General features: G+C 47.7%; 2 protein-coding genes across 2 annotated transcripts; both read right to left on the bottom strand.

Moving 5' to 3' along the window:
- Positions 1-11,808: 11,808 nt before the first annotated feature.
- Positions 11,809-15,154, bottom strand: LOC144162447 (protein Skeletor, isoforms B/C-like). The gene has a single exon (XM_077692973.1). The coding sequence runs from the start codon at positions 14,610-14,612 to the stop codon at positions 12,537-12,539; it is 2,076 nt and encodes a 691-aa protein (XP_077549099.1). The 5' UTR covers positions 14,613-15,154; the 3' UTR covers positions 11,809-12,536.
- Positions 15,155-18,345: 3,191 nt separating this feature from the next.
- Positions 18,346-57,107, bottom strand: LOC144162446 (F-box only protein 30-like). Its single transcript, XM_077692972.1, has 8 exons — positions 56,926-57,107; positions 56,401-56,590; positions 48,121-48,447; positions 44,574-44,882; positions 38,494-38,750; positions 35,702-35,810; positions 32,099-32,263; positions 18,346-26,046 (listed from the first exon to the last, which is right to left on the bottom strand). Exons 2-8 carry the CDS (start codon positions 56,584-56,586, stop codon positions 25,861-25,863), a joined length of 1,539 nt encoding a protein of 512 aa, XP_077549098.1. The 5' UTR covers positions 56,587-56,590; positions 56,926-57,107; the 3' UTR covers positions 18,346-25,860.
- Between the last annotated feature and the right edge of the window lie 14,684 nt (positions 57,108-71,791).

The raw sequence follows: 71,791 nt of genomic DNA, 5'->3' as shown, positions 1-71,791 counted from the left end.
CGTCCTGCCAAAATGATGGGCTTTTGCGCGAGGAAACTGGCGTAAGTGGCGCGAGTGGTGTAGAAAGCGCCGATGTCAGCACGTACGTTGGGAACTGCATGAGTTGTGGTTCGCAGTTATGCAGGAATTCAGCAAATGTCCGACATTTCAATCGTAGAATGTGAAGGCTTCGTCTAGCCTGGTTATCTTCTACAAGCTCGAACATTCTGGGTGCAATTGTGCTGATTGAGAAGGGTGCAGTAGTCGGGCAAAACTTGTCGGATGAAGTTAATTCAAGAGGTTTACTTGTACCGCCGTGTAGCTACAGCGATAAAAATGGGAATATTCACCCTCAGCTGTCAAGGCAGGAGAATGTAGCAACATTTATTCGCTACATTGTTGCCTTAAAGATCAGCCCTTGGAACAAATGTTACCTGTTTCCAGACGTTTCATCCGCAACAACTGCCGTGAAAGGGCATGCAGTGTGTGTGGCACAACATATTCACGGTGCTGTCAGATCAGATCCCTACCCGGCGCGGTGGCTAAGGCGCCGTGCTGCTGGGCGCAAGGACTCGGGTTCGATTCCCGGCCACGGCGGCCGCTATTCTGATAGAGGCGGAAAGCGAAAACACCCGTGCGTTCGAGATTTCAGCGCATGTTAAAGATCCCCTACGTGGTCAAAATTAATCCGGAGCCTTCCACTACGGCACGCCTCATCACCTGTGAAGCGTCGGCGCGTTAAACCTCTTATAAATAAACTAATCTGACTAGTCAAAACTGAGAAGTGTTGCCTATCTGTAGATTGCAAAAAGAAACGAGCAGGAAAAATCAGCGCAGAAGACAGCATAAGCGATGGCTCAGCGGAAAAACTACCAGGCTAAACGCTTTAAAAAATCGGCATAAGCAGGGCCACAAGAAGATAAGTGAAGGCTAACGCTTTAAAATATCGGCATATCAGGACTACAAGAAGATAAATGAAAGTGTCTGTGACCCTAACAGATAGTCCATCAGATTTACGAACCAACAAAAAAGAATAGCAGTACGACAAACATTCTCATCCGAGAAAAAACGTTTATTTCTTTTAAGAAACCACATTTATACCTGTCAGGGAAATAAAAAAAAACATTGGTTTAATAATTGGTTCAGTTTTCTTTGTTAACAGCGAAGCTGTTTAACAAATCATAATTTTTCGTGTCCGCAGTTAAAATACCAAGAATTTGCTGAGCGCGTGCACGTGAGCGCGCACGTCAGCACTTGGTTTCCAATCGGCTCACTTGATCAGTTTTGTTGGGGTTGTAAATATGTTCTTGTGAAAACGTACCTACTGCATTTGCTTCCACAGCGTAAATAAAAATGTCGAGGCGCCTTTTCTTGATTCCAAGTAGATGGCTGACTATTGTAGGCTTTCCCGCAGTTTCAGAAGTGTAAGACGTGTTCGGGTATGCTTTAAACATTATTGAGCTATAAGGGATCCCGTACTGGGGAAAAATAAATGAAAAAATAAATAAATGGAACGGGAAGCAGCCGAAGACAAGCGGACTGTGCAGTGTTTGCCTTGTCTTTTTTTTTTTTTTCTTAAGTACAGCTTGTTTCTCGTTATAATGTCGGTAAAATTGTAAACCCTCAGTCACTTAAGCGTTAGAGTAGAGCGAATTTTTATTTCGCATGTCAAAGAAGAACATTAACGGTGTGGGTGGTCGTTCACCGGCGCCTTTCCAAGCAAGGAGTAGCAGACGACGCGCCGAGACCGATCTCAACGCTACCGCAGCGCCACCGCCTGGTCGGCGACAGCACCGGCCCGCGCCGCGGTGCTTGGAAGGCCGCGCTCTTTGCCAACTGACCTAATCTAAAAACGTTGCCCGTGCGCGCGTAGAGCTTGCGCGCAGACATTCTCCCGAACTGGTGACCGTCCGGCCGCTCGCTGGACGGCTGCAACGTCACTGCAATGGCCGCGCTCTCCTCGGTTTCGGTTTCAAAATCGCCGATTTTTGCTGGCCGCTTGCGGCGTCCACGTGCGTATTTCAGCTGTTGTATTTTGCATGTTGCTTTCTTTTTAAGCAGACTATACGGAAATAGGGTTTTCAAGAAGTCGAAATTTTGAGTGCAGTTGGCCTTTAAGCATTCTGAACTTGCCATGGTGCAAATTGTTGCTAGCAGATGCCGCCGCGCGGACATGCCGCAGCAGGCTCACACATAAAACTCTATTGGCTCACATAATCACGCTCGGACGGTGTCTTTTCTTGCGTGGGACGTGGGTTGTTCGAACGGGGCCACTCGGCTGCCCGATGTCGTCTAACGCAGGTACCATCGGCATACAGCAGGCGGTCACAGGTCAGCATTACTTGAGAGCGGATGATTTCGCTACCGTGAGGAAAGGCTGGCTTGGTACCCGCATACGGCAACGTTCTCGCACATTCTGATAGTGCTTCTAACTCTGTCAACTCTGCTTTATCTGCGTTGTCGACCCAAGAAATTCAGGCATTCAGGGCTTTCGGATACGCCATACCGCCAGCAGCGGCAGCATCGGCGGCTTCCGCAAGAACGAACAAAAAAATTCTTTTATAAAACGTCTAGCAAATGAGTGGCTTTCTAATTTTTTATTAAAATGTAAAAACATGTGCTTTTTGTATTCTTCTACACAAAATAATAACAATTGCTGTTAATATGACGTCACTGTGACGTATTTATGACGTCATGCGGGGCAGGAGCCGTTGCGAGGGGCCTAAATCTCGTGCCCCGCGCGGGGTTCCAGACGCTGCCAAAAAAAATAGCAGCGCGACGCTGTCGCCACCTACATGTCGAGCTCGCGGCGAATAGGATCATTCGCCATAGGCCGGTTCTAAATAGGCCGTTTGGTCACATATGATCATTCGTCATAGGCCAGTTTGTCACTTAAGAAAGTTCGTCACAGGAACGCAAAAACAAAATTCGTGGCTTTTTTTAGACGTCGTGGTGATGAGGCATGACTATAAGTACTTTGCACACCTTTTCACAGTACCGGTCCTCTTAGCGGCCGCCACGGCGATCCTAAATTGGCAGTAAGGCACGCCACAAAAAATGTTTGGCTGTCGGGGAACCCGTGCCGGTCCTGCAGTCCGTATACCGCTTCCACCCGTCCCCCTTGCCTTTCCCATGAACGTCACGGTGGCAGGCGCACGCTCGCGTGACTAATTTGCAGTGGCCGTAGCACTCCTTTTTCTTCACTTTTTTTTATTTTCGTTGATCCCTCACTGGTAGACAAGTGCTCACAGCGTGGTCATTTTTGCCCCTTTCCTTGGAAAGCCTTCTTTTTGCGTGCACATATGAACTCACTCGAACTGTCCGAAAGGAGTATATAAAATCGTGCGGCCCTATTGGAGGCATATCCGCTTCCCAAGCAGCTAGCTGAGGGGGCGCCCTTTTGTTTATTTTGCCCGAGAGCTACTGCCAAGAATGGCGGACTGGCGCCCCGCGCATGCGCAGATGGCTACTGGAGAAAGGTCCATCAAATAATTAGTTGCACCACTTGTATTAAACCACTAATAAGTGACACAAAATTGCCCATGTGAAATTTCCAAGAACGAGAAGGTCGGTGCTACCACTTTCCCTGTTACTGGACCACTTAGAACCAGACGCCTGGCCCGTCTTCCAAGAACTTTGTTGGGCTAAGTCCCTGTCTCACTTTTCTGTCTGTGGTTGTTGAACTCGTATCTATAATCTTGTTCGAACACGTCACCCTATTGCCCACTCTGGCTTGCATTCATTGTTGAGCTTTGCTAGATGTACGGCCCAAAGTAAAAAAAAAGAACCAACTAACTAAACCTGTGGCTCGCTTCTCTCTTTCGAGTCGAAAAAAAAAAACACGTGGACATTCATTTTGTGCACCTGTGACGAACTTTCCTCAGTGACAAACTGGCCTATGACGGATGATCCTATGTGACCAAACGGCCTATTACGAACCGGCCTATGACGAATGATTCTATGTGACCGAACGGCCTGTTATGTACGAACCGGCCTATGACGAAACGCCATGTGACGAACGGGCCGTATCCCTTTTTCAAGTTATTGCGGATCTGAGCTGATAGTTATGTAGTCCGAAAAATGGTCCTGGAAAAATTGGTCCCGGAAAAAAAAAAATGGTGCCAACAGCAAAGCGGAACGAATGGTATCAGGCTTGGCACCGCCTATCGTTCAAGGGGATCAACTGTTTCTACCTCTGCGTTTAGGTGCTACCCGAAACAGTTCTTTAACCGAGCTCCGCGAGAGAATGCGGAAGCTACTTTCTTTTGAAGCCAAATAACGAATCAAAATGAATTAAAATTTGTGGCGCAGTCAGGTCTACCGAAGTTTTCGTGTCAGGAACTCCGCAGACGAGAAGGTGGGGAGTATTCGCCGCGAGCTCGACATGTAGGTGGCGACACCGTCGCGCTGCTAGTGTGGATGCTCCGCAGAGCGGCCCGTAGGAATGCACACTGTGGGCGCGCTTCGTGCTTTTTTCTCGCAGTATGAGCGCACGAAAGGTGCAAACAAGAGTGGTATGCTGTAGTTCGGTTCCTCAACGTTCAATGTATAGCATGGAAGCGGCAGTCAGTTTTTATTACTACGCCAAAAAAAGCGACGGCTCATCGGAAATCTCAGAATGGCCGTAATTGTGACAATGAACTTGTACGCTGTGGCTCGTAGCAAGCTCGATCTTTCCCGACTATGGCTTTGAGCCTTCAATAACAGCATAAATAGAAACAAATCAGGAAGCCTCGATCTTTGAAATTCAGTTTACAACGGCAATCTCAATCGCTTTCACTGGTAGCATGACGCATTCTTGCATTTGTGGGATGCCCTGAAAGGGTAACACTACTTAACTGCCCCGGAATTCTTTCTAAGAGCTTACGATATTTTTTGTGTGTTCAAAAGGCAACATAAAATTACTGAATTTTGATCAGCGCAGAGATATAAATGTAACCGCTCTAACCGGTCTTTTAAATGAAATTTTAGCGACTCTGAAGGAAGGTTTGATGAATAACAGTTTCGGATCACTTATTTACGGCTTTCGTCGCAAGTGAACTTGCGAATTGAATTGTCAGCGCACGCAGTACAATCAACATCTCATGTTTAGCTAGGTTTTAGCAAAGTGACAAGCAGGTTTACAGTGTGCAAACCAAGCTTCTGGGACCTCACAGTGAGCACAAATTTTCTGTTACGGCTGCTCTGTTGACCAATTGCGTTCCTTTTAAAATCTAACAGGTGCCTGCAACACTGAGATATGTTTGCATTCTTGCGTATAAGGTCGCTTACGAACCCTAAAGATGGCAATAAATGAAGTTGCGCTGTTGCAGATGTAGTAAAACATTTCCTTTTTATTTCTCGTTGCGAATCAGCGCAACGGGTTCCCGGTAACTACTTTGTTTTGTAAACTGAATATCGCCTTTGTCTTTTATTTCTTGAGGATTGGTTAAAAAATGAAATTCTGTGCATTTCCTTTTTTTTTTCTCGTGAAGATAGGGAAGGTCCTGCCAACGGTGCAAGAGCAGAGAGAACAGAACGCACGTAACGCGAAAAGCCAAACTATGGTTATCAGTATTACTTACAATCGAAACTACACTAGGCGTCGTGTTCTGTAGCGGTGAAAAAGCAGTACTTTAACACGTATTTTCAAAATTAATTAACCCCCCTTTGATCCGAGATTGTCCAGGAATTGTGGCTCGCCTTTTTCAAAAATGTATTGAAAGCAAGCATTGTGGGAAAAAATTAAAAAAAAATCAGCGAGTGAAGGCACACACGCCCCTCACACATGTGGGCAACAACGTGCATTATATTACGCGTTTTCTCCTCTTTCTTTAAACTTAGGTCCACCTTAAGAGGTTAAGACGTGACCATATTAGGAATTTGGTTATGCTGAGTGAGACACGTTTCTGGACAAGGTACGTGATTCATGTCGGATTTGAAATATATGAAAATGACACACGAAATGCCACATGACTGACGCACATTCACAACTGCTTAATTTTACCGAAACATTCCCCCTTAATACTCTTGCGCATCCATAGAAACGTATTTTAAATAATACGTAAAATTAGAAACTCAACACAGCTGAATAAATGTTTATTCCTCCCCCTGAGTATAAACAACGGCTGTCCAAAAATGGTATTTATTTTAGAAATATACGGGAAGGACACGATCACACAGGCGCTTGCTGGTGTAAAATACGTGTCCGGTAATGTATGGGCGATAGCTCAGGGGTCGTGTGCAGTGTAAATGTTTTTGTTTATTTCTTCTTTCTATAAGGACACAGCGCAGTTTTACAAGGGTGTGGAATTTGCACGCGTGTGCACAGGCCTTGTCGCTTCTTACCCGTTTCACGTACTAAACTTTTATCCTTTAAATAATCGCCACGCCACCTTCAAAAAGCACCCTTCGACGTTCCCGAAACGGCAGACGACTGCACTCAACAATAGGAAAAGTGCAATGTGTGGAAGCAATGTTCACACTCAAGCGGTGACCACGGCGAAGATGTTTCGTGGAATTAAACCAGCGCATTAGCCCACAACGGCCGCTGATTATTGCGTTTCTAGAGGAAATGCGCAAGCAGAGGTAACTATGTCATTGCTTACTGCCAAACGAGCACACATATTGGTTGTTTTGTCGTGTGCAGCACGCGTCTTGCGCCGCACGCAACGTGAAAAAGCAGACGACGCGAGAGCGCCATCCACACTAGGAGCGGTTCGTCCCGCCGCCGCCAGGGGCCGACTCTGTTCGCGCTCGGGGCGAATAAGCACTTGAGTGGCGGCCAAAGCCGACGAGCTTCAAGTGACTTTAGCTTCAAGTACTGGCCTTGGTTTGAAAGGAGAAAGGTCGAAGAACTCAAAAAGGGTTGGCTAAAGGGCTTCTTGCAGACGACGGGACAAAGCGAGGGAACCACACAATACAGGCGCTGTTGTGGGGTTCCCTTGCTTTGTGCCGTCGTCCGCGCCGCTTTTCACGGAAGCATTCTGAGCAAATAGCTCCGCTCGTCCGACGAGACGAGTGATAGTCGTCACATTGACATGTGCTTTGCTCACGACAGACAAGTTGGTCGTGGTTTTGCTTGTACCTTCTTTCGGGGTAAAGGCGACATCCGGCTGGGAAAAGAGGGGACGCGGCCAGGGCTTTTTGGGTTGGGGAGGGGGAGTCGATGAGGGGGGCAGACGCGCGTCGACCGGAGGGTCCGGCGGCGGTTTGGGGGCCGATAGCCGACAAGCTGCCGGAAAGTGGTTAGAGTCGAATGTGCACCTTTCGCCTTGCAGTGTACGGAAAAGCCCGTCGCACCAGCGGGCATTTTACAAAGAGCCAAAGCATTCAATCCCGTCTGTGCCATCGTTGAAGCCGCTTAAAGTCGTTGCCTCTCACAGGTTGTCACGGAACCCGCAACAAAAGCTGACTGGAGCTTTTTTTTTTTTTTATTAATTGGGAATGTCGAACTAAAATGCTATACGTAAGCTGATTCCTTTGTTTCCCGGTTCAAAATATTTAAATTAAGAATCCAGGGTGATAAATTGGGTGCTTTTTTTTGAAGTTGGAACAGGTGAACAATTGCGTTCTAAACAACGTCTTTCCTGAATTTTAGTTGGGGATTTTAAACAAGAAAATTTCCAGCGATCCTCATTCTTCAAAAGCCCCAAACTTTCGACGTAGGTAATGTAAGCTAAAATAAATGATTACAGCTGGATAGTGAGCATACCGGACGCACACAAGTTTTAGAAGACAATGACGATCGCCATTATTCTAGGCCCCAGCAGCTCCACTTTGTAGTTTAAGAATAACATAGATAGGATATTTGATCTAGGTCAGCGGTAGCCCATCTAGTGATTTCTTTTCGTAAGTCTAGTTATGGTTTGGTAGTTTTTTTTCAAGCCGGCACAGGTAAAACTAACTTGTAAGGTTTCTACGGCCTGTCACTCCTGTAATAAAGTGTTAAGGTCGAAATAATTTACTAATTCGATTTTTTTGCGGTTTTGCGTATGCGCTGTCATAGTGGAGGGTTCCAGATTGATTTAGACTAAAACCACTAAATAAGCCTTTATTTAGTGACAGTAATATAGACCCTTCAGGAACGGCAGTCTGCGTTTTTCTCCTCCACCTGAAAAGCTGCGACCGCGGCCGGGATCAGCTCGCGTCCTTGGGCTGAGCGGCCCAACGCCCCTGAGCCACCGCGGCGGGTCAACATCGCGGTTACGTTTCCTGTCTGGGTTGGAAGCTACTGCTACCTGTTATGTTTCAGCGAAATTTCATCGTAGTGTAGCGACTGCTTTTGGCCTACCGCTAGATAGCCTGTTCGCCACGACGACGAAGTACGCCGGCCTGGCTCGGGAGAACCTGAGGTTAACTGTTTTTAATTTGTAGTCGTCACATTCGGTTACAGTTCAGTACAGTACAATTAGCAAACATGTACAATTTACATGAAAACACAGAAATGCGGAGAAAACATATTTAACTCGAAGAGAGCCTCCTCGTTCGTTCAACCGACCCTCGTCTCTAGCTTCCCTATCGACTCCTAAAACACCAAACACTTGAGTGTTATTACACACAAAGCACGCCTCAAAGGGCGTGTCCCGACAGAGAGTGAGGAGGGCCTACTAACTAACACACTCTAGGTCTTTGATTGACCACATCAATAACACAAGATGCTTGATCACAAACAAGCACGTGATCCACACTCTCACTTGTCAACAATCATCGAAACACAAGCCCAACTCTAAGAATACCCACCTAGCTAAAAAGAGCGCTGGCCACTGACCCTCGGTTGACAGTTTTAAGCTGTTGCCCATACGACGCGCACCGCAATTAGGCTGTTATCCCTCTCCTTGTCAACCTAGCGCGCTTCTAACAAAAGGAGCTCTCAGTCCCTCGTCACCCGTCTCCGCCGTCGTGGCGACGCATTTAATCGGAACCTCGCGGCGTACCTTGGTCTCCACAACCTGTCTAGCTAGTCGCGGGGGCGAGCGACCCTCCGGATGATCTCAGAGCGAGCGCAGCTCCACTGACCAGAACATACCCGCGCTTCGCATGCTCTAACGCGGTAATCACCCCTGACAATTAGACCCTCGGCGCCGCTCGGATTCAAGCAACAGAAGCCCCGTGTACATGGACGCGACGGGGGCGGGGTGAGTTGAGTGGCGGGTTCAGCTTACCTCGACGCGTCCGAGTTTATATGAACCCCGTCCAAAGAATCGAGGTGAGGAGAGCGGCGGGGTTCACGGAAAAGGGGCTACCGTATTTTCACGATTCTAACGCGCACCCTCTTTTGCTGAAAGGTAGCTTAATATTTGTGTGCGCGTTCCAATCGGGCTCAAAACCGAAATAGGCTTTAAAGCGACCAGCAGCCTCGCCATGCGCAACGGACACGAAGTACCCGCAAAATCCAACTCAATCCAATAAAAACAATCCGTCAACAACACGTGAGTGAATTTCGGCGCACTGATTCCTCAATAGCATGCCGCATACCCTGGTCAGCTGTTGCACATTTTTTTGTGCTTCTGCTTAGCCCCTAACGCTTAGAATTATGAAGATCAAGGCACTTGAAGTCGCAAGCAACTTCAGTGTTCCCCGCTATAACTTTATTTCCAGCAGCAGCTGTATAAGCCACCTTGTGAAGCACAATTCATTTTTGGCTTCCAGAGCTGCATGCCAAATAAAATCTCCCTCTTCCAGGTACGTGGTGTCATGTCTTTTCAATCTGCGCAGTATCGTCAGTGTCACATTTTTGTTTTTTGTTTTCGAATTTTCCTGCGTTACGCTTGGGGGCGCGTTAGAACCGCGCAAATACGGTATTCTGCTCCCCGCGGCCCGCCGACTCAGCCCGACGAGCGAGCTAACCCACCCCCTGCCTCCGAGTTGACTGGACTCGCCGCGACGGCTCTCTGAGACTCTGACCCACCCCGTCCGCTTATACATGGGGTGTCGAGTCCAAAAAACCTGTTTATTTCGACTCAACGCGCCCTCGTCGTGTCAATGTAAACGGGGCTAGAGGTGCGGGTCTCCACCGCGTCGCGCACAAATACGCAACGTATCGGCCTTCCCAGAAAACCATGAGAAGATGCGTCTTCCCACGGCTGCTTCTAGCGCCCCTCGAACACGTCAGCCCCACGGTACGAAGAAGCCAAGCCGGCTCTACAACAATAATAATGCAGGTTCCCGTGGTCTTCATTGATTAGCCTACGTAGTTGAACTCAGCACCGCGTGTCCCCAACAAGATGTTTTCAACCGAACGCAGTGTGCCCTGCTCGAAAAGCGGGAAACAGGAAACTGGCCCAGGACTTCGCGACAGTAGCAAAAGAGAAAAAAATCTATTTTTACAAGCGCCAATTTTTCGTTGTTGTTGTTGTCGGAAACAATTGGTCAATGACTCAATGGCGCACAAGTGGAAGAAGAGAGGGGGGAGTGGTGGTATTTTAACGTGATTTTTACAAATACACTTTTGTCCGTTTCGTATAGCTTCATATTGCAGATCGATATCGGCACGCAAGAACAAATCAGATAAAAGCGTCGATCTTTCTTCTCAAAAAAAAAAAATCCACTAAAATGGACGGATTGCTTTGCGAACATTTTGACCCCCCTCACAGCAGACACAGAACCACAACAGTACACTTGATCTATGGTTTTACGGGAACGTTTTTTTCCATGTCAGACCCGGGACAGTTTATTCCGGACCATTTTTTTTTTTTTTCCCTAGAAAGAGACGAAGCCAGTTCGGAAAGTTGCCTAGAGGAATTTTGACTCGAAAAACAAAATGACGCATGAGGCCGTGTTCAGACTGCTGCCGCAACTGTCGTAATATCTTTAAAGAATGACGTCATTTCACGCCTCAGCCAACCGAACTGCGTGACACGCCGTTTTTTTACGTCCATAGCTCACGATATGGCTGTTACGTCGGTAGGCTGAACATAGCCTAATAGTTGTATTATGAAGCAGTCCGCGTACTTCTCCACGTTTGGGACGGGACTACCCTTGTATGAGTCATAAAGCAGTAGTTGAGCCAAATTATTAATCGAGTAATACGTTGATCGGCTGATTAGTATGGCCCCGTGGACCCTCACACGTGTGTCCGCCTGCACGTTTTAAAGGGGCCATGAAGACAAAAACACAATCTTCATTTGTCCCGATAACAATGATACTAACTTTACTCCAGGTTTCGAACAAATAATGGAGGCATTAATGAAAACAGATGAACCAGTGCGGTCAAGCCACTTTTCGGCGATTTCACTATGACGTCACAAAATCTTGTTCGTGTGATTGGCACCAAGAAGCACGAATGGGCGATTACAATGTGGCCTCTATAGTTCCGTTTGTTCGTATCGTCTAGATGCGAATGTGCAGTTATAACACTATTAAAAATGTCTTAGTGTTGGCCCATAATACGTCACGCCTGTCCCTATTACGGCACTGTGGCGCGAAATTTAAAAATTTGTTTTACGTTTTTAGGGGCGAAGCACCTTAGGACCTCGCTTTGTCCGTGGCTTGTCCCTTGGCGTCCGTGTATACAGTGTTGCGCATGCGCGAGGAGCATTTGATTGGATTGGATTAAATTGAATTGTACCGGATTGGATTGGAATTGCATATACTGTACACACGCGGTGTCACTCATTTACATGCGCGAGTGGGCAATGCCGCGGGTGATTTGCGGTAAGAATGATCCCCAGTGCTTCGCCCACTCGTCATGATTCACTTCGTGGAAATGCGGGAATATTTTTGTTGTTAAATCACCTTCAACGCCAGGAAGGGAGCCGTGTGAGTCACCAATGGCTAGTTAGTTCAAACTGAACAAAGCCGTATTTCGTCTTCATGACTCCTTTAAATTGAACACATTACACAGCTAAATAAAAAATGTAGACTCCGATTTTATTAGTGCCATAATCAATACAGGTAGATTTTCTTTCCATTAACAAAAAACAGGGTTAACAAAAACAACTACAGTATCACGAGAACAATTACGGCGCTCAGGGGGGAACAGCAAGAATTGGCTTACAAATAAGAATCGTCTAAACACAGCCACATATCAGCAACGCCGCGTTCTCCCCTCTGTTCTAGACCATAAATTCTACATCATTTCAAACCGAATTAGAAGCAAATTAAAATCACGCAGAATTAGAAAAAAAGAAAACCAGAACGAATCTCGGAGGCGCTACAACGACAGTACCTTCGGGCGACAAGCCTTGAAAAAACGAGTATGTGGTCCCAGTGAGAGAAACCTCGCTCCAACGCCATCACGTTTCGAGGTCATGCGTTCACCCCACGTTCCGCTTTCGGTGGCTGTCGAGAACGTTGAGTATTCGCTGCTCGCGACAACTGCCCGAGTGTCGGGAGCGGGCTAAGCCCTTCCTTGGAGGAAACGCTGTTGAACGGCCCACTCACGAACGACCGAAGAGGTCCCGTTAGGGCGAAACCACGCTTAAATAGACACCAAATCGTTCTTCGATGCACTACCGATCGCTAACGCACAAATCACCCTCGCACAAGTAGTCTCTGCGCCAACGCGATCAGCATGACGGCGAAGGCGGTCACGGTCGACGATTGTCCGAATGCACTGCGTATGGCTAACGGACTAATCACTCCCGCAGGACTAGTCTCTGCGCCAACGCGATCAGCAGGACGGCTAAGACGGTCACGGTCGACGATTGTTCGAAAGTAGCCGCCTTGCTACCGGTGACGATCTCATCCAGCACGACGATCCTCCAGCCCACGTTGGGCGTCGTGTAGCTCTGGTAGTAGACAACGTCCGGCGTGCTGTCGTTGGGCGTCCAGGACAGGGCGGCCGGTTGTCCCTCGTCGCACTGGAGCCGTAACGTGTTGCGGAACTTGGGGAAGCTGACGAACTCGTCGGCCTGCCGGGGCTCCGACGTGTTGTACATCCAGGCGCACAGCCGACCCGCCGCGCTGGGCTGGGGCCTACCCCGTCGGTCGAACTGGATGCCCGCGTACACCTTGACGCTCTGCCTCTCCGCCTCGGACAGCTTGGCGTACCCTCCGGAACGGCTGTCAGTTATGTATAACGGGTGGTAGTAGCGGGCGTTGTGCGGGTTGTTGCCGCCTTCAACTCTGAAGGTGTACGTGCGGCCCCGTTGCACGTGGATCTCGGGTACCAGGAGGCCGTTGACGTACCAGCTCTCTCCTGGAGTGGGCCGTCCAGTGATCCCGGTGTAGCCCTTCCAACCAGCCGCGGGACCGATCCTGGCGATGAACGCGTCTGCCGACTTGTCCCGTATCCGGAACGGACCCCAGGGCTGCGGACGCTTCCGCTGCCGACCGGTGGTGAACTCGAAGCAGTTGTCTTCGGCATCCTTGCGACCGAAGTTGAGCTTGAGAGTGCCTCTGGGGAAGGTGTGGTGGAAGGATGGCTCTTTGAACTCGTTGTACTTGCCGATGGCCCAGACGAGGTAGGTGTATCCGTCCGGGTTGAAGATCTGGTCGCCGTCGTCATCCGGGTTGAGCAGGGTCCTGCGGAAGATGAAGCTGGTGAGGCCGTCCTTGCGCGTGAACGTGAGAATCTGGTAGCTCTCCTTGCCGTCGACCTTGAGGTCGGGGCACACGCCCCGATAGCGGCCCAGCACGTTGGAGCACGGAAAGCGGTCCGAGATGTTGTAGTCCACGGCGTTCGCGTAGTGTCCGTCGATGTAGCAGACGGCCACGTCGGCGCCGACCATCGTGGACGCGTTCTGCGAGCCGCTGATGCCGAACGCGATGTACTCGTCTTCCTCGATCTGCCCGATGAGCTCGAGCGAGATGCTCCGTCCCTGGATCTCCCAGCGAAGCTGCAGCGTGGCGTGAAGCTGCTCGCAGTTGGGCAGCCGCGACTCGTGCTTTATCGAGCCCAGCTGCGACGGCGGGATGTCCTGTCCGTGCGGCACGATGACCGAGCCGTAGTTCTCGCCGCGCTCGACGTTCCACACGCTCAGCCAGTCGATGTCGAAGACGCTCATCTTGCCCGGCAGCGTCAGCTCGATCGTCTTCTCCTCGTAACGGCCAAGGGCTTCGAGGTATCCCTTCTCGTCGGGGATCTTCTGTCCGGCGCTGTTCGGTTGGGGTCCGAGGCCGACCCAGAAGTACGTGTCTGAGACGTTTCCGTTGAAGTAGAAGTCCGGAATCTGAATGGTCTTGGAGTCGACGATGACCACAGTGCCGGAGCGGACTCCCGCGCCGCGCCTCGAGAGCTCCGAGATGCGCCGCGGCGCGGGCGGTTCGAATCCCTCGGGGAAGAAGATGTCGCCGTAGTTGGCGTGCTCCCTCAGGTTCCAAATTGCCAGCCAGCGGATGCTGGTGATCTTACGTCTGCCGGGAAGGTGCAGGTAAATGTCTTTATCCGTGTACGGCTGCAGCTTGTTAGTTTTTCCTTCTTCGTCGGGCACGATGAAGCCAACGTTGCTAGGGCGGACGCTGGAGCCGGCCCAGAAAAAGGCGTCTTGTCCGAGGCCATCGTAGAAGAAGTTCTTGATGAGGATGGTGTACTCGTCGATGGCGTACACGTGACCCGATACCTGGTGCGCGTACGTGTTGATCTTGCCGATGTAGAGGCCCTCATGGTGTTCGGCAGAGGACGCCCGCTGTACCGCAAGCAGCAGGAGCAACAACACTGTCACCGAAGTCGCCGTGGCTGGCGCACATCCCCTCCGCAACTGTCCGGTCATCTTAGCCGAATCAAGACTCCGCGACGATGACGACGTCAAAACAATCTCATACCTGTCAGGGTGGGGTTTAGTAGATGACGCGGCGACTCGAGTGTCCGTCGCGAGATTAGATCGGTAATCACCGCACGATCACCGCCAGCACGAAAGTCGCCGTCGGCACCTGCTCGTAGTCGCCGGGGGTAGTCGCGGCATGGTCCTCGTCAGTTCGCGTCGACACATAGTGGCTTCGTCTGCCTCGTCAGGTTGGCGTGTAACGAGACGACAACGTTCAACAGTCGTCGGCCATTGAAGCCGTCGCAAGCGAGAAGCCCACACGAGTTGGGCACGTTGTCAGCGTGTATCGAGGTCAGCCTCCGCCGTGCGTCCACCACCGTCGCCGCCGCCGCTGCTAGCTGGCCCACATTCCTGCTTTCTCCTCCCTCTGCCGGGCCTACCCGCCAACACCACACCTGACCTCCTCTCCCACCCCGTCACTCTCGCGTGTAGGGAGCGATGAAAGAGGTAGACCGGTCTGAACTGCAAAGCGGAGGCGAAAGCGAACAAATAGACAAACAAACCAAAAACACTTTCAAGCGTTTAGAGCTGTGAGCGCCACAAGGCTGTATTATTCCGTGGCATTGCCTTTCGTTACACATCGTGACCGCGCTGAGGTGACGGCAAGGCGTGTGGCGGCCGAAGTAGGCTTATTACCTTCAAAGTGCTCGGGATATCTTGTTTGGAGAAGAGCTCTGGTTTGGAGCAGATCAAACTGTAACGGAATAAAAGCGAACGTTAAGAGGTAAGAAAGCGTTCAAAGCAGCAGGCACTATTTTTAATAGCGATGACGCGTTTTTGCTAATCGTCTTCGTCGATCAGACGATGACCGTCGTCTGCTCCGATGGCGGGCCGCGTCGTCTGCTACAGCTCATGCAGGCGCGCTGGGTTCATTTGAGCTAGTTTGCCTCGCGATAAAATGTAGCGGGAAGCGGTACGCATTGAACGAAATATCGTATACACTGCTCGGAATCATACAACACCTGCGGAGGAAAAATGCTTGTGCGAACGTTCTTTTTAATTTTTTCATTGATGTAATCGACCAACGCCAGAATGAATAAAGAAATGACCACATTTTTATTTGTACATTGTCGCTGATATTTATACACAGGGGGGCGCAATAAAATTTTGAATTATTTACACTTATTCGGCGGGGAAGCAACAAATACAGAACCAGGAAGAAATGCGCCGCATTCAAGTCTGGCGGTGGCTTTCCGTGTAAATACAAGGGAGACGGAGCGGTCGCTCATTTGTGCGTTAACTTTAGCGGTGGTTTATAGCGGTCTTGACTGGCCGGCAACCGCTCCGCCCGTTCTCGTTTAAATGCAACTCTACCGAACTTGATTGCCGTGAGCACGTACGATCAGGGCCGCTCGGTGAAAACGCCCTGCGCCTTCCAGCGCGGCAGTTCAAACGTTTGCGATGACGTGCGTCGGCATGACAGAATCTGCGAATGGCCCGACTTTGGATGAGTGTTGAATACATCACAAAATTTTCAGAAACTCCAATTACACTACCGCGGAGATTAAACTTGCACGTGTATCGTTAGGAAGTGGCCATCGAGATAAAATAAAAGTGAATTTCCGTTTCAACGTCACCTTTGCTGTGAAAATTTAATACACTTATGGAAGCATATTGTCTTAGCTACTCCACAGAAACGCCTTCGAAAAAAAAAAAACTGAACAGTGGGAAGGCCATTTTCTGTAAAGGCAAAGCCTTTTGGCAAACACACCTTTCAGTTCACTAGTCACTTTTTATCCCACTGCGATTTCATTTGAAACAGGTAACCATAGCCCCACTAACATTCTCAAACAGGCAGTCATAGTACAGGTGTATTTTTTCCTCATTTTTAAACAATAGCTTTTTGCCTGATAGCATCTAACTTGGTTTTAACAAGTTTGACGTTAATGCGCAAGAACTAGGAGTGTCAACCACAAAAATTCTGTGCACATACTGGAGAATAGTGCAGTGTTTGACACTTTATAGGCAAGTTGAGCTCGATGCGCACGTTAGTGAGAGCAAGACCCGTTCGGACCCACTTATTAACGCAAATTAAATGAGGCTAGCCTTTGGATCAAGAACAAATCTGCTTCAGACCATTCAACAGTTTTTACTAAACATACTTCCATGCAGGTAATCAATGTACTTCAAAACAACCTTCAAGGAAACACTTATAGTGTGGGCGAACCTATTCTGCATCTTCTATTCGGACGTCCAAATCTGGTGCTAGAAAGATACTTGCACTCAGATACAATCGGCTTTACGAAAAATGTGCAAACAAGTTTGTGCAAGAGTGAAAAAGGGGCTTACCACAGCTTGCTTACATGTTCTGATTACATCTTACCCCTGGCGTCTTACAGACATCTTGAAGGCACTGTGATAATATATGCTTGCTCTAGATGAACCAGTTACAATGGGAAAAATGCAGTAAGCTCCGCAAAGAGTGAAAAAATAAGCTTATGCCAGACTGAAAGCAGCAGCTTGCTTACACACCTTCAGAAGGTCTTACTTTTGACATGGATGCACCACGTCTAAGTGCTCACCTTAAGGCCATGCAGACAAAACACAAGTTCGGCTCATTCGAAAGATTGCCTCGTTAGAACCATACTGACACCATTCTTAACATAAACTTCGCTCAAATAAGCTATATAATTAGGTAAAAAGGGAATGGTTATGTGACCCCCTAGTTCATTTGCCACAACAGAATTTATGATGTCATACCAGCCAGCTCTGCGATTGGTGGAGGGCGGCAAAAGCAAATGCAAATCAGGCAGAGTTTATAAGCTTGCCGAACGAGCTATTTGCGCTTAAATTTATGGCACATTCTTTTCATAGCAATAAAAATGGTGGGATAAACAGTAGAAGTTATGAAAGCACATGTAAACATAGAAGTACCCTTGCGCACTGCAGTTGGTACTGCGCGCACTATGCTAGTTTTAGCTGCACAACACTGCGGCACTTTGGGGTTGTCTTAGTCGATACTGGCCGATTGGCGTAAGCAACAGTGTCTTACGTGACCATATTTGTCGAGCGAGCACCGTGTTTCGCGAATTATTATTTGCTCCCTGAACAAAAACAAGCCAGGATCAAATACGGTCGAAAACAAAGAAAACGCAGAAAACGGCCCGCTTTGGTATGGTGGCGCCATTTAGGTTGACTAATGGTAACCACGTCTCCGCTTCATGCCAAGTTAGCTTGAAGACCCGTTCTTATGTCATTTCAGACGTCATTAAAACACACGATTCAGAGGGAAATTCCAAATTTTCACTTACATTGAATACTTTTGCAGGGTATAATGCATCGTTTGCTTCCGGACAAGCGCTGGGGGCACTATAAAACACGAAATCTCTCGAGTAAAACAAACTTGTATTTTGTCCGCATGGCCCCTTTAAATAAATCCCAGTAGAGTAAGGAATTGGGCTAGTTGGTTTTGCATTATTGTATACTGCGCTTTGGATTAAAGGCACACACAATTATAGAGGACACACAAGCGAGCTTTGCATTTCGCTTCAAGCTTTGCACTTGTGCTGCCCACTTCGTTCGTGTGTGCTCTATAACTGCGTGCACCTTGTAACCCAAAGCGGAGTCGGCAATAATTAAACAAACCAGTCATAACGGGTACACAACCTACCAGATTCACCTGCCACAGCCAGCTTTAAAGCTGCGGATGGCACACCAAAGAAGAACACAGACACAAACGTGAGTCAACACTTATCGGTCTTTGTTTTCCAGTACATCGGCATGACAACACAACACCGACATTGGGGAGCATTGCACTACCCGAGCTGCTGCACGTTTTGAGAATGCAGAAGCTTGGAGCAGAGCACACGAAGAAAATTTTCACTTTTTTTTTTCATAGTGACCCATCACCTGCGGAATGCCGGCACACAAAAATACTAGTTGCGATTCGGCTAACAATGATTCGCACGGCCCAGAAAAAACAAGTTTCTTGTACCTCACAAAAATACGGTACTTTTTGCAAATATCAGCAAGTACACAAGTCCTTAATTTGTGCACACAAACCGACCATCAGAGTGCACCTGTACATGCTACTGACCGACCAATCAGAGTGCAGTTTGCTGCACACATGCTATTGACCGACCCATCAGAGTGCACCTTGTCGCATACACCCTATGGATCAACCAATCAGAGTTCAGCTTGTCCCATACATGCTACTGAGCACACTCGCAGGCTTCCAAATGGCAGTGCCAATGCCAGGTACACACAAACGGAGAAAAATTACCAGTAAACTGGCGCAAATGCAGAACTTCTGCAAGGTTCCACAAACTGAGCATTCAGCATCATTATTGAGCACTCAACGCATGGTTGCACGTGGCGACAAGCAATATTTTCTCAAAGTAGCTGGCAAACGTCAGGTTTTGCGACTTGATGCATTTTTAAAGTGCTGAATTTGTCTGAGAAGAATGAACAGCAGTGGCACCAGTACACCACCTTGGGAGTGGAACACATCCCTATTGTTACGAGGATTGCACTTCAAGGAAGGGCTGAAATGGCAAGGCTGGAAGAAGGGCAAATTTTATAGTGAACAGAGCTGCCTTGAAGGCTGATTCGGGGGAAAAAATTACAAAAAATACCGCTAGTGACGTTATGCCAACTGTGGGCTATGCAATTTGCTCAAACGACACTGCCAGATCTCATGGATCAAGAACGCACAAGAGCGTTTTAAATACGCCAACAACATGCGAAATGGGTTGGGAAGACAACAGCAGTGAACACAGCAGGTCACAGCCAGCAAGTTACACAACGCTATAACAACTAGTACATCTGGGTTTAATACATGTCAAGTGATGCATTAAATGTTGAATTCCAATGGTAGATGCGGAGGACTTTCAGAGCAATGTGTTCGCTCCATTTGGAGTAAGCCTAATCCCTATGCCACATCGGGAGCGCCGTTGCACTAAAGGGCAAGAAAAGTTGCTCCCCCAAAGTTGGCTGATTCGGTGGGAACTTGCGGGACTTTTTTTCCTCGCGCATGACACTGTCGCTGTTTGCTTTTGGTCTACTCTCCGTTTTGAACACTTATGGCATCCATTCGAGTGAATGCACACAGTGTTTGTGAAAGTAAAGTACATGCTTTACGCAGTGTTGCGCATGCGCTATTTTTACTCGAGGAAGGTGTGTCCCTCTCAAGCAACTCAAGGTCGGAATCAAGCAGCTAGAAGTTCAGCTCTGGCAACGATTGGATGGACAGGGTGCACGAATGTGCTTTTGACGCCCTCTCCAATCTTTTTTGCCGCCACCTGCTGCCGAAGAAACCTCCAGAAACTTTTGGAAGAAATTTCCCAAGGCAACTTGGGAGCACCAGCTCTTCGAGGTACTACCAGCTAGAGCACTGCATGGGCCAGGGCTGACCTGGAAGCCCATGCCAGGCCACCCAAAGTCGATTATCAGTGTGTCCGGGCCGGGCTCAGGCTTAAATCCATGGGCCCAGCCGTTAATAGTTCCGACGTGATGTGTAGAAAAGAGCATTAAAAGATATGTTCCGAGTTTATCTTTATCAGTTGTAGGTTTTTTTAAAAATGTGTTTTGCTAGGTCTGATGCTCACTACACTAATTTTGATGACATTTCATGTACTGCATCAATACTTTATGTTTTGGTGTATAACATACCAGAGATACAGTTACAAGGAATGCCCCACAAGGGAAGGAATTAATTCAGATAATCTAGGGCTCTGCACCAATGTCTAGGTATATGTGTTTTAAAGGTCGCACCCTTTGAAATGCAGCTGCTGTGGTTGGAAATCAAACTCCCATGCTAGAGAAACACCACCCACTGTGCAACCACTGCAGGTAAAATATCTCAATGCATGTACATACTCGTGGATTGAAATGCGGAACGAAAAATTTCAGCAATACCAACCGGTGGACGAGACAACCCTATGAAGTTGCCCAATATCTGGCCATCAAAGGTGATAGCATCTTTCATGTAAGAATACGAGCTATTATTACGCCGATGTGACTTGAAGACGGTGTGGGCTAAAGTATGTGCACTTAGCCAAATCTAAAGACTGGTTGATTTCTGTGTCACAGGAATCGGCAAAACACGAAAGTGAAATGTGCAGTGAAATCTGCAGCTGACCATGACTTGTGGGTCGGTGGCTGTCTTGTGGGTGTGCTTGGCGAGCGACCTCCAGATGGCGGGTCGCTTCGGCAAAGGTGTAATGGCGTCATTTCCATGACGGATATGACGTCAGTGAAATGTTGGTGTATCCCGGCATAAAACACTTTCAAGTTAAATTATAAAACCCGAAAACGAACAACCCTAAGTCTAATGTGCTCTTTAGTACTAAAAGTTCCTTCCCTGCAAGAAGACCTTGTATGTGGGGGAGCACCCTTTACAGGCCGCTTGCTTCATTGTACTGACGTCATTTCCGTGACGGATATGACGTCAGTAAAATCTGTGTATCTCGGAATAAAACACATTCTTGTTAAAAACAACTCTTCTTCAGCGTCTAAGCCCGGGCCAGGCCAGGCTTACTTGTGGATACCCAGGCCCAGGCTGGGCCTGGGCTATGTGTTACAGGCCCGGGTCGGGCCTTCAAATCAGGCCCGTGCAGTGCTCTACTACCAGCATGCTCCATAACTGCCATTGGAATCCAACAAAAGTAAAAACAACAGGATGGCCATCTTGGGAAGCACCCTATAAAAATAGACTCACAAATTCCGATAACCGATACCCCCCAACTGACAACAAACTGAGTAAAAAGGAAAAAGACATACCCTCTCGACTTGGCAGAAACATTGGGATTGCACATCACAACATAATGACATGTTAGTAGTATTAGGAGATACCACAACGATGACATTGGCTGTACAACTATCTCCCCAGCAACGGGGATTAGATCGTATGACGACTTGGCCAATGCACAACACAGTGTTCGCACAATACCTACAAAGACTGGAGAAAGAAATGTCGAGTTGGAGTGCGGTGAGAGAGACTTGGACCTGAAGAAGGTCCCTCTGATAGCGTGCACTCCGCGCAATCTCCAGCAAATGAACAAGTGCCTGCTTCCCTGTATAGATGATGTGAAACTCGATTGTTTAGGCGGAAACTCAGGGTGACATCGAAGTACGTGTTCTAGCTCTTTTCCATGTTCAAGGTGCAGCTACAAGAACAGGGCTTTTCACACAAAGCTACAGATACGATGGCTGGAACAATTTCAATAGCTGAGAGATTTGAACAGTTGGCACAAACAATAAATGCATGGAGATTCAAAACTTCGAAACAGCTTCCCGAGAATTTCTCCGAGCTCCAGTTTTCATCTTCACCGACATATAATTCGCAGGCCTTCTGTGACACACAATTCACTCTCAAAATTTTATGCGAATTTCAGACTTTATAACTAAGGCACACAGGGAGCAGACATTTAAGGCAACAACCCCGCCAATCATTGTTAACAGTGTACGATTGTAGGATTTAACGGGTGATCGGGAACCTTTTGCCAAGCGTTCAAGGGTAAATCCAATGCAACAGAGCAGGAAGGTTGCATGGCAGAGTTGAATATCCTTTCAGCTAAACAACAGAGCTGAAAATGCAATTTTGAGACAGAACACCAAATGTCGACAGTGTGCTGTTGACGCGGAAACACTGAAAGAAATTTCGTAGTTGCATTTAATGATTGTTGGGAACAAAGCGCACCCCAATTAATAGAATATTAACAACAAAAAAAAAACAGCGCCTTTACCTGAAATAACACCTGGTAAGATGCCCGAGGGTATTACCCGAGTTTGAAGACAAACGCCAGGTACAAAGAGAAGCAACAAATTTTACGAGCATATTTTACGGCCTCCCACTGAAGACGTGAAGGAATGCCACTGCCCACAAAAAGACCACTGCGATATCCAAGTCAAACAGTGCCATTCTGTGACAGTCGGAATACACTGGCCCACAATATAACTGAAAAAAAAAAAAAAGAAACATTTCTTTGAAGATACAAACCTAGACAAGAAATCTCTCGTTATTGTACAATAAGGATCCACTGCAGGTGTTAAGTTTTAACGATAAGGCCAGCCATCAGACTAATTAATGCTCGGTCATAGATGTCCTGCATGAACAGACAAACGACATAAAAATAAAAAGAAGTACTAAGGAGGCATGGCGTCGTCTATTATCTTTCAGATGTCTGTTAACGTGGAACGTTTCTCCGGTTTCTCCGACACACAGGGTCACCTAGACCAAACTCCCACACTCCACTCTGACCCCGATCTTTGCCTGATCCCTTATGAGCAACACGCTGTCGACAATGGCTGAAGACAAGAGAGCGACAATGGCTGTTCCTGAGCAAAGACTCAAGGACGTGCGGCTATGTAGGTTTTGTAGCAGCAAGGATGCAGCAATTTCACTGTACCCACACACACATCGTTATCGCGGAAAGGGGCCAATCCACTTGAAAACCTGTAGAATGCACCTTTGTGCCAGAGTTACTCAATATGCACCAGTTATGAAACTCCCCACAGGCCCCATGCATAAAAAACCAGTCCCCAGTTGGCACCCTGCTCTTGGGAGAAACAAGGGAAAGCCTGGGGAAAGTTGACTAGCCTGTCATCTGTTGGTAGGAAGTGGAAAAGGTACTAAGTGATTGTGGCTGCTGCCACAAGTCACAAACCAAAAACTGTTGAAACACCAGTAAACATTACCTCATTTAAGGGGGGCACTGCTCTTAAAACAGCTCCATTTAATTTATAAGTAAACTCTGTGAAACTTGCCAGTGTTTCATAACTGGAGCACACGAAGAACTCTGCTTTTGCAAAGCATAGAAAAAAATGGCAGAGAGTGTGACAGATGTGTTACGTATCGTTTCCTTGCCTCACACTGCGACAAAAATGACAAAGTGCAAAGCACCACTACTGCACAACCAAGGCTTTAATTAACCCTTTAGGCTTCCAGCCCTCTCCTACGCTCACAGGTCTAGCAGGAATGTACAAAGCAAAGCACCGGTCGCTGGCGGTCCCCAGACCAAATAGCGCACTGCAAACCGCCGCCACAGTCCGCACGGACACAAACACTGCTCCAAAAAATCAGAGCTACTGGAAACGTCCGGCCACCTGTAAGGCGGCCGGACGACTCACATAAATAAATGAGTTGCGCCAAGCTGCAAAACTGCAGCGCTAATGCGTTGTCATCCCTGTGTGAGGCGAGACAACGCCGTAGAATAAATACAAAATGCACAAAAATACGACATGTTAGAAAAATACCATAGCACTCCGTGTACTGTTAGTGATTGAGTTCAGAGCTCTTTCCCAATCTCTCACAGGGATGAGAGACAGAGACAGACAAGGGAGATATGTAGACTGTGTGCTCAAGAAGGCAGCCCTCAAACTCCTCGAAAATTGGCTCTAAATTCAAATTCTGGGGGCCATCATGTGCCCAAACTACACCTTACGAGCTACAAAGTGACTAATTTCAGCCACATCTCCATCTTTAAAGGGGCCTTGCAGACAAAAGACAAGTTTGTTTTATTTGAAAAATTTCGTGTTCTATAGCGCCGTAAGCACTTGTTCGGCAGCAAACGGTGCTTGATTCACTCATAAATTAAATGTTTTCAGCCACAATTCCAATTCTCCCGCTAAATCGTGTGTTTTCGTGATGTCGACAATGACGCCTTAAGAGCAGGGCCTTAAAACTACACATAGCCTGCCGACCAGAGCTGCTCACATCTCACAGGCACCCGTTTGGTAATCTTGTTTATCGCACATTTCATAGATGGCACTGCAATACTGCTGAAGTGCCAGAGTTAACACTTTGCTTCCGGCTGGACGTCTACACCTGCCGTATTTTTATTAGGGTTCATACCAACGTTTCCTAAAACTTAAGCTATGATTTGACAAATATGGTCACGCGAGTGACCGTGCCGCTTGTGTCAGTTGGTCAGTGTTGTTTCAGACAAGTCCAGCGCGTTGGCAGCTATGTTAGCGGTCAGCCAGAAAAGTGCTGCACTAACTGCTTCGGTGTTTACGTGTTTGTTAGTAACTTGAATTGTTCACTCCACAATTCTCGCTGCTATAAGAAGAACGTGCCCTAAATTTAAGCGCAAATAGCTCATTTGGCAAGCCCTGCCAGATTATAAGCCGTGCCTTATAAACTCTGCCTAATTTCCGTTTGCTTTTGCCAGTCTCAGCCAATCTCACAGCAGAGCTTATCACATCACAGGTTCTGTTGTGGCTAGCGGATCGCATGGCCATTCCCTTTTTTCCAAATTATGTAGCTTATTTAGCAAAGTTTATGTTAAAAGTGGTGTCTGTATGATTCTCACGAGGCAATCTTTCGAATGAACCAAACTTGTGTTTTATCTGCACGGCCCCTTTCATGGGTGCCAAGACAGCGCACAATGTTTTCAGCACTCTCAATTCAACTCATTTAACTAAAAAAGAAAAAATCATGAATCCCCTTCCATTGCATCCTCAAGTTTTGCAAACATTACGACGCTAACGATGACGAGCCCCAATTCTGATTGTAAAAGTGACACCGAAAATTTTGTTGCCAGTAGTGTCAGAAACGACAGCAAACTCACTCCGTTAAAGATTTCGAGCACTCAGAGTGAAGAGATCAATGACCCCGTTGTTTTCCCGTTACCCGGAAGGCTTTCGTCATGTAGTCGCCAAAAATATTATTAAAAAAGGAAAGAACTACGAGAGAGTCTTGGCACGTAGCATGCGACTGCCCCTGTCCACTAAGCCTGCCATTTCAAAATATAATCTTGGCAGCGGGGCTATGTTGCGCTCGCCAACCAGATGCGTGCAGCATTTAGACATGAAAGACCTCGGGCGCCCACCGGAGAACATCGAGACAGCTGCTCAAAACATCTCACCAAGGCTTCCCTCCCAGCCTTGAACTGTCTCTGCTATTTTCAGGTCTGAGCAATTCATTTCACTGGTAGAAGCTACTGGTACACTTAAGTTGATCTTTAGGTCTGAGCAGTTCACGTTACAGGCGGACGCTACCAGCCATGAATCACAATCTTCCAGCCAACTTATCGAGAAGTTCAGCAGAGCCGATTCTCGAGATGGCAGGGTTTCAAATTTACCGCTCAGCTCTCCTCCGATAACTCCGGCGACGGAATGCTCCAACAAAAGATCCACGGATGCTCCTCCATCGCGTCAGCCACGCTAAGCGAACAATCACGCTGCACAGAAGCCTTTCCCGCTGAAGAAGCAAAGAGCTGTTTCACTGGCTTTGGCTTTGGCTAGCTGCGCACTACATAGCCAAGTGAAGCAGCGTCTTGGGACCCCTTGAGTTTCCGTTGCCGAAGCAGACGGCGGTTGGCACCTTCTTGACGTTGCGGTCGAAGTAGCGGCATTCCTTGAGGTGGCTGGACATGTGCTCCTCATCCGAGAACAGCCACTGGCGGATGGGACTGAATCCGTTGCTGAAGTACCAGCTCTGCAAGCCAAGCCAAGACAAGTCAGGTTTACATTAACCAAACAGTGTTGGGGACAGGCAAAAAAAATTCAGAGCTCTTCTACTACTGCAAAGATGGATGACCAGTGAAGCTATATTGGTGCCCGTAGAAATGCCACGATATCTACAATTTCAAGAGTAAATCACTGGGCCAGTTAGTTCATAATTAGTTCATAGTTGGTTCATAGTTGAGTTGCAAGTCTAGTGGTGTTGTGTGTGTGCCTCTCCTCTTGTCCTGTGTCCTATTCGCTGTTCCCACTTTATTTTTTAATGTTACTTTACAGGTACCGTATTTACTCGAATGTAACGCGAGTTTTTTTCAGAGTTTTTCTGACCTAATTAGGGGGTTCGCGTTACAATCGAATCGCCTCAAAATTTGCCTTGGCAATGTCGCGGCATAGGCTTTTAAAATGGCTACGACAGATCTAGCGATCTTTCAATTGTATGCTGGCAACGGAGATTTTATGCTGGCTACGGAGATTGGATGCGAAAAGATCGGGCTCTGACACCTTTGGGCAGAATAAAGCAACCAAGCGCCGCGAAGATAGCCGAGTGGGTGTCCACCGCGTGGTACAGCGTCCCACGACATGGTGGTTCGCGCTTTTAAGAAGTGCTCCATATCCAATGAACTGGATGGCACCGAGGATGACTGCATCTGGGAGGAGGACAGCGACAAGGAGGGCTCGACCACCGACGACGATGGGGATGAAAGCGAGTGAAATTCGGGGGTATTGATCACCGATGGCTAAAGCGACGAGTCAGCAAAACTCACAGTAAATAAAGGTACTTTTTTCCCTCTCGTTGCTCGCGTTACATTCGTGTGTTTTTTTTTTTTTTGGCTCGGTGAAAAGTCACCCCTCGCGTTACAATCGCGGTCGCGTTACAATCGAGTAAATACGGTACTTATTGGAACATCCAGTAAAGGGGGTGACGGGAAAAGCTAAAAAAAAATTAATAGAAGCAACATAGTATAAAACAATAAAAAATTTGGTAATACAATATCGCTAACAGGAGAGGTAGCATGGCGGAAGCATTCGGTAGTTACAAACACAGCGTCTAGTACATTTGCAACTTCTAGTATTTATAACTCCACTGCGAAATACGTAATTAAGAAAAGCAGATGAAACTCAGCATAACGTTAGAGTCCTTTTAGTAGCTCATTCACACATATAGTTTCTTTCACAAAAGTTTCCATAAAACAAAGGTTACAGCCGTTTTCTGTAACACTTACAGCTCTGAACTAACTATTTGGGACAAGTCAATGAAACTCAGTATAACCACAGGGTCATCTTAGCATAAACTTTCAGTATGAGTTTTTTCCCCAAAGATACCCACATTAGATTGAGAGCTACAGCGCATTTTAAACTAGCTCTGGAGATGGAAGTTCTTATTCTATGCGGCACAGTCGACCCACGAAAACTTGGCTGGAACCTAGCCACGTACAGCTTCGCTGCAAAAAGCAAAGCTGCGGATTAACATATCAACTGACTCTCAACCTTGCACACTGTTTAAACAGGTGCTCTGAGATATACTAACTTACCCTCAACAACAACATTCGCAATGGCGATAAATTTTGTCAGCGCATCGAATGTGAAGCTAGGACAGGTTTACAGCCACATGGTCACATTTAACAGGGCCACGAAGACAAAATACAAGTTTATTTTATTTGAAAGATTTCGTGTTCTTAGTGCTCCCAGTGCTTTTCCGGAAGCAAACGATGTTTTATTCACAGCGGAATTAATCACTTTAAGCTAAAATTTTTATTTGCGCACCAAAACGCGTGTTTGAACGACGATTGCAATGACCTCATAAGAAAAGGTCTTTCAGCTAAACTTGGTGTGAAGCGAAGACTTGTTACTGTTTGTCAACCTAGATGGCGCCACCACACCGCAGCAAGCCGTTTTCTGCCTTTGTTTTGTTTGTGAACGTATTTAAACATGGCTTGTTTTTATTCATGAAGAAAGTAATTGTTTCGTGAAACATGGTTCTTATTCGACAAATCTGGTCCCGTAATTGGCCAGTGTTGTCTGAGGCAACCGCAAAGCTCCGCAGTGCTGTGCAGCTAAACCAAGCATAGTGCACGTAGTACCAACAGCAGGACGCATCGGTACTTCTATGTTCACGTGTGCTGTCGTAACTTCCACTCTTTGTCCCCCCATTCTTACTGCTTTAAAAAGAATGTGCCCTACATTTAAGTGCAAATAGCTCGTTCGGCAAGCTTATAAGCTCTGCCTGATTTGCGTTTGCTTTTTCCAGCCTTCGCCAATCGCAGAGCTGGCTGGTATGACACCACTGGTTCTGTTGCGGGAAATGAGCTAGTGGATCACATGGCCATTCCATTTTTTCCCAATTATGCAGCTTATTCAGGCAAAGTTTACGTTAAAAGTGGTGTCAGTATGACTGTAACGAGGCAATCTTTTGAATGAACCAAACTTGTGTTTTCTGTTCATGGCTCCTTTAACCCCTTAAGTGCTTTGGACGAGCAGAGCTCGTCCTGCCCAAACTGTCACCAAACTGCTTTGGACGAGCAGGGCTCGTCTTAGCGGAATAGGTACTGCCCTATACTGTTCAGGACGAGAAGCGCTCGTCTGCGGCTTAGATTGCGTGCCATCCACTAGATGGCAGCATTTACTCGACGAATTAGTTTTCTCCTGCGGCAAGGCGCGCTTTTTTTTATGAAAAGATGGCGTCCGGTGGCGCCGACCCATGCATAGCTGGCCCGTCAACTAGAAAAAGAAGCTTTTCATTTTCGTCATCTTCTTCAAGTGATGCTGATTCGGATACAGATGTTTATCTTGTCTCTGGAAGTGAAGACAGCGATGACGGTGAATTGAGCAGCTCCTCCGGTGATGACAAAGACAGCGGGGAAGCGAACATCGCGAGTGCTCGCGAGTGGATCCTGCTTTATGTGGACAATCCTCCTGTGAAGCCTCATCGCTTTCCATTCTTGGCCATTCCAGGCAAGACTTTCATATTGTCATCGCCGGGTGACATTATGGAATATATTCAGCAGTTTCTGGACGATGAACTTATATCATTTGTGGTAGACGAAACCAATCGCAAAGCGGCTGAAAAGTTGAAATGCTTTCCTCCCAGTGATCACTCCCGCCTCAAAAAATGGGTACCAGTGACAAAGGAAGACATGTGGGTATTCCTTGCACTCCTGCTATTGCAAAGGTGCTTAGCCTACACAAGTGAAGAAAGATGTGGCATCTGCAACTGTTCTATTTATAAAGTTTTTAATTTTGTTAGTAGCAGGTAGCTGGTTTCCTATGTATTCTTCAGAAATAAACTTTATTGTGTTGATTTGACTAACTGTGGGGTACAAATATTTTTTCAACATCGACTAGCTACTTTTTAGTACAATCAGATTCGAAATCAGCAATAAAAAAAATAGGCACTTTTGGTCGGAAAATTCTAAAAAAAATAAAGCACTTAAGGGGTTAAACCACTGGTCACGTTATCGTTTTCATTGTGCGATATCGTCGATGCAATGTGGCATTTTGAGTCTGCACGAAGTCCCCACCGAAAGGCAGGTTAGGTGAATATCAAAACGCAACGTTTACTGATAGTTGTTGGCTTTGCGCACGTTTTATTCATGCTCATTCATTCAGGCAACTGCAATTCCTGCGAAAGAGGATGTATGCTTCGCATTTTGATGGCTTTCGAAATTCGGGAAGGAGTTTCAGGCCCCTCCTCTGAAACAACAAGCAAATGGCTCGACTGCCTTCGCAGTACACTACACAGAAGGGTGCTAATGGCCATTCACCTAAGAGACTGCGCTCGAAGGCGATTGAAACACCCGCATTTTATTGTTGTAGCACAAATGTCATTCTAATATACAGTCTAAACAGAATGGCACCTTCTATAATTATACTGACCATGATGATTTTGTGTTTTAACATCTGATTTAGTTAAAAGGGGAATCGTGAAAACCAGGCCGTCCGATGGAGCGGCAGCGAGAGTACGTGACGTCCCCGTTAGCAGAGAGGAAGATGTGTGGATACCTTGCCGCCGAGGGGACTCGATTGAGAGATGGCAGCCCCGAATAATAAGTCCACGGAACCCATCTCTTTCCTTACAGCCTCCCCCAGTCTTCATGCGCCATTAGCATACGAGCCGAAAGGCTTCAGTCACTAAAGTAATGCGGTAGAAATGCGCTAGGAGGTTTTGGGAATAAACCCCCTTGGAGGATTTCCTGGGTTGGCTTTGTCTCCTGCCTGTTTTTGTGGGGAGACGTGGGAAGGGTCACGCTTGGCAATTTTCCACACACGTTTGCTGCACCGAGGCGGCAGGCAGGCAAGAGGCACAGCCAACTGATGGAAATCCTCCAAGGGGGTTTATTCCCAAAACCTCCCTAGCGTGTTCATCTTTTATGGTTCCCACGTTGCTTGCACAACCAAAGCCATCAGGCTCGTTTGCTAATGGTGGAACAAGTTGGCTCGATGGGCAGCCACTCTTGTAGCAGTATCCAAATCAAGACCCTGGCGGCTGGATCACCCCACATTTTTTGGTCCGCTGCCAGAGACGTCACAAACTCTCCCTGCCGCCATTTTTGGGCGGCCGGGTTTCCAAGTGGCCCGTGATGTGGAGCCGAATATGACCGCAGAGCGAGGGGCAAGTGCTTGCTCCTCGCCAACTGTGTGCACCGGGAAGCAGGTTTAAGCGATTGTCCTTTCCACAACTTAAAAAATGCCTACTTAGAACAAAAAGAAGGCAGAAAGAGCGAGACAGGCAAAAAAATCAGAATATCAGTACAGTCAAACCCCGCTACAACGAACGCCGCTTCAACGAAATTTCCGCTTCAACGAAATATTTCCAATTCCCCGTCAGCCAGCCATAGAAGTCCATGCAACAAAGTCCTCGCCACAACGAACCATTTGTCAGGCTTGCTTTCGCTTCAACGAAATTTTCGATGATTTGGGCTGGGTTTGAAAAATTATTTTACAATAAAATTAGCATAGCGCCAGCTATCTGTAACTTTTTATACATTCAGGACGCTTAGTTTCACCGAAAACATGCGCGGTGCGGCCACACCGCCACAAAAAAACTCGTAGGCGGACGCCATTGTTTGATGGTGATAACGATGTGGCTGGCCGTCTTTACATGAGGCGCAGGCCTGGTTCGCCAAGCCGGAGCTACAGCCAATCCGTATCCAGTTGAATCCGTATCCAATCCGTATCCAGTTGACGGCGCCGCTCGTCATGTATGCGTTGTGAGCAGCTGTCCTTGCCGTTTTCCTTCTACCATTGTTCATAGCCAAGAGCAAAAATCATGTTTGCGTGTTTGGTCTTGAAGCCAAGTCATGCTATCTTAGTCATGAGCGCGCAGTTGTGTTAAATGCAAGCGCGCGCGTCTAACCTGCCAAGGTCAGTAGCTGCCGCGCCGCGTCAGTAGCTGCCGCGTCAGATGATAAGATAACGGCACTGCTCCTGCTACAAGTGAGAGGGGGGCTTCCGACGGCCTAGCAGCTATCTGCAAGTAATCAGCTCGGTGGACACGCCTTCTTGTACAGCAATACGTTTTGCGCCTGCATTTCTTCACCCCACTCCGCAACGCGTTCTTCGCGTGCAGTGAAAGAACAGATAACCATTGGTACGTTTGTTATCCGAATAAACATGACGTTATTGCGCGTCACTCCTTTTTCTAAACATTGTATTATGCTGCCAATGATGCGGAAGCATACGGGGCTTTTTTTCTGGCCTTTCCGTGGTGTGTTGCGGCAGATTTCGCCTCAACGAATTTTCGCTTCAACGAAATTTTTCGCACGTCCCGTCAATTTCGTTGTAGCGGGATTCGACTGTATAGCATAAAACTTCGAAATGGTACAAGCCGACAACAGCCAACTCACGGCCGACAACAAAGCCGACACATTCCCACATTTCAGTGAATACCAAAAGCAATGCTTCCTGAACCTTCCCCAGTTAAAGAAAAATTAAAATTTCAATACAACTCCAACACTTCAAAACGGCCGCACAAGCCAACAATGGCCGACCTGCAACCGGCAACTAGGCCGACAGGCTCCTCCTCCCACCTTTGAGTGCAGGCCCCAGCAACGCTTGCCGCGCCTCTCCCAGTTGAAGACCACCATGCCGCGGGTTTCCAGGAGTGAGCAGGAGACCTCCCTGAGCCGCTTGGAGACCAGGGAGAAGTTGTTGAGGCTGAAGGCGTCCAGGAAGGTCGCTATGTGCTGCAGGACCTGGAAAGACAGGGGGAGCACATGCTCGTGTTTAGACGGGCCACACAGACAAAGAACAACCTTGCTTAGCTTGACAGAACTAGCCTTTGGTGATACAATCAGCTACATTCCTGCCTCAAATAACGTAAACCGAAAAACCCACGAAATGCTGAGAAAAATTTTGATTCTACATTATATGATGTGAGCAGTGACACAACAGAGGGAAACACTAAAATGTGGTACCAGTGTGTTAACTACATGTTAGTGCTCAAGTGATATGATGAAACGGAACCAGAGGCACTACTATAATTGCACCATCGTGTCTCTCAACGGTGGCTTAGGTCGACGGCTTCCAGTTGTACAAACATGATTCTGAGACGTCACAAAGACCAAGCCGAGCCTTTGGTAACCACGCGGCTCTATTCCTGTCATGAAACACATTGTATCAACGAAAAAAAAAGAGAAATGCGAGGAATACTGCAAAACTTAAATTCCACTCTACACAACATTACCAGTGACACAATAGAGGGAGACACTGGAAACACAATTAACAGTGCGTAACTGTGTGTTAGCTTTCGACTGAAATGATCAAACAGAACCAGAGGCCCCACTGTAATCGCAGTCATGCCTCTTGGCGGTGGCTTCGGTCGGCGGCTGGCAATTGTACCAACTAGGCCTCTGAACCCGCAAGAAAGCAGCCAGGAAGTTACCACAAAATCATCTGTTTTCCTTAAAATCTAGCTTAGTTGGTTGAAGTTTGCGTCAGAATCGGCTGCATTGTTATTGGGTCACTGAGGTCTTTTGAATTAATTGAAATTGAACTTTACCTTCATGGCCCATTTAACCCTTTGAGGGTCAATGACGTACATGTACGTCATCTGAAAACGCCTTGAAAATGGTCAATGAGGTTCATGTACGTCATCGCTTGTATGTTTAAATAGCGCGCCTTTTTGATCATTTACCGTACTTGGCATGTGCTGCCATACTGCTTAAATGCGTGAAATTTCTTTGTTGGCGGGACGGATTTTCTTATTTAATGCTTTAGTACAGGGGTGGGCGGGCTGTCGCTAGCGCATCTGGTTACGCGCTCGCCCACAGCGGCTAGTTTCGGCTGCGTCCTCCGGGCTGGTCCCACTTCTTGCGCCCGCAAAGCTTTTTCATAATTATTTTTCCGTTACTCATGAATGAACCATGTTCATGTAACAGCACAAAGTTGTTTTTGTCACTTTGTGGTCTCCCTAAAGAAACTACAATTTTTTCTCAAAATGTATTTGTCCGAAGAAATTAAATCAGTAATAAAAGAAATCGACCTGGGAGGGGCAGGGGTTGCTTCTGGCAAAAAAGTGTAACCCTGAAAGGGTTAAAGGCCCCCTGTAAAGGACTTCACCTTCAAGGAGCCATGAAGACAAAATACAAGTTGGGTTTATTAGAAAGACTGCTTAATCCCGATAACAATGATGCCAATATCATTGCAATCTTTTTACAAATAACGGAGATTTTGAAGAAAACGTGCGAAGCAGTCGCGACCACCTAGCCAATTTCCCGCAACTTTTCTATGACGTCACGGAACCTTGTTTGTGCGATTGGCGGCCGCCTAACTGACCTGTCGCGACGACAGATGACTGGACATCTGTAATGGGGCCTCTAGTTCCATTTGACCGCATCACTTGAACGCTAACGTGCAGTTAACGCACTGAAAATTATGCTTTATTGTTGGCCCGTATGACGTCATTCTTCCTCATAACACGTCACTGTGGCGCAAAATTTGAAAGTTTTTCAATACTTCTTGGTTTTTTTTCATTAAAGAAACATCTTTTGGGGCTGTAATGGAGCTGAGTGAGATACTGAATCCTAGTTCTTTCCGATTAATCGAAGTTGTATTTTCTCTTCATGGCTCTTTTCAGCAGTGTAAGCAGCGCTGATGATAATAGAAAAACAAGAGGGGCATGTTCACTACCCCGCAAGTTACGATAGCGCAGTGGAAAGGCATCCCGATTCCAAACGCAAACTCAAAAATCCCATGCATGGCCATGAGAACGATATCCCTGTGCAAGAAATCGCATGAAAACATTCCGTACTCAGATCTAAGAAAAATTGACACTGCTCTGAAACTTGTCAGTCGTGCTGCGTTCCCCTCTCATTTCAAATATGCCATCATTTTTTGAGTCAGTCGATTAGTTGCCAAGATAATTAGAAATAAATAGCCAATTTCGGAGGAACAATAGACAAAACAGTGGTGGTCACAAAACTGTAATTTTTACATTTTCCAACACTATGAACCCTGGGGAACGTAATAAGACAAGCAATTTTGTGATCCATATCTTGGAACTAATTTTACAGCTCATTAGACTTTGGTGGCACCAGTGGCAAGGGAACCATTTCAAATGCCCATTTCAAACACTGAAATCTAATGAGCTGTAAAATTAATTCCAAGCAGTGCATCAACCAACCGCTTGTCTTATTGCATTCCCCAGGGTTCATATTACTGGATAATATAAAGATTGCAGTTTCATGACCAACACTGTTTTGTCTATTGTTCGTCCAAAAATGGCTAGTTATCTCTAATTATCTTAGGAACTAATCGACCGACTCGAAAAATAAAGCAGCAAGACTGACAAGTTTCACAGTGTTTACTTAAAAATCACAGGCAGTTGCTTTAAGGGCAGTGTCCCTTCTGAAGTCTTAAATTTGAATCAATTTCTATCAGTGTTAACATGAAGCGGAGCATCTCGGAGCGGAGCACTGCCTAACCAGAAAAAATAACATTACAGTAGCCGGGCGTTTTTTCGGACTCCAAAAATTCGGACTTGCTGGATATTCCGTACTTTCCCGAGGAACCGGCAGTCGTCTCCATAGGAGTAATAACTCCCGGATTTTTCGGACTGCTTTTTTATTCGGGCTATTTTTCGGCTACTGGCTGGCTCCTGGTCAGCTGAAATTGGTCGGCTACTGTAAGCGCCTCAATTTTCTAGTGGCTAGAAAACGTGCTATTTCATGTGCGGTCAACTGAACACCTCATTTACGATTCCAGAAACAAATTTCAACAAAGTATAGAGACCTATGAGGACTGTGTTCTCTAAAAAGGAGCCTGAAACACAATTTCAGTTTCGTGCCCAACAGCTCTATGCCTTTTTGGCCACCACGGTGGGCGCACAGCAGTCCACTGCGAGCTACCACACTACGTCCACCTTTCTTATCTTTAGCAAGGCAAGCATGCCAGAAGAGTGCATATACACACAATGTTTGCCTCCGTGTATTTATTCACATCAGTCACAACGAATACGACGAAATCTTGTGTTGTTCTTCCTGACACATTATTCTTTATAAAAACCTGTTGGTATGAGAAGGCACCAATGCTACGGATTCCCAAACTGCCAAGTTGTACACGCATCAGAAGCACGAAAAATGGTGCAATGCAACGGACACTGCACGTATCGCCGCGCTAAGAACCGCTCTTACCTCAAAAGGGAAGTCCGAAAATTCCGGACCCGTATACGCTTCCATGTCAGCAGAGTCAGCGGAAGAACCATTGGTGTGCGAATGTCCATTTGGTAAGTGACTTTGTGATCTACGGAAAAAAACAAAAAACACAAACATTGTTTCAATAAGACGTAACACTGTACACACGAACTACAGTTTGATGATCACATAAAAATGAAAGGCAGAACACAGCCTGAGTTCAGTCAAGCAGTAAAACTGCCACCGACCCCCTGCACAACACATATTAATGATGTTCAACAGAGACCATTAATGTGTTCTACAACCAGACCACCAAAAGGTAACCATGCCCTAACCTCTGCAAGACCGTTCTCACAGAAATTCTCCGGTAGGTTTCAAAAAGGGAAGTAGTGTTTTTAAGTTTGGTATTAAGGCATTCCCCCTACAAAGAAGCAGCTCAGAAACAACAGTATGTACAGTAGAATCTCGATGATACTGATCTCGCGGGACTGCGAAAAATATTCTTACCATCTGAAAATCGCATGAACCAACACAGACCAAGAAATTGAGCATTAGAATAAAAGTTTTCGTTTCTTTCTTTTCTTACTTTCGCGTGAAGGAATCCGTGATGTTTTCCTGCTTTTTTTAACCTCCATGTCAGCGAGCAGCCCTTTCTGGAGTTTCGTCGCCTCGCTCACTCGCAGTGCCCAAGCTCACTACACGCCGCAACAGCCAAGGCGTGAGCCACATAGTGCGTTTTTGTACGCGATTCGGGTGCATCGGCGTTGTGCATGCGATTTTTTTCACGCCTGCATCGATGATTCCATGCGCAGCAGCTTCTGCCTCAGTCAGAAAAGTCAGAAAATGACGCACAACGTGCGCAGCAGTTGAAGGAGCTCGATGAATTGTGCCAATGGGGAGGCGCGCGCCTCATGGCAGCAGTTTCGAAGCGCTCGAGACAGCTGGCTGGCTCGGCCGGAGAAGTTTTGGCTTACTCCCCGGCAGATATTTCATGGGCGCTTTCAATAGCCGTGCGGATGATGTTTTATAGTACCGTTTTCGCCCGTATTATCAGCTCCTTTACTGCGGAAGCAACTTCGTGTGTGCCTTTAGCAGCATTTTAGTGGTCGCTCGAGGGCCCTGCACCACTTCACGGCCGAAGCCGCCACCATGTTGCCGCCGCCAGCTTGCGCTTGCGGGTGGTTTTGCGGCAGCATCAGCCCGCCTCTGACGTGCACGGTGCATTTTCGCAAGCAGAAAACAACAGCCCAGCCGTTCCCAGAGAAAGAGTGACAAAGAGGGGAGCGGGGGGAGCGCCGTTGCTTGCTCGTTCGGCAGTCGGACGCCTCGCTGGCTCGTTCGTATCATCCGCCAGGCCGCGCAGCAGCATTGCCAGATTGGAAAGAAGCTTTGACACCAGCCTCTTGTCAAAATTTCACCAGATTTCACCAGCACTAAAATACGGCCATTATAAAGCATTTCTGGCTCCGGCATCTCTTGTGTGCATACGATTTTCCAGAACATAGTGTTTAAGAAGGCGTTTTTGTTGCTTCTGTCCATCCCATCGCTGATGGAGAGCGACTTGGTTAATTCTGTAATTAGGTTAGCAAACTTAGTTTGAGCTAAGTGAAACCAAATTATTTATTCATACCTTACACAGTGCTGGGTAAAAGAACTCTTACTACATTTTCTGTGGGAATGCTCCCTCAGAAAGTTACCGAGCATCTAATACAATGCTTGCTGCACCTTTTTCCTATCTTGATATTCAAGCCTACGATTTAGTGCAACATATTTCTGCCAAGTTACTAGTATGCGACATTTGAACATCTTACTGGTTCTGGGGCAATCGAAATGCCATAGAAAAGAAGTTAGTGCAGAATTTGTTAGGCAGGCAACGCTAGTGGGACGTCCTGCATTAAATAACTTTGGAGGATTTTATTCAGTGTGGTTTGTCTCAAAAATAAAAATTTCAATTTTCATTATTTTTAAGGGTGGTTAAAACCAAAAAAAAAAAAAGCTTATCGAGTGCACTAAAACACAACTGCAGCAAAGTGATGTCAGTGACTCTTGGTGTTTAGGAGCCAGAAAAGCTTCCTTTCAGTGAAAGAAAACCATGGTTTAAAGAAGCCCCAGCAGTTTTTCACCACATTTTACCAGATATTTTCTGGTGTAGCCCAAGCGATACCTCAACACCAGCAGCCACCACATTTCACCAGATTTTCAATATCTGCTGCCGCATTTCACCATCTGGCAATGCTGCCGCGCAGGTCTTAACAGCCAAAAATTTTGCCCGTTGCAAACAACACAATTTCGCCGGGACTTCTCAGAAATTCGTATCATTCCGAAATTTGTTATCACCCTGAATCACATCATCGAGATTCAGGGTGATAATGATATCATCGAGCAATGAAAGACATTATTTTAACCGAAAAAAAGCAAGAAATATTCAAACACTTTCGAAATTTCATGCGACGGCGACGCATTACGGGCGGGAGTGACATAATATGGGCCAGCACGGAAAACGTAGTCACCCGTGTGTTGTCCGCACATTCGCATTCAAGTGACCGGATCAAACTGAACGAGGGTCCTCCCTACAATTGCCCCATCATGTTACTTGGCGGTGGCTTAGGTCGGCAGTCGCCAATCACACAAACAAGAGATCCTGCGATGTCACAGAGAAATCGCTGGACAGTGTCCGGGGGAGTCGCCACGACCTCACGTTTCATTTGCCGTATTTACTCAAATTTACCTATTTACTCGAACCGATTCCAACAAATCCATTTTACGGACACGCCACGGAGCGCAGCACGTACCCTTGCTGCCTGGGAGCTTGCTTGTCACTGGGCGGCACTTCCCCGGCCAGCGGCGAGGGGAAAGTCAGGCCGAAGCTCTCGAGCAGCTCGCTAAAGACCAGCTGGGAACCCGAGGGCGCGGGCCGGAAGCGGCGCCGGGAGAAGCTGCAGCCGTACTGGGCCAGGGGGCAGCGCTGCTCCAGCCAGCCGTTGAGGCCACAGTGGATGTCCCGGTGGACGTTCTGGTAGTGCCAGGCGTACTCGTCGCGCCGGAACACCTGACGGCGACAAGGTGGCGGTGGCGAGAGAAGAAGACCTCTGGTTGAAAATTGTGGCGCGATCCGAATTCAACATTTCCCTTTCAACCAGACCATTCCACAACAAATGCTCCTTGCTTCAAAAACAACCTACCAGCCTGAGCGCACGCCTGCTTTTTTGTGGCACCAGACCGGAAATAGACCCCTCCCTGTTGCGGAGAAAAAGAGAACACTCCCCAACTGTGATATAATGAAAGCCCGCGAAGAGAATGCCACAAGCCGCCCCCCTTCCCGGGAGAGAGATTGAAGCTTTCATCACATGGTTCGCGGGTGAATTGAGAGGGAACAATTATGCGCGATTTTTCACCCTGCGTAGCTTCGGTGCTAGTGAATGGATTCGCATAATTCTTGCGGGAGGAGATTGCTGGGACAATAGACTTTACAAAATACATTCCGAGTAGTTGGTGGTAGGTGCTGCAGGGTTCCTTTAGCTCTTTCGTTACGGCGGAAAAACGGCAGATGTTGAGTGCTTCAAACAAAACCATTTTTTTCTCTTGAGCTAGTGGACACATTTATTATTGCTATGCATGTAATTGTAGCTTATAGATTGCTCTTACAAACACATACCAGCAGTTTTGTGAAAGGTACAATTACTTACGGTTTATTAGTCAAATAATCAGAAAAAAAATGCACAAAAAAGTATACAGGCAACGTATATAGGCGATTGTAATGAGCCTAAAAATGATTTTAGGAATTCTAAGATATACAAATTGTTCCTACATTTCTTGGCTATGATTCAATATATATATTTTAACGCTGTACACTAAGTTTTGTATTTTTGTGGGCCCGTCAACCTAGCGGAACTGACGGCTGTGCCCCTCCTCGAAGCCACTCGAGTGTAAGTCGGTCATGCATCCAAACACACTTTTTTGTGTTCTGACACAAAATCCTTTTCACTTTAGCGGTAAAAAAACATTAAAAAATCCAGCGACCTTGAGAAGTGTCGCGCATCGCTCCGTAGCGGTAATCTGACACGAGTGCCAGGCTGTCATGAAGGTGATAACACGATATGATGCAGTGCATTTGGCAAAATATCCCTACCGTACGTCGTCCAGACCCTACACATCAATGTGAAGCCGCAGTCGTCAGATAGGAAGCCCGTTTTGTTTATAAATAAAGCCCAAATACATCTGACTCCTTTTCACACAACTCGCCACTACCGCAGTTTCAAATTTCACTCTTGGCGCAGTCTCTGCACGCGAAATACAGACAAAACATAATAAAATCGAAAAATGAGTTGTCAATAAATACGCCAGATGACGTTAGTTGTCTGTCAGGCACCGTTTTTAGCTTTCGCGGGACGTTTGAAATCATCGGAACTCTGTGTCCGATGGCCTATGGCGCCGTACGGAAAGAGTTAAAGGGGCACTGACACAAAAATTTAGCGTCTTGTTTTTTTCGTTGCGATAAGTAGCTAGTGACCTACTTATAACCTGTAGAAACCTCATTTGCTTCAGCGTGCGACGGTTGTTTAATTAGAGGCATTTTCAATGCGGCCAGTCGCAGTTTCGGTTTCAGCGAGTGCCGCGAAACGATGGATTTTGTGGATTTTGTGTGAACAAAGCTGACCACGTGACCGTCGGAGGGATGTCACAGAGCAGAGCTGCCGTAGCACTGTCGAATCCGCATCGACGGCAGTTTTTGTGAATGCCCCCACGTACTGATCTCGTGAGGCGCTTAATTAAAAAGTGACTGTGGATGTGACGCAGGCGCTGCGAGTGCAAATGCTACCGCGGCTAAAGAACGACGCGCGACGCTCGAGACGGTGGGTGGCAAGACGCGCGCTGGGAGCAGCCGGCCGGTCTGCCTACAGGTCCGCCTACAGATGTGTTCGGCTTAGCACTGCGGCGGATATTCGAGTGCCGCTCTCGTAAGCGGTGCAGATGACAATTTTTAATGCAACCCGCCATCGCATCATTAACTCCTTTCTCATTTAAGCCACTATGGTCGGGACTTGGGGACAATTTCGTGCAGCGGTAACAAGCTATCATTCGAGCTACCTGCGCCGGCCTGGGCCACTTCGCGGCCGTGGCCGCCGCCTGCACAGCGACCGTGCGGCTAGCTCAGTGGGCTTTTCGTGCCTCCGGTGCGTTTCGCATCCAATGGTAATAAACAGTAATAGAAACAGAGTGCCTGGAATCGCTGTAGAACTTTGGTCGCGGCCAGCTGCCCGATTAGCTGACGAAAATCACGGCGCCTCCGCCGCCAACGATCGGGTCGTTCGTTCTCGAGAGCAGAAGCTCCGCCCTCCGGCCCTCCGATTGGAGCGGCGAGCCGGGCGAGCCCGCGTGAAACGCCGGTAGTGCGGAAGCGGCAAACACAAACTCGTGACGTGTTTGGATGTTGTTTATTTACAATTGCGCGTGGTCCTCTGCTGGCTGCTCGGTTGCGTTTCGCACACTTCAAAATTGATTTTAAATATGTTCTAGGCTGTATTCGCCGCTGATATTTTGCAGATGATGTATATGTGTTCCCACCAATCTATCTCCGACGTTATCTCGCCTTCAAAATTTTGTGTCAGTGCCCCTTTAAGGGGGGACAATGCTCTTGAAACAGCTCCTTTTAATTTTTAGGTAAACTCTGTGAAACTTGCCAGTATTGCTGCTTTTTTCCCCACTGATTTCAAATATGCCATTATTTTTTGAGTCGTTCAATTAGTTCCCAAGATAATTAGAGATAATTGGTCATTTTTGGAGGAACAATAAACAAAATAGTGCTAACCATACAACTGTAATCCATATACTTTCCAAAACCCTGGTGAACGCGATAAGAGAACTGGTTTCTCGATGCACCGCTCGGAACTAGGTTTACAGCTCATTAAACTTTGGCACCGCCCCCAGTGGCAAAGAACCATTTCAAATGCCCATTTCAAACACCAAAGTTTAAAGAGCTGTAAAATTAGTTCCAAGCGGTGCATTCAAAAAACCGATTCTCTTATTGTGTTTATCAGGGTTTGTAGGAATGGGAAGTATAAGGTTACAGTTATCTCTTATTATCTTGGTAACTAATTGACTGCCTCAAAAAATAATTGCGTATTTTAAATCAGTGGAAAAACAGCAGCAAGACTGGCAAGATTCACAGAGTTTACTTAACAATTATAAGAAATAGTTTTAAGAGCCACGTCCCCCCGTCAGGAAACCAGATGAAGCAGTGGTGACTCCCCACCCACTTTCCAGTGATTTCTCTGATGCCACATAATCTTGTGTGTGCGATTGGTGGCACCGCCTACAAACATAACTGCGTGATTGCAGCGGGGCCTCTAGTTCAGTTTTATCCTGTAACTCAAATGCTAGCATTCAGTGTTTAGGGCCGGCCCATACTGCGTCACTTCAACGAAAAATTTGAAAGTTGCTCAATATTTCTTGCATTTTTTTTTTTCAGTTAGAAATATCTTTCATGGCTGGAATGGAGCTTAGCGAGTAACCAAAGATTAGTTCTTTCAAAGTGAACGAGGCTGTATTTTGTCTTCATGGCTCCTTGAAGAACTGAGGGACGACAGTGTGGGAGTGCGGCAAATTCTATTTTAATGACAAAATTACTTCGCAAACTATTTCAGATTTTCCCATGGGTAGTGTTGGGCAACAGTCGCCCAATGGTCATTGCTGTTAAAGGTATCCAGGGCTTGGAAGGGGTTTAGGCGCTCCTTCACAGCAAACATTGTGGGCCATAAGCTAACGTAGAAAAATGGATGCAAGTGCTTCATTGTCGTGCGTGTAATTCCTCATCTGTACTAGCTTAGCGTCAGGAATGTTTGTAGTCATCGCTCTTAGAGCAACTACAATGTGATATCGAAGCCAATGCTGGCAACATAGTGGGGTTAATTACATGCCCCAGCTGATGGTTGAAGGTCACTTCTGATACGAATTAACCCCTACTTGGCCAATGTCGTGTGGGGACATGTCATTGTAGATACAGTTGGACGGCTTCTAAGACACCGGGGACCGAACGAGAAACTCTGCTGAAGGGGAAGGCACTTAGGATACTTCCTTTTCATCTAGGCAAAGTGCACACGAGTTGGTTGCAAAAATCTCACCCACAAGTGACACCAAGTCAAGCCGAGCCAAGCCAAGCCAAACCCATTACGACACAGCAGAAGTGAGCGATACCGACACAAATATACAGCAGAGGGAAATCTGTCACTTCAATCACATGCTGTCGAGGGCATCGCCATAGCAGCTAGCAATGGTCTTCTCTTACTTGGCTTGGCTAGCCACACAGCTTCTTTCCACTTTCAAAGCCAAATACAACAAAAAATAATAACAGTGCTTTCACGAGAGATCGGAAAGGCGTGTCCAGTCAACACCTTTAATTTTGACAGAAATTTTATACATAGCTTGCTTGTATTCACTGGTGAGGAATGCATGCAGGCAACGATGTGAGTGCGCCATAACTGGTTACGTCGAGCTCCGCCAGATGGCGGTACTTGTCCGTGCTTAGAACATGATTTGTGTTGGACGTTCCCAACTTTACCCCACCGAACGCAAAGTAATGCCTCGACTCCAATGTGAATGCGATTAATAACATCTCTGCTGAAACCCCCCTTGAGAATCAGGTTGAAACAGAGCAGACGGTGCATGCTGGTGCTTTTTTTTGTTCGGCGTGCAAGTGCAGTGGCACAAGCTCCGCCATGTCCGCGGCGCTTCGGCCCTGTCCATGGCCGTTCCCAGCGTTGCCAGGTGAAGAAATTGACAGCCAAACTTTCCAATGAATACCACCTATAGTTCGTTGTGCGCAGGGGAAAACATATGTGAAGCTATTTTGTTGAAAACAATTTTTCACTCTCTCGAAAAAATCCCCAAAGCCGGCTCGGGTCACTGGCACTTTGAGCAGCTCGCGGAAAATTGGAAACTTTTACCGCTGTAAAACAAAAACTACTCCAGCTATCACCATAGGTCTTTTATGTAAAGACTTTCCATACTCTCAAATTATTTGAGATATTCATGTTTGGCATACAGAGCGAATTCCTTTAAATAAAAATTCCCAAATTGGGCAAAGTTTTGAAAACTGCTGAATGCGGGGCTTTTTTTATCTGAATCTAAACAAGCTAGGGTGTCTAAACAGGCTAGCAGCTGCAGTAGCTGCTTCTCTCATAAAGGAAAAAAGCAAAAAAAGAAAAAAGAAAATAAAAAAACTTGATGGGGGAGGGTATGAAATGTTCCTCATTGTCTCAGCGGACTTTTCGCTTGCACTCGGCTTCTCTGGCGGCACATGCTTGGTCCTGGTGCACGCGCTCGGTGTCTTGGGCGAGAAGTGCTGGGTCCTGCCTAGCCTGACGCATGCGCTAGCCCTCGATCGACGTCATCCCCCTCCGCTTTCGAGAGCACCTGCAAACCTAATCTTACCAGAACACATAGGGAGGGTGTTCCCATTGTTCGCCGGCGCCTTATCATTCATCGTGCGGTTTCGATGCTTGTTTTGTGGTTCTTTCTTTACCCGAATACTGAGTTCTATGCTGCACGCCTGATAAGCCTGACGAATGCGCTCAACATCTTGGGCGAGAACTGCTGGGCCCTGCCTGGTGTTTTTGTTTACGACGCGAAAGTCAAAGTTAATCTGGAGTGCGCCACTAAGGCACGCCTCATAGGCCAGGTGTAGATTCAGCACGACCCCCACAATCTGAATTTGAACTTTTGAGCCGGTTCACGAGCCATACCAAGGTCAAAGGAGACGTTCTTATCCGGCGCATGATGGCACACTCGCTAAAGTGTGGCTAACCTAGACAGCAGCGCCACATTTCCCTTTAGTGTATGAAACTCTAGGCATGCGAGTGAGAATGCCGCTGACCTGACCACAGGCGAACGTGTAGACCCGGTCGGGTTTCAGCTGGTAGTGAGTGAGGAACTCGACACACAGCTCAATGTTCAAGGGAACGCCAGGCCTGGACGCATAGCAGGCGCCCGCGGCTCGCATCAGGCAGAGGTCAGCGTCGTTGCAGGTGGCCTTCTCCCCCTCCTCCTCCACGTTGCTGTTAGTGCCTCCCGAGTGGTTGGTGTGGCCATTGAGTATGTACCCGTCATGGTCGTCAGCAGCGTCGTCATCTCCGCAGCTGCCGTTGTTGATGCACAGAGCATTCAGGCCTGCACCAACATCCCTCTGGAAAGAAAAAAGAAGGTTGAGAGAGAAAGAGGGTAGCTCTCTCATTCCAGAAAGCCTTTGCACAAGAGACCAGGCATTCGCAGTCTCCAAGCAAAGAGCTAAAAGACATTTTTAATAGTGCAAGAGCTGGCCTCGAGAGAAAGAGCGAGAGAGAACGATGATGTTTGGAAGATGGTAATATGGTGGGAAAAGAAGAAACTAAACTTCGGACTAGGCAACAGCCCAGTGCCAACGTTCTGACAAGAGGTCTTATCTTTGTCAGGGCCTGACAAAGAGTTCTCAACACGCGCACACACAGAAGTAACAGAAATACGGCAAGCCTATCAAGAATCTCGCACTACTGAATGCAGGCTGTGTCCGGACAAACTGTATTTACTGTATTTACTAGAATCTAACGCACCCTCGATTGTAACGCCACCCGTTTTTCGCGGTCCAAAGAAGAAAAAACGCTGTCCTCGATTGTAACATGCACTAGACTTTCATTATTTAATACAAAAATGCAACTTATTGTCACTCAGAACAAGCAAGGTTTATTCCAAAGGTGGCACGAAATGAAATGTGCCAGTTATAGCCGGCAAGACAGTCACCACGACCACAGTCTGGGGCAGCGCCGCCCCGGCAGTTCTGTCGTTATGGGTCGCTCAGCTGCTCGCTGCTGCTGCCCATACTCTGCCAGCGGGCCTTCAATTTGGGGATATTGCCCCCATTTTGGTCCACAGAACTCTTTCCGTGTCGCCTTGCTAGCAAAAATTTTCTCGTTGTTTGCCCCAGTCCCGCACGCAAGTGTCCGGAACACTCAACGCACGTGACGCAGCCCGTATTTCCATCTCTTTCCGTGCACAAGATTACTGTCTTCTTAACTCAGCATTGTAGTGAACCCGGCATGTCTTCGCAGTGGGAAATTCCACGGCAGAAAGAAAAGAGGAATGCAAAAAAAGACTATGCAGACAAAAAAGGCAATCATGCACCGACTACGAAGCACTGTCTACGCGTTCAGTAGTCAAGAGGCCATCTTGAAACGTCGATGGTGATATGGCATTGAAGTTTTGAGCTGTACTCGACTGTAACATGCATGTGATTTTGGGACATATTGTTCCGGAAAAAAGGTGCATTAGATTAGAGCAAACACGGTACTCTCCTTTACGCACTATTTTATGACGCCTGTGGATCAGATTCAACCGGACGTTAAAATGTCCCTTACACAATTTCCTTTTAGAACTTCACTGACAGTAGGATTAGAGTGCCACACTGAAGTCGAAAGTATTGAAAGGAACACTTGTTTCTAGCGTGTCTGTCAAGGTTCATTTAAACTCTTTTGTACACCGTGGCCAAAACAGGAAAGCACACGTAGTACCGTATAATGCGGAATATAGGTCGAGATTTTTTACAGAAAAAATTTGCCGAAAAGTCACCCCTCGACCTATATTGCAGTCACTGGCAGTTGTCATCTGACGACCGGGCAGCTCATCGAGCCCATCCAAACCCCAAAGGCACCATCGCCACCACCATCAATCGGACGCGGCGCCATCTTTGTTTTGTTGCTTCTCTCGCCTCTCTCGCTGTCGGAGATGTGTGTGTGCTATTTTCTTCTTGCTCAAAATGAGTTTAGGCACTTGGTGCCAGTTTACAGCAGCATTTAAAAGAAAAGTTGGGGGTTTTCCAAGGCCAATGACGTGTCCGCCTTGCGCCAGTTCGGTATCACCAAAAGAAGTGTTGCTAGCGGCGTTAGCTGAAGGGGTAGCTCTCGGTATGCAACGCTTGGAAGGCCTCGTTTCATGGGCGCTGCTCTGTGCACCAGTGCTGCTGTACAAAGGGGCAAATTTTGTCCGCTAGCGTCGTGCAGTGTCTCTACGAATGGATACCCCAAGATGTTTGCTGACCGCCTGCACAGACTGGCTGTCGCTCCGGTCTGCACACGAGTGTCCCATGCTTTGCGCTCTCTTCCCGGTGACATGGTCTTGCGAGTGTTTAAGAAGTGCTACATAAGCAATTCCCTGGACTGCACCGAGGACGACCTGCTGTGTGGGCGAACGCGAGCCAGAAGCAGTCGTCCGACGATACTTCAGGCAGTTTTAAATGAGTAATCTGAGACGAAACAAGTTATAGTCTCAATAAAACATTGGTTGGTACCTAATTTTTTTTTTTTGCATTTTTCGGCTACAAGGTAAGGGGGTCGACCTATATTCCGCCTCGACCTATATTCCGCATTATACGGTAAATGCTTCGATGCATGCAGGTCGCCACATTGTAGAATGTTCCTCGAGGGAACATGTCATCGTTATATCCCTGACGTTGCATTGACAGTTGTTCGTCAGAAACTGCAAATGTAAGCCTTACAACCAACAACAGCAGGAAACGTTATCTTGCCATTTGTGCTGCAGAGACAACGCTGATTACACTACCCTGGGGTCATGCACAGCATCACTGCAATTGCTACAGTTGAAACGTTAGGATTGCAATGAACACATTCTCCAGGCTGGTTGTTTTCGCACATCACTCCACATTTTCCCTGATAACCCGGCCCTGCATATAATCCGCACCCCCCCTTTCAGACCGCTGGAAAATGCACAGCACTCCACATTTTCCCCGCCAAAGTACCGTAGTTTTGCGCCTATAACCCGCCCCTGCATATAATCCGCACCCCCACTCTCAGCCAGCTGGAAAAGAAAAAGAAATCCTCGCGTATTAATTGCCCGCACATTCGATACAGGTAAGGCAGCACCAAAGCTACTGCTCAATCAACACATCACATACTATGCAGACAGAGCAAGTAGAATACACTGACTGCAACACGAAAGTCATAATTCCCTCAGTGTCACTGCTGTCGCTAGAGCTATCACTTGAACTGCAGTCCTCACGGCTGTACACAAGATCATCTTCGGTTCCATCCATATTGTTGGTGTTTGTTTTTCTTCCTTGCTTTTGCCCTTGTTTTTTCTTCCGTGTCCTTGTATGTTTTGCGCAATCGCTGCCATGGAAGGCTTAGCCAGTGTTACTGCGTAAGAGCACAATGCGCATTGCCGTGAAGCTGGACTAAAGAAAAATTCTTGCGTATTATCCGCACCCCTTCTTTGCCCCTGAAATTTTCGCAGTTTTGGCGCGCGCAAAAATAATTCAATGACAGACAAAGAAAAGTATGGGAGGTGCTAGCTTAAAGTGATCTGACATAGAAAAGTTACCCGATATGGTAACAAGCCGTTCTTATTAAGCCAAAGCCTGGGACAGCCCCACCCACCGGTGCCAGTGCCACAGGCATCCGGTCGTCCTTGCCGCCACCCCAGCACATCTTCTTGCCGGACTGGCGGTGGTGACGGCCTCCGGCTCCACTTCCTGCGGAGGCCAGCAGGCGCAGGTCCCGCATGGCCAGGGCAAAGTCCAGCTGGAGCTTGCCGGAGGAGTGGTCCACGCACTGGGTGGCACTGGTGGCCCCCCGCCGCCAGCCCCAGCGGTTCCACTCGGCCGTGCAGTACACCAGGCTGGCCGGGCAGTGCTCCAGATGGCTGCCCACCTGGCCACGCAGCAGCCACACGGGGCACCCGTTGATGGCGTTGGCACAGGGAACCTGCACGGCCGCAGGTGAGGAGGAAAGAGGACATTGAGACCTCGCACAACCTAAATGATGAACAATGTGCAGCTCAAAACGCAACCTTGAGGTACACCATTTTCCTGCACATTTACCCTCGGAAGTGCAGAAGGAACTTTGACGCAGAATACTCATTAGGCCATGTAGCTCACAAGCACGTATAACATGTTACCTGATACGTATACCAAAACCTGTGTATCAGTGGATTCATTTTGGTGCCTGGGAGACAGATTGTACAGGAGAACTTACCATATTTGATTGATTGTAACATGAGGGGCGACTTTCCATTGCATCCAGGACCAAAAAAATAAAACCATGAAAGTAACACGATGGGTAACTTTTTGTCATATCAAGCAAAAAGAAGAGAGAGATAGAACCACCAAAGTACTCGCACAAGGCCTGCAGAAGCATGGCAAAGCACGTTTATTTTTGAAACACTGTGACTAGACACCCACTTGTGAGGCTTCGAACTTCATTCACAGGATGTCCATATTGAGCGACATCGCTTGTTTTGAGCTGTATCAGTAAAACATTGACTACCATGGGGCGGTTGCACTGTTCTGTGATGAAATCAGCAACACTATTGAAGTGGCAGCCGTGGGGAGGCCCTCAGAAACCTTTTCGGTTGAGTTCACACGTGAAAAAGTGCTCCCACTGCAGCCACCATCCGCGATGGTTGATTCATTCACGTCGAGCCTTGAAACAGCTGCTGAATTGCCGATTTCTTCACCCATCAGAACAGTGCGTCTCTTGAAACGGGTGCCGCACTGAGCGCGACACAGTGCCATCGCAAGGGGGGCCAAAAAAAAAGAGTCAAAACACCTGAAGGCAACGAAAACTGAGGCATCCACACAGTACGACACAAAAACAAAGGCAAAGCGCTGCACACGCCGTGAATGCGCCGTTACTACCAACGAAGAAAGAAGAGAAAACGAAGAGAGGGCTCTGGTATATGTTGCCAACTAGGTGGCAAAATGGCCAAAACTAGCCTTTGATGGGAATTGGGTGCATCATTGCACTCTTTAGGCAACTTGAATTTCGGTATTCAAGCATAACACGAGGGTCGATTTCAGCTCGCAAAATTTGAGGGGGGGGGGGGGGAAAAAGAAAAAAAAAAAAAAAAACTCTCGTTACAACCGAGTAAATACAGTACTATCACACGTGAAGCTCCATACAAAAGGAGTTCCTCGGGGCCATGAAGACAAAATAAAAGTCTGATTCACTAGAAAGATTGATGATGGTGATGGTTTTGTGCCCTTTGTAATGGGAAGTTGCTGCTCAAAGCGCGGCAAAGCCAAAGAAACAAGAAAGAAAAAGAAAAGGTCACTCCTTGCGTAGCTCTACAGAGCAGCACCGCTGTAGTCTCTCTCACAGTCTTCGCCCTGGTGCACAGTTGTGCCACCAGACTGCTTTGCCCTAACACCAATGATGCCAATTTCATTGCAAACTTGAGACAAATAATGGAGGCATTGAGGAAAAACAAAGCAGCGGCCACCCCCCCAGCCCCTTTCCAGCAACTTCTCTGCAACATCCCAGATTCTTGTTCCAGCGATATGTGGCCACCGGTCTAAGCCATTGCCAAGAAACATGACTGGGCGGTTGCAGTGGAGCCTCTAGGTCCGTTTGACCATATCACCTGAATGCCAAAGTGCAGTTAACACACTAATAAGAACGTTTTTAGGGCTGGCATATAATTGGTCACTGCTTCCCAAATTACGTCACTGTGGTGCATAATTTGAAAGTTCCTCAATATTCCTTGCGTTTCTTTTTCTTTTTGGTAAAGAAAGCGTGTTTCCTGGTTGGAATGCAGCTGACTGAGTTACCAAAGGCTAGTTCTTTCAAAGTGGACAAAGTTGTATCTGGTCCTCATGGTCCCTTTAAGCAGGGACGCTGCTCTCGAGTTCAGCAAACTCTGTGAAACTTGTCAGCCTTGCTGCATTCTTTCTACTGATTTCAAGTATGCTGTTATTTTTTGAGTAAGACAATTAGTTACCTAGATAATTAGACATAAGTAATCATAAAACTAATCTTTATATTTTCCAATACTATGAACCCTGGTGAATGCAGCAAGAGATTTTTTTTTTTTTTTTTTGATACACTGCTTGGAACTAATTTTACAGCTCATTAAACTTTGGTGGCACCAGTGGCAAGGAACCATTTCAAATGCCCGTTTCAAACACCAAAGAGCTGTAAAACTAGTTCCAAGTAGTGCGTCAACAAACCGATTTTCTTATTGCACTCACCAGGGTTCATAGTATTGGAATATATAAAGATTACAGTTTTATGACCAACACTGTTTTGTCTATTGTTCCTCCGAAAATGACTAATTATCTAAATTATCTTGGTGACTAACTGACTCACTCAAAAAATGCCATATTTGAAATCACTGGGAAAAAAGCAGCAAGACTGACAAGTTTTACAGAGTTAACTTAAAAATTAAAAGAAATTGTATTAAGAGCCATGTCCCACGTGCCTTTATTTTGGTGGGTGCAAAACGGCTTGAACTATCGCACATGAAGTTTCACACTAAGGAAGTTCCTGGGGCCCTTAAGTCTGCTTGCACGATTCGAAGGCGAAAGTCAGTGGTTGTCAAAGGCTTCTTTCTTTACTGCTGCATCGCGTTTGCATCTCTTTCATCGCCTTTTGGTGCGAGTCACCCCAACAAGTAGACTGGCTACTGTTGACACAACAGCTTTCCCACCAGAGAGAGCTCTCTTCAGCGCTCACCTGTGACAGGGCAACAACCATGCCGATTATTGTATTCTGACGGGATACTCGGCTGTGGCTCAAACCAAAACCAAGGTTCAAAAACCACATAAACCAAAAATGTCATTTTTTTTTCTCTTAAAGAAGCACTGACACCAATTTTCGGAGTTAATATTATTGCAAAGTTCACTTCCTTCACTCAACAGAATACCCTGGCTGAAATATGAGCGGCCTGCGACGCGAAGAACATAGTTCCAAGTGGATCTTATTTATCGCGCCGACGGAGCAGCGCGCAGAGCGGCACTCAGCAAATGGACATCAGCGTGACATCACCCTGTGAAGACAAAAGAAGTGACGCGACAGCGCTCGTCAAAAACTCATGACGTCACGGCGAGCGGGCGCAACAACCTCTCAAGCGGGCGCCGGTGACGTCCACACAAAGCGGTGAGGTCAAACCGGGAGGCTGTCATATGCGCCGTTCGGGATGAAAGCGCGGGAATTTGAAACAAACGATTTTCAGGCCGTTCAATGTAATTAACTATCGCGCGCTGAAGTATTTGAAGTGCTGTTTCAGGTTCACCAGACCCTTAAGCATCGATAAAAGCAATTAAAGTGCAACAAAATTTTCATGTCAGTGCTCCTTTAGCAGTGGTGGCCATTCTGGCACCATTTCTGTTGGCCAACGACAACTAGAGTCCTTTTTCGCGTTTGATGAGACATCTAAGGCTTTCACCACAATATATACCAGAGAGAAAACTGCCACCCCAGTGTCATGCCACCATGGAGGCCACCCACAATGAAACAATAAGACTTCTACCTTGTCGCAACAAAATCACTTTTCGCTTTTGATAAGACATCTAGGGCTTTTGCCATAATATATACCGGAGAGAAAATTGCCACCCCCCGTGCCACACCACCATGCAGGCCGCCGTTTCTACAATAGAACAATAAGATTTCTACCTCGTCGCAACAAATTACACCTGTGCCACACGTACACGAAAAATGACATCAAGTGTTTATGACTTAAGGGGGGACGTGGGGATCGGAGTGAACTTTTTTGTTTTTTGGCGTAGAGTGATGAAATTCGGCAAGCACATTGGAAAGCACTCCAAATGGTGAAATTTAAAATTTCATGATGATACCTTCAGTAGTTCTTGTGTTACAGAGGTTTACATGTTGCCCGCTCGTGGAAAGCCTAGCAAGGTATTGACACATGCTAGGAAGTTCTGAATACTTCTCAATTATAGTCAAAAGAACACTACAGGGCAAGACAGTCTTCAAATTTTTTTTACACCCTTCATTTTTTTTACAGAAAAGAATAATTTCACTTGTAACCTATAGGACATAATTGACCTAGCCATAAATTCCACATTAAAAAATAACGAGGCCCTAAAATGAAAATCTAAGACTGTCTCGCCCTGCAGAACTCTTCAAGGATCGAAATAAAACAGACAGGGTCAAAATCTGCCCAGTGATTGCCACGCTATCCTTTCCACGAGCAACGAAGAACTCGTAAAATGCACTTTTGAGAAAACGGCTCTTAAAGTTTACGATGATGTCACAATTTTCAAACTGCACCAGCAGCATAGTCCTTGCTGTCGTTGCTTGGGGACAACCTCGCATACCTTTGCCCTTTGATTTGGTGCATCTGGGATGCCTTCCTGGCTCATTGGAGGTTTCTATGTGTAGGCCTTTAGATGGCAGAAGCACCAGTTTTACGCAGAGTGTACCAAAAAGTTTACTATGGGCTACTAGGGTACCTATATTTTACTTCATGTATGCCTAATGCATAGCTGTCTCCAAAATGAAGAGTAAGGCATGGTTTTTTTTATTAATGTGCCAGCAGACTTTCAGCTTATTTCTGGGTGTCATAACCTTGATGAAGCTACAGCTTAGTACATGAGGCTGTTCAGTGTCAAAAATTATATCAGGGCATCACACGCATAAGATGAGCTATTTGAAGGCAGAATATACATTTGTTTTACATAATTACAACATTAATATTATAAGAATGCCATGCTCTTCTTCAGGCGAAAAAAGCATTGCAAAATGGACATTATAATTGCAAACATTGTAAAAATAGAAAAAAAATAGTGACACTAAATTTTTTTTAAACGCTGTAACATTACGGCATCTTCTCTAATTAATTTAATACTGAAAATATAATTGTGTAATCCCAGACTTGGTTGTACGAACTAGTTTAGAGCCACGGAAAAAGTTTCTCAAATAAGCCGGGTTACGTGGTTCATTGCACCCCCCCCCCCCCTTCCCTACAATCCCCGACGCGCACGTTCACCACGATCGTAATTTAGGTAACCTTACTATGTTTAGCAACTTTACTTTTGCCATTAAATTACACTTTGCGTACATCAATTATTACTACTCGCGCGCAATAGCAACCGATCCCGCTATCGGCCGCTGCCCGAACACGTCGCGCCAATGCAGCGCGCGCCGCAACTTCTGGCGAGCCGGTCATTCCATTCCTGAAGCTCGCGAGCTCGCTGTAAAACACAGCAATAACTAAGCGTTTTATAACACGGCAATGCGTCCAAAAGTTCACTTCACGAACACCAATTGTACACGGACGCACCGAGTTTCCCACTCAAGGACGCACCACGGCGATGTCGCGGGCACGTTTTCGATGCGTCTTTCGAGCCGCGCACTTCCCTATCTGGCGCACGATCTCAAGGCGCCGCGATAACGATAGCGTCACTGTACGGAATCGCAAAGCATGAAACCACTGAACGGGAACCGAGCCGACCGCGAAACCGAGCGACACGGAGTGCGTGCGAACTGCGCGTCAGCCGAATCGCCCGGCGGCCATCTTGTTGTGGCCATGGCGGCACCCAATCCGGAGAGCCGTCTTAGCTAACGCGGCCGGAGAGCCAATCGCGTGTTAGATTCTATCGGTTGCTTCGTTTCACCGTCTCTCATTTTCCGCCGTTTGTGCGTTTGTGAATGAGCGACAATGAAAGCAGCGACAGGAAATCGGAAGTTGAAGACTCTGCCAATCTAACGCGACCAAGATGGCGGCGCCCGGTGCCGTCGTTCCGGAGATACAGCGCTGCGAAAATTGCCGTTTTTTCGTCATTTTGCGGAAATAATTTGTCACCTCAGCTGACGTAAATATTTTTCTTTGGCACTTCGCGATCGTTTTCGACGGGGAAACTTTGCAGACGCATAGAATATAAAACGTGCAATCCGAAAATGTGACTTCCGAAAAAACGATTTTTTGGTCACTTTTCGCCATCTGATCCCCGCGTCCCCCCTTAAAGGGGTTGTGCCACTAAATTCTAAGTCTGTAAAAAGCCTACTGTAGGCTTTTTCTCCATTTGTGCGGTGGCGCAGTGGTCTCGCGCGATGCGCCCGCTCGGTCACCGTTGCAGGTGCAGTTCGCGGCGGGCACAGCTGGTTTTTTTGGAGCGGTTTTTCAAGGGGCACGGTTTGCATATCCATGGTTTTCATTTGTCTGCATCCGAGGATGTAGACAAATCGGAGCTGTCGCGGCTTGGAATGACGAGGCGGCATGTTTACTTCCGTGGTGAAGCACATGCGCGCGGGAGCAGACGCCGCAGTAAAGTCGCAGCGCCGCATGGTAGACACACGTGGCAGAGCCTCCTCGCAACACTGCGACGTCACTGCTTCAATCGGCGCCCACAAACCGAATCCTGTTCACATGAATCAAGCGATAATAAATTTTTTACTCAGAATATGTGCATGTGAGAGCATGTATCATGCTTTCTAAAGAAATATAAAATGTTTGCAACAAAGAATGCACAAGCAACAAATTTGGTGGCACAACACCTTTAAGTTTTAAGGCTATTAATTCACTGCTACACGCAAGAATCTAATGCCATTCGCTCTAATGTCATTTTTGGTTTAAGGAGTTCCACACAACTCATTCACCTTCACGACTGCCTTAAATCTGCCTACTCTCAAATGCAATGAGCACCAAATGAAGCCAACCAAACTCTCAGCACCGGAGTGGTGATGCGGAAACGTAGCTGAACTTTGAAATAAGACGATTTTTTGTGCACAATTGATGGCGAAGTTTTGAAGAAGACGAAGTTCACTAGAACAGCAGCAAAAGTAAGAACATCGCGTTACTCTTCGTGTTAAATTTTTCGGATTTGGCTACCGCAGGCCGGTGACGGCAGCTGCTGAAGCCACTTTTAGTAACGGCTCGCACCATTTTTAAGAATACACTGTTTCTCATAACGTTTTCTTTCACACACACACACAAAAAAAACAGTTTTGACCCTTGTAAGACGTTCTTCTCTAAGTTGAAGACTTCTAAAATGTGAATGAATTTCTCTTTTTTGGTCATGACCACCATCATGCCTAACACATTTAATGCCTTTGCGCTTTCGCGTGCAGCACGGCCTGCCCAATTAATGACATTCATTATCTTAAGGACTTTTAAACACTTGACGTCATTTTTCGTGTACGTGTGGCACGAGTATGAGTCGCCTTAAAAGCACTTTCCTTGACTTGCAAAGCACTTGTCAATTCATTTTTTTTTTGTCTCCGTTCACTTTGTTTCAGGAACTCTTCTATTGTGATGCTGTGAGAGGCCATTAGCGAAACTGCCTTTACAGTCTATACATCACCAAAACGCTGTCCCAGTCAAATTTTTATCCCAGGAAATAAAAGAAGCTGAACGATGCCAGTCTAGGGGATAAGGTGGTCAAGGAACGGCTGTCCACTGCTGCAATGCCCGACACTCCTGGGCACTCAGTGTAGTACGAGCATTGTCGCGATGAAGGCACCAATCCACCTCGGATCTGGTTGCTTCCATCGAATGACCTCTACAGTTTTACTTAGAAACAAGTACGATTGTAAACTTGATTCTGAAGAATAGTACAACGTAAATTCCCTTGGATATTATAATGAATAAAGATGCTGGCTGTTCGCTTTCAACTGGAAAGCATATTCAAAGTTTTAAGCGTTGCAGAAATGGCTTTCCTATAAATAAAAAAAAAATGTCTCAAGGCTGTTTTCAAGTCAATCTCCAACTGGACAGACGATCTGCCCGCCACAAAGTGTGCACAATCTAAAAACATTGTAACAAACTTATACGACGTTCAATCAACTGACACGACGTAACAATGGCCCGTTTTTGTCACACGGCCGCAGACGCGAACGGTATGTTCGTTTCCGTCGCCGCTTTCCAGACGAACAATCACCACGCGAAACGGACAGCGGGCCATCGAACACGCCTCTCACCTTCACATTCGGGCACAGCAGTAAATGCTCGTCGCCTTTGCACGAGTGGAAACTGGCGCCGCAGTCGAGCTTGCAATGCACGATCGGGCAGCTCGCTCTCTTCTCCGTCCGCGCGGAGCATTTCGTGATGCTCACGCAGTTGATGCAGTGCGGGTGTATAGGGTCAGCGTCGTCTTCCCAAGCCATAAACCTGCGACGCGAGACAACAAAACTGCCGCGCTGTAAACAATGCGACAAAGGATTGAGTGTCAGCGGCACCCGACCCGCATTACCGCATCGTCACGGCCGGAATGAAACCCGATTTGAAACTCGACACCGCGAAAATCGGACGAACCAGGCAGAAAGCCAGCGGCCACCGTTTCTAGGGCTGTCACTAACGCAGTCAAAGTAAACCTCTGACGCGCGTGGGCGAAGTCATCGCCGAAGAGTGACATTTGAGAGCGACCAGCCAACCACCATGTTTTTGCCGGAGACAAAAAAAAACGGTCGTGAGGAGACCGATGACAAACAAGAGCCGTCACGAACCTTGTCGGAGAAGAGACAGCGCCAGCGAGCAAAGCGACGTGCTTGTTGTATGCGCTTAATTGTTACGGCACCGACAAAGCGAAGCGAATTAATGGCATCGCAAGCCGACAACAAGCTGAGAAAGTTTGACAAAGGATGAAAACACCACACACACAGCTGATGGCACAGCGTTGCCGGGCGCCCGCGAGAAACGCCGCTGAACTGGCTAAACGGCTAAACTTGGCAGAAGACAATGCCCGTGACGGGAGCGGTTGTCATGACGACGAGCCAGCCTGTTCGCGCCATTTTTGAAACATCGTTTTCGGTGGACCCCACATAACTCGAAAAACGCAGCTGTTCATGGATCAGCTTCCGTTTCAACGCATTGCCATGATTTCAACGACCGGATCTTCACTATTATTTTCAAGGCTTCAAGTGTTGGAGCCTTAAAACATGCTTCGAAGTGCAAAGAAGGGAAATGATGATGAAAAACTTTTATTTAGTATCAATCAATGGGTTTTTTAAAACCCTTGCTAGGAGTCGGCCCGTATCCCTTTGGACTTGACCGCTGTCTGAGCTTGACTGATGATTTTCCGTTGGGTTTCTAGGTCTGAGCTGAGCATCAGAGCCTCCCATGTGTCTATGGTGTGTGTGACGTCGTGTATCTGTGGGCACGCCCATATCATGTGGACCATGCTTGCCAGGCTTTCTCAATGTTTGCATTTGGGTTTAAATTGACCTGGGTAGAGTTTACTAAGCAGTAGCGGATTCGGGTAGGTTCCAACCTGTAATTTTAGATGCGACTGCATCTCATTCACTCGCCTTGTCCCTCCACACAGCGTTGTCCCTCCACACCCCTCCCCCTACACTATAAAAAAAAAAATAGTTAGCGGCGCCCGGTTTCGACCCCACGACCCTGTGGGTGGAACGCGAGGTACATGGTGCTCTTCCCACTGCGCCACAAAACCTAGACAGAATCAAATGCTACGAACGAGCCTTATATCCTTGACTCATTCAAACTACGTCAAGAAGCTACTGATACAACGCATGATGGGGCAATGATTAACACTTGCAATAAAAGAAAAGAAGCTCCCACTTACAGCAACAATGATGGAGTAAAGGTCGTTGCGACAGCGAAGCCCCAAGCATACCACTTAGAAAGACTGACCAAGATTGGCCAATAAAACATAATAATAATCATAAAACATAATAATAATCATCATAATAATAAACATAAACATAATAATAATCATACGCGTTCCCGACACGTTTCACGCGATTTCAGAATCAATCCAACGGAAACACCAAGTGAACCCCACGATGCGTCGCATCTACACAGGGTTCCCCTCGCGGGGAGGCGGGCGCAATTTTTCGCCAGATTGCCTGTTCCTTCTTGCTAAGTTTGCGGTCTGCGTCCGGGTATTCTTTTCTTGTTAACCTGTAGTATTGCATTATTTCTCGGTAGGTGAATATCCTGTCTTTTTCAGACAATATGTGTCCTGTGGAAGGGGCGCCTGAGCCTGTCCGGAAAGTGAGTCCTCGGGCGAGCTCGTTTGCTCCTCCATTGCCTCTGAGAGCCTGATGGGCCGGGGTACAGATTAGTAAAACCTGATGGTCCATTGGGTTTTTTGCAAGGATTCTGACCGCCTCAGCTGATATTCGTCCTCTGTTATAATTGTTTATGGCGTTTTTGGAGTCGCAGATAATTACTTTGGTATTTTTGAACGTAGCTGCCAGCGCTATCGCCACTTCTTCCGCCGTTGTGACAGACATATTTCTGATCGTGCAGCATGCGCGTATACTGCAAAGACGGTGGAAGGCTTGGGGAGCGGAATGTGTGTTGAGGCGCGGAAAGAAAAGAAAAAAGAAAAAGGTGGGTAGCCATCTCATTAAAAAAATTCCCCGCATTTCCCCGAGGGGAAGAATGTGAAAGTGCGAATGCACGAGTTGAATTTGCGCGGTTCGGTAATGTTCTCGAAAGAGAGATCACACACACACACACAACTACAAAGAAAGAAAGATGCATTTATTCACAGACACCTATTTGTGTTGTCGTTGTACTTGATTGCTAGAGCGGATCTCAGCTTTGAAATTTCGTGTCAGTACTCCTTTAAGCAGGTGCATTAGCCCTTCTCACGCCCGATTCTTGGCCAATCCCCCACGTGGGTATGTGCCATGTCAGCGGCCAGGCAGCGCGCGCCCATCTCCCCCCGCTGCCAAGGGAGACGAGGAGATTCCTGGCCAATCCCCCACGTGGGTATGTGCTATGTCAGCGGCCAGGCTGCGCGCGCCCATCTCCACGTGCGCGGACATCGCCGGTGGACGCAGGTTCAGGGTCGATTAAGAAGTGCATTGCACTTAAAAAGACCTCCGTCGCATGCCCCCGCGCGAGGGGCACGAGTAAATGCAGAGCATTGGGGGTGGTCACGTGGCGTAGGTTGTGGTAGTTGGCGGTGGTAGTTGTATTTGTTGTTGTCGTAGGGGTTTGGTAGTTGGGTTGCGAGACGACAGAGAGAGAGAGAGAGAGAGAGAGAGAGAGAGAGAGAGAGAGAGAGAGAGAGAGAGAGAGAGAGAGAGAGAGAGAGAGAGAGAGAGAGAGAGAGACGTAAGTACGTAACGTGTTATTTATTGCCATCGTTTGCACCCCACCCTCTCTGCGGGGCAATCGGTTAGATCTGTAGTCCGCCGTCGGTCCAAGTGCTTCGCAGTCTCTGCCCCGAGCAATCTGGGTCACTCCAGTGGGGGCGGGGGCGCACGTTTCTTTGACGATGCTCGGCTCCCGGTTGAGGTCGCCCACGTGACGAACGCAAGAACAGAGCGCAGGAGTAGAATGGAGTGAGCCGCGCCGATACCCGCTTTATATTCGTAGCGCGCGCAGTAGAGGGAGAAGAGGTAGCACCTGCTCCTGCAACGCCTCTTTCAGCGCCAGAGCACGCGCATGCGCGCCCGCACCTGTTGTTGAGAGCCAAGAGGAGCGGGGGAGGGGCGCACGTGCTGGCAGGCTGCGGACGCCGATCGCCAACGGACGGGTGACATCGTGAGTTAAAGAAATGCTCTGCATTTAAAAGAGCCTTTGCGCGAGTGACAAGGCGTTCGCGGTTCGGGACCCGAAAGCTGGAAAACATTTCTCTGGGCAAGGTCTGGCTTCGAATCCCTGTATTTTTGGGGACATGCCTTACAGCTCAAAGAAAAGGGCTAGCGAAACGTCCCCAGTAAGCCGGAATGGCCAGTCCGTCCCAGTAGGCCGGTGCATTATGCACGCATTATTGCAACACCGCCAGTTAAATCGCGTCCGAGTTTGTCGTGCAACTTTGCTGAACACCCACGCACAATGTGCCATTCATGCACATATCAAGACCCAAGCCTAAGCTTCCGCTTAGTTGAATAAAGTTTAAGCCCCTGTATAAACTGCGTGGCAGTGACACTGCCAGGGCCGTAGCCAGAAATATTTTTCGGGGGGGTTATGGATTTTGGAAAGGGGCTAGTTTTGCTGAAAGCAACAGTAAGTATTGCTTACGGCCTGCCTGGAAAAGGTTTCGGGAGGGGTTCGAGCCCCCAAACCCCCCCCTCTGGCTACGGCCCTGGACACTGCTACCCAAGGCCGGCCGCTGAACCCACAGCGTGTTTGTTGCAGGCAATAAGTGTGCGGGAATAACATTTAAACGACGTCAAGCTACCAATTGTCTTGAAAAGCACGATCTAGAAAAAAGGCCACACCGATTAGGCTTGATTTTTTGGCTCTTCAGCTTTTATTTCAGTCACCAAGGATGCTGGAGCCGGCATCACTTGGGCGCACCCTTGGGTCGAAGCCCCCTTCCAAGACCCAGCAGCCTGGGGTCCTTTCTCCAGCGTGGGATCCTGTCCCAGCTTCGAATGGGCAGGACACCGCCAGCCCTGCCCAAATAGACAGTGTGGTATTCGCCCTCTCCGTCGGTTTCATCGTCACTGTCATCGTCACTCTCGTCTCCGTCGCTTTTTGCTGGGCGCCCCGGCTGAAAAATGCAATAACGTTTGCTCTTGAAGTAGGCGCAAAAGTGGGCATATTATATTTACCATTTATGAACGGGTCGAAGATCTCCAGCACATTCACGGATCAATGGTCCCATTGTAGAACATTTGCATAGAAGCAAGAGCCGCATAGCGGCAAGGGCTGTCCTCTGGCAGCCAAGGACTTGATAATCGTCGAGACCCATTAATGCCTCCTCCCCACGACGTAATCTTCAAAATGAATACGTTTAACCTGATGTTACATACTTCAACGCCAAGAAAGGCTTCAGTCACAGCGGAAATCACATGTCAGTTATAAGCACTTTTACAATGGTCATACGTAGTTGTATGCAGTGTGATAGCGGAAATTTCCGTTTAAAACAAGACGAGAAACCGACATCACGAGTATTAATAACTGTGCCTTGAAAACAAAATGGCCTTGTAAATACTGTGCACAGCACTTTAACATCGCAGCTGTTGTTGCTGGCCGCAATGTGTGCGGCTTATCAGAAAATCCTGGGTCATAGTTGCTCCTGACATTTACCACGCACGTGAGCACGCGCCTTACGACGAGCGCCCGGCGTCATCCAGGCTTTCGCCTGGCGCTTGCAAAAATATGCCAAGAAAACAGTTCACCTGCGTCCACGCCTCAAGGGGGGATCACAAGACAGCTCGCGCTACAGACGCCCAGTTCGAAAAACTCCCACCTCCCCTCACGGGAACCCCTGTGTAGATGCGACGCATAGGCGGAGCGGCGAAGGGACCGCGTTCTATAGCGCGCATAACGTTGAGGGGACTGCGTAAGCCGGTCCCAGTCGATGACGACGTTGGCGTACTTGTAAAGCGGCGTGGACTCTAGGTGTTTGAGCCAAGCGAGGATGTTGCTTCGCCGGAGAACGGCACACCGGTTATATGCGCAGCGCGCCCGAAGGAGAGGAAACCGCGGAAGAGAGTACTGCACATGCGCCGGCCCCAGCGCGTCTGCCGCGGCTATGACGCAACACAATCCAACACAATCCACTTTAATCCAATCCAATCTAAATCCAATCCAATCCAATCAAATCCAATCCAAGCCAATCCAATCGAATCCAATCCAATGCCCCTCGCGAGAGAGTGTTCGCTATCGGAGAGGAGAGGGGGTGAGCGGTAGAGAGCGCAGCTGGCGCGGCGAGGAGAATGGGGGAGGGGTGGACAACGCCGACGACAACGACGACGACGACGCCGGAGGGACAAGGCGAGTGAATCAGATGCTCTGCATCTAAAAACTGGTTGCCGCCGGTTCTAGCGCGTGCTGACGCGTTCCTTGTTGAGGGAAATGTGAAAGCATGCGGACAAAACTATCCGGTCCCGCCAGTCATGCAAGAGGAAGACAATGATATAGATGGATATGACGAAGACTACTACTACCACGGTGAAAAGCGACGGCGAACATGTAAATAAACCATTCCAAACCTAATTCAATGTGTGGCAGTGTCTTTCAGTGCTTATATAGAAATAAATCCACCAGCTTCGCGGTGGTTCAAGCCTTGCGCGACGTAGTGCAACCTTCGCCAATTTTTCGTCTAAGCGTAACCCAATACAAATATGGCGCTAAAGACTGTAGACGCGACCTGCTAGGTGTCGCGACAGCTGCGGCAGGCGTTTGTCGCGGGTGCCGAAAACCATGTCACAGGCTTGCTGCTTGCGTGAAGTTTCATATATTGTCTGCGCATCATTGCCACCTGCATCAGCCAAGGCAATGTCTGAAGAAACTCAGGCAACGAAGCGTCAGATACGGCACCATTTCGCGGTTCGGCTGCTCCGCGGCGGCCGGCCATTAGTTCATCTGGAACCACATCCACATAACTCAGGAATTTAGAGGAGAAATATAAAAACCGTAAAACTCCGGTATACCCAAAGGCTTTAGGAAACAAAGGAACTTGAGTGGCGCCATGCTTAAGGTCTTGCGTCCAAGGTCACAGATGGAAGACCCACGTGGACGGTGTCCTTACCTCATTCTTCAATTTCGTGGGCTTCTCTTTCGATTCCTCTTCTGTGGGGAGCTGGCCAGCTGCGCCGGTCGATGGCTTCGAAGTATCCTGGACACGGGCGGCTCCTAAGGGGCTGGCACCGGGCACGTCCACGGCTGCGTTCGAGGGGACGTCGAGCTGCGCGGAGGACGGCCCCTCCTCCGGGTCTACATCCGAGTGAGACTTCCGGCAATGCTCGACGTGGAGATCGTACCAGCCCTTCAGTATAACGTGCTCTGGGTCGTAAGGGCAGGAGAGCAGCATGCCACCCGAGCCGGTGTTCGAAGCCATCTTTGCCACGAAGGAGGAAAAGGAAGCGCGCACGCGGGGGCACGCCGATCTGGCTTGGCTTGACTACTTGTCTTGAGGATGATAATGGTGACATAGCGCATAAGCAGAGGGGTGTGGGGAGGGCGGGTAAGGGGCACTTTTGAACAGCCTCATAAGGAATCCAGGAATGCTGGGTTTACTGGGCCGAAAGCGTTAAGTGCCCTATGGTGCGAAAAAACCGGTGTTTTCTTGAAGTTCTGTTCCGGTACATGAAATGGCCGCCGCTTTGAAGAGAAAAAAAAACGCTTTCTGGGTCGTACAGGACAAAGCCGTAGCCAGGAATTTTTTTTCGGGGTGGGCCGGGGTTTATAGGTTATGGGAAGGAAAAAGTTTTGCCAAAAGGAACAGTAGCGGCGGTTTACGCGCTGCGTGAAAAAAATCAAAGCCCCTTTCATTAGAGAAAGATGGTTTAAACGCAAAGCTTTCTCCCATGCAACTTGAGTCAAAGTCGAAAATCCAAACTGCTTCGACCGTGTCGGAATGGCGCTATCGGATAGACGCCGGCTTCATAACGCCAGCGACCCAGGTTTGATTCCGCCCACGGGCAGGGTTTCAGTGCGCAGCACTTTAGCGCCCGCTACTGTAGTTTGACGGCGGCGTTAGCCTCGTTACCGAGCGAACGAAGAGAGAACCGAATACAGAAAGGAAACGGAGGATGAAAGAGTGGCGAAGGTGGGAGGGGGAGGGCGGTAAGACGACCCAAGTTGAGGCCAATCCCCACACCAGAAGAGGAACAACAACAACGACGACGACGACTCTACTCGGCGGCGACGCCTGGCGGCAGTGTGAGGGGGAGGCAGTGAGACATGCTGGGCGGTGGCGACGCACGAAGAGATGACGCCATTGCAGCGCGTGCCGTCGTGCGCTCTAAGACGACACGTTCACTTTCTGAGACGCAGTTCGCGACGCCGACGCAGAGGCTTACCATCGCTGACACTTGCGCGGGAGGTTCAAACACGATTTACAACAGCGTGCTCGGCGGGGGCGACTCGCTTCGTGATAACGGCAGAGTAGCGGGCGCCGCCGTGCCCGAGAAGACTGCAGTTCTCGCTGCGCACAAATTTCGCATTGGGGAGTATAGTAATCATCACCCATTTTAAATGCAGAGCATTTCTTTAACTCACGGTGTCACCCGTTCTTGGCGTCCGTAGTTGTCCGCATCGCTCGCAGGTGCGCCCTGTCGGCGCGATCGTGGCGTGATAAAGGCGGTTGTCGGCGAGGCTGGAACGCGCTCATCGCCGCTCTATCTCGTCAGCCCCGCTCCTTCTCGCCTACTTTACGCTCGCATCGCGCGCTCTCTCCGCGGTCGGTTCGCGCCCAACAGCTGGGGGCGCGCGCGTCGCGAGATCAACAACATCTGTGGCGTGATCGTGACGTCAGCATCGCGCGCGCGTGGCGCGATCGTGGCGTGATAAAGGTGGTTGTCGGCGAGGCTGGAACGCGCTCATCGCCGCTCTATCTCGTCAGCCCCGCTCCTTCTCGCCTACTCTCCGCTCGCATCGCGCGCTCTCTCCGCGGTCGGTTCGCGCCCAACAGCTGGGGGCGCGCGCGTCGCGGGATCAACAACATCTGTGGCGTGATCGTGACGTCAGCATCGCGCGCGCGTGGCGCGATCGTGGCGTGATAAAGGCGGCTGTCAGCGAGGCTGGAACGCACTCATCGCCGCGCTCTCTCGTCAGCAGTTGCCACAAGTGCAACAACATTAACGTAACGCAAACTACTTAACGTCGTGCGCCTCCGGAAATGCTCTGCATTTGATCGTGCTCCTCGCGAGGGGGATGTTTCTTCCATCAGGAAAACGGCTACCGCTGGCGGGAATCGAACCCGGCCGCGTCCTCGGGCACAGCATTTCTTCCACCCGTCGTCTTGTCATCATTCACTCAGTTAGGAAGGTGACGCTGCTGAACCCAGAAACGGCCGCCATAGGGCTGCGCCCTAAAATAACAGCTTCAAAATAACTTTTTTTGTTGTTTTGCGCTAGAATGCTTTCGGCGGTCATCATCATCGTCCTGTGAAACCCACTGTGGAAAGTTGGCTTTCCTGCAGTGCGTTTTACTAGGACAAGTGACGACGCCATCAGTAAGACATACACAGCTTCGCTTTAAAATGAAAAAAAAAAAAAAAAGCTCGGCCTGAGCAACCCTACTGCGTTACTTTTGATATTTCCGTCCCAATATCCAGTGCTGCCGTGGCCCTTTGAATAGGCTCACCGACTGCACTCAACCGGCGCAGCTCTTTTCCTTTCTCGGCGGGCGCTACCGCACGAATCCACCTTGGAACATGGAGATGTGGGGACTTACTCTTTAAATGAAGGAAGGGGCATTGATTATTGAGAATTGAGGGGCATTGATTATTGATTTCATATTATCCCCACGACTTGACCCTGCTGGCTTTTCTATTCTATTTTATCAACTTTCCAATTTTGTTGTATAATTTTCTAACGAACCATGTATCGAAACGTATTTTTCTTGTGCCACATATGTACTACGATGGCTCTGCCTCCCCCCCCCCCCCCCCTTATGTAATTCCCCTCCTGGGTCCTTAGGGATTTAATAAATGATGATGATGATTACTACTGAGAAGGAATTCGAGGAGACGCTTTAGATTGTCACGCCAGGGTCTTACGAAACTACACTTTACATTGGCGAACGAAGAGGACCAATGGTGTTGCGCACTGGTATTGGCAGCGTCGTTTAATATGACATGGTAACAGCGCTTTTCTTTCCTAGGACACTTGCGTTTTGCTTTTTAGCAGTCGATACTGATGCTGGCGCCAATGCACTGGTGGGGGCGCACGGTGAATTAGGTCTAGACACCTCGAAAACGCTGATTTCACATTCAGTATATTTAACCGTTTGCGCACACTAAATGGCAGTGACTCTATTACGTATACCTGGTGACTGCTGCGGAAAAAATTTTGCTCCCTAGCTTTTCCAAGCCCTGGGAGCTTTTGCAACAGGTAACGAGTGCGAAAGAATTAACGCAGTATCTAGAGTGGCGTCCGACGGCACTCCAGCTGTTCGCTGCACGCATGACTAGAGTGCCGTCCGACGACATTGCAATATTTAAGACAAGGCTAGCAACGGCCAAACTGTCTGTCGTTGTAGTGTAGAGGATCTGTTTTAGCTTCTCGATCACAAGGATGGTGGTTCGAAACGGGCTCTTGCCTCGCTTGTTCTTTTTTTTTCGTCTTTAAATTGGACTATAATTTTTCTGGCTTTGGTAAGTTGTGGTGTTTTAAATTATTTTTTTGTGTGCGTTAGGCCAGGTTAACTTATGTTTAGGTTAGGTTGCCCAGCTTTACGTTATCTAGCTTTACGTTATCTAGTGCCAGACGCGGCAATTTTGTTACAAAATGCCGGTGGACGTTGATATTGAGGAGTGTTTATAATCCCGTCGGACGGCACTCTGGACACGAACAAGAATTAATTTAGCCACCGTCAAGCTACCGCCGGATTGGAACATTTCGACCTAAAATAAGAGCCACACCAAGTAGGCTGGATTTCTGGCTCTGCAACGTTTATTTCTACCACATGAAATGTTAGATCCGGGATCAGTTGTGCAGCGTCCTCTTCCCTTGGGCCGAAGTCCACTTACAAGACCCAAGAGCTCTGGACCCTTCAAGGGTGGAGGCTTGATCCAGCAGCCATGCCCGAGGCCAAAGCGAAGCGTGGGGTACGACATATTGGCCCTGGGCATCGCCCACGTCACCAGTCCCGTATTCACGGTTTGTGGCTAGGCTCCCACTCTGAAAAAATAAGGTTTGTTCGTGAGATAAGCCAGTAACGAACAGTCTGCGGTTTCTTCTACGACTCTACACGGACTGCAGGTCCTATCGATGAATACATGGGAGAATGATGCACCGGATAGCGTCCCAGGTTGTGTGCTGGCAATCAGGGACTTACGATTTACCAGCTCCAATAAATATTCCACACGATTTAATGTTTAAGAGAAAACTCCAGCCTTTCGTACCAGGTGTCAAATTCAATACGTTTTTCAGTCACAGTGGCAAATGATGTCAGTTATATAACCATGTACTCGTACAACGGCCAATGCATGCGTGTAAAGAATTGTGTGGCGGCTAGAACGTACGTTTAAAACCGAACGAGAAACCAGTGCTACGTGTATTGGGGCACATCTGAAACAAAGCATTAGTGATTTTTTTCCAATTTTAAGCATTTTCCAGTACAGTAGACCTGGCAGGTATTTCGAGAGCTACCGCAAACAGGTCACGGATGCCTTCGCGCGTTCATTATTGCCACCTGGAGTGCACAGTCGAATGCTCTAGCCTCGAACCTAGAAGGGCATTCACGTTTTCCTCTCCCCGGTGCTTAACGGACATTGAAGAATCGGAGGCGGGGAAGCGTCAAACGCGACGCTATTCGGTCGTCTGGATGCACTCCGCGGTCATTGGTACATATGAAACCGCTTTCGCAAAACTGGGGAAGTTGGAGACGAAACGCAGAAAAATTAAACTTCAGTTTGCTTAAGGCCCAAGGCGACAGATGGGGTAGTGTGGGAAAGGGAAAAAAAAAATCGAACACCGCTTTCTGGAAGAAATGTGGTTGAAGCTGAAAGCCTACTCTCAACCCATTATTCAACCTGCCGAAGTCCGAATCTACGACAACGCTGAGCTAAGGGAATGCGATGTTATTATTTTATATTTATTAGTTCGTGATCGGGTCATCTGAATGTGCTGATCAGGTTAGCTCAGGGTTGTCGTTTATTTGGGCTTCCCATTAGTTAAGCGTGTGTCGTGATCATCTGTGCGCCTGTTACAGAATGCTTTCGTCATCCTAAACTGCATTCGCCTACCACATGGAACTCGCTTTGCATGTAAAGACATACCATTGTTTATAAGCGAACTCTTAAAAAATGAAAGTAAAAAGGTGGTAACGGGTTGCACCTGCTTACTCCTTACGAACTTGCCGATACCGTTGTACGCCAATACGGCATGCAGGAACGCCGACGTTCCCTGGCGATGATGATGAGTGATCGCGGGTGAAGTGAAAGAAAGAAAACGCTTCCTGTGGCCGGAATCGAACCTGTGTCCCTCGCGTTATGAAGCCGATGTCTACCCGATTGCTCCTATTCGGCGTTGTCGAAGCGAACACCTAGCAGCACGCACCAATTCGCGCCGTCCACCCCCAACCCGAACGTTAGGCTGAGGGCACACTCGAGAATTGTTGTTGTTGTTGTTGTTGTTGTTCCTTAACATTATTGCCGCATACCCAATCAGGGGATCGGCCAAACATCAGTCGTTAATTCGAATGAGATTACTGCCTAGGTGGATGATGCAAGGAAAATTAGAAAAATTTGGAAGCTTTTTTTTCTTGTGTTGGAGGATACGAGTTTGGAAATTAGTCAATATTGAAATAAGACAAAAAACAGGAAATAAATAAACAAATAACTAAATAATAATAATAATAATAATAATAATAATAATAATAATAATAATAATAATAATAATAATAATAATAATAATAATAATAATAATAATAAGAAGAAGAAGAAGAAGAAGAAGAAGAAGAAAAAGAAGGAGGAGGAGGAGGAGGAGAATTCTTTTTTTCTTTTCTTCTTCTTCTTCTTCTTCTTCTTCTTCTTCTTCTTCTTCTTCTTCTTCTCCTCCTGCTCCTCCTCCATTTGGTAATGGCACGTACCCACTGAGGGGGATCGGCCAAGGCTTGAGGTTTATCTAGTAATTCAAAAAGTGTTCTTTTGAATTGGAAATTGATTATAAAAACTACACTCCTTAAGGGCGGGGCCAGATAAATGATTGTACGAATACTCTAGCATATTAGTATTCGGTAGCCATGATGAATTTGTGAAGGAGGAAGTAAATTTCTTTGCTTGCTTTGCAAGGCAGCTAGCACCGAATGAAAGAAGAACTGAAGTTTTTAGTTGAAGTCCAAGGCGTTCGAATGGGACAGTAGGGTAACATTTTTTTTGCACTTTGAAACAACGCCATTCGAACAAATGGAATTGTTGTAGGTGTTCTAGAAAAGCGGTGCGTACCTCCAGAGTAGCGGATACTCGCAGTGTGGGACTGGCCAACCAGAGAATCAATCGCGAAAAAGCTTCGTGTTCAATTGTCGTCGTCGTCGTTGGACGGAGAAGTGCATGGCTTTTGTCTAGGACAAGGGGCTGATGTTCACATTCTTTGCATTGATCGAAGTAAGGCGGTGGTGTTCGCTTGATGTACTACCCAGCTAATGACGCCTCGAGCCACCAGGATGAGTGAACTGGTGCGGCTAGCCCCGACTTACAGATCCAAAAAGACCTAATCAGCCGGGCGAAGACGGGAGCAGAATCCAATGGAGCCCTGGACAAAGGGTTCCACCTATGATTCTCCCATCCTTTTCTCCCCTTCCCCCTTTCCTCCATCTTTACTTCAATAAAGTTTATTCAGCCAGTCAGTCAGATACCGAGGCAGACTTCCGCGCGGGAGGGCGATATTGCGTCTCAAAAAGATAATAATAGTTTGCTTGTTTCTTAGTTTGTGTCTATTATTTAGTTTCCCTTGTTCCGTTTCCCTTAGTGTTTCCTTTCTGTTGTTGAGCGCCCTCTTCTCGGCCAATCTCCGATTGGGTATGTGCCATGGCCAAGCCTTCCCCCTCGCTGTATCGTGATTCCGCTGTAATAAAAACATTCCGCTGTAATAGTCACGTGACCAAATTCGCCAATTGAAGCGATGGGCATGGAGCGGCATACTCCGATTGGCCGCCGACGCGCGTGCCGAACGATAAGAGCAGGCTAAATCTCGACACGCGAGTTACTACAGCGGTTGGTCTGGCGTTCGCAGTCTGCTACTTCGGACAAGGCTCGCCCCCGCAGCGTTTTCTGTCTTTCGTGAGCTCTATACGGTCGTCCCGTTTCAAGATGCGCGAAATTGTCCACATCCAAGCCGGCCAGTGCGGCAACCAAATGGGTGCCAAGGTAAAGTCCGCTCGATTTTGCGCCGAATTTTAGTAGATGGGAGGCGGCGCTATCTTAGGCCTAACCGAATGCCGAATTTGCGCTCGCGACCACGTCGTTTCCTCAGACGTCAACTGCCACTGCTTTGGCTTAGTGCATCTATAAGTGAGTGCTTTTTTTTTTTTTTTTTTTTTTTCAGGATCGCCTGTAGGCACGCATCTGCAGCTTGTTGTCTTGCTCAAATTAAGCTGCGAAGACGAGAATGTTAACGCCCGTTCAGAATGGCGGCACGATGACTCGACTCTTACTGTCGCAGGCAAAGCCATGGGTCACAGCCGTGACTGCACTAACGCTTTTTAGCGCTTGCTGCATACTTCCCTTGTATCTAGTGTTCCGCACTTATTTTGGTTGGAATTGCTTTGTCTCAATAATTTCAGCTATGCCGTATGGTTCACCGCGCTGGCCGAGTACATAGTTCGCGCGTCTAAGGCGAAGTTTGTGAGCCCTCCTTCACTTTTAGTAGTGTCTATTATCACGGCAACCGGGAAAATTACCGTCAGAAATTTCTCTCGACAGTCACCTCTCATTGGCTAAGCACGCTACGCAGAGATTCTATGGTATAAGTATTGCCTAAAAAGCGTTGTTTCCAGCTGCCCCTGTAGCGCTGTGGTAGAGTAATTGGATTTAAACGAGAAGGCTCAAGTACAAGTCCGACATTGCGATTATTTTTACCTTTAGGAATTTTTGGTCATCGTGATTTTGTTAGTTTTTTTTAGTCTGGTTTTTACTATATCAAGACATCGACGCACAGGGCATCTAGAACTGGTTGAATTACGTTTAGTATAGGTTCTGTTCTGTGTCGTTGCGCTGGGTTAGATTACAGGCTTGTTACAGTTGGGCTGAATTTGGGTAGGTTACGACACGCTCGGTTAGGTTACGCTAGGTTCGGTGAGGCTATGTTATGTTACGTTACGCTGGAACGTAATATTATTCAGGAAATTTTAGGCCAGATAGCTTTTTTGGGAACTGCCGTGAGAACTTCCTATAGGAAATTGTCACGGTAGCCGGGAGATTAGACGCATCCTTCACTTTTTTAATGCTCCTCAGGGTAGCTAATGTTCGCCTTACCCTCGTTGCCCCTCTCACATCTTAGGCTATGTTCAGACTACCGACGTAACAGCCATATCGTGATCTACGGACGTAAAAAAACGGCGTGTCACGCAGTTCGGTTGGCTGAGGCGTGAAATGACATCATTCTTTAAAGATATTACGACAGTTGCGGCAACACTTTGAACCCGGCCTTAATCGAGTGCTGGCTTCAGAACTGCCTTATGCTTTCGTCGTGGCCGCAAAGAAAATCGCAACAGCGCGATCGGCTATTCCGCTCTACTTGGTGTCTCACGGCTCGGAAATTTGCCACCGCATGTCGTTCCTGAGCGACGGGTTTGTCGCTCCGCGTTTGCTCATTTTGTAACGTCCCTATAGGAGTATGTTCGCAAAAGGAACAGCATTGGCGCGAGTTTAAGCGTTCGAATGAAGCCGCCTTCCTTGTGAATTTTAAGTGCAGAGATCTTTAGGCACTCGCCTTGTCGTCCTAGCTCGCTCGCTCGACCCAAGTATATAGAACACCAAGGCGGCATCTCGAG

The sequence above is a fragment of the Haemaphysalis longicornis genome, unplaced genomic scaffold, assembly GCF_048455015.1.
Source record: "Haemaphysalis longicornis isolate Haplotype H1 unplaced genomic scaffold, Haemaphysalis longicornis Haplotype H1 scaffold_12, whole genome shotgun sequence".
Taxonomy (NCBI): domain Eukaryota; kingdom Metazoa; phylum Arthropoda; class Arachnida; order Ixodida; family Ixodidae; genus Haemaphysalis; species Haemaphysalis longicornis.
This window is presented reverse-complemented; position numbering and strand designations above follow the sequence as displayed.

What these genes read in the sequence shown, in the direction of transcription:
- LOC144162447 (XM_077692973.1), bottom strand. Translation starts at nt 14,612, where the DNA reads ATGACCGGACAGTTGCGGAGGGGATGTGCGCCAGCCACGGCGACTTCG.
- LOC144162446 (XM_077692972.1), bottom strand. Translation starts at nt 56,586, where the DNA reads ATGGCTTGGGAAGACGACGCTGACCCTATACACCCGCACTGCATCAAC. An exon ending in ACACGTTCGCCTGTGGTCAG is followed by an intron (nt 38,751 to 44,573) that starts GTCAGCGGCATT and finishes TGTCGCCGTCAG; the next exon opens with GTGTTCCGGCGCGACGAGTA. An exon ending in TTTCGGACTTCCCTTTTGAG is followed by an intron (nt 32,264 to 35,701) that starts GTAAGAGCGGTT and finishes CTGTCTTTCCAG; the next exon opens with GTCCTGCAGCACATAGCGAC.